The 60,948-nt window shown below is 42.4% G+C and overlaps 2 protein-coding genes and 1 pseudogene across 2 annotated transcripts; all 3 read left to right on the forward strand.

Annotated features, from left to right (window-relative positions):
* Positions 1 to 19,751: 19,751 nt before the first annotated feature.
* Positions 19,752 to 24,749, forward strand: LOC142255704 (nicotinamide N-methyltransferase-like). Its single transcript, XM_075327156.1, has 3 exons — positions 19,752 to 19,917; positions 21,218 to 21,425; positions 24,249 to 24,749. The coding sequence occupies exons 1-3, from the start codon at positions 19,767 to 19,769 to the stop codon at positions 24,670 to 24,672; spliced, it is 783 nt and encodes a 260-aa protein (XP_075183271.1). The 5' UTR covers positions 19,752 to 19,766; the 3' UTR covers positions 24,673 to 24,749.
* A 9,461-nt stretch (positions 24,750 to 34,210) lies between these two features.
* On the forward strand, positions 34,211 to 41,345 carry LOC142256228 (nicotinamide N-methyltransferase-like). Its single transcript, XM_075327802.1, has 3 exons — positions 34,211 to 34,402; positions 36,587 to 36,794; positions 40,841 to 41,345. Exons 1-3 carry the CDS (start codon positions 34,252 to 34,254, stop codon positions 41,256 to 41,258), a joined length of 777 nt encoding a protein of 258 aa, XP_075183917.1. The 5' UTR covers positions 34,211 to 34,251; the 3' UTR covers positions 41,259 to 41,345.
* An 11,439-nt stretch (positions 41,346 to 52,784) lies between these two features.
* LOC142255907 (indolethylamine N-methyltransferase-like) lies at positions 52,785 to 59,076 on the forward strand (annotated as a pseudogene).
* The last annotated feature ends 1,872 nt before the right edge of the window (positions 59,077 to 60,948 follow it).

The following is a 60,948-nucleotide window of genomic DNA, read 5'->3' on the forward strand; positions in this document are numbered from 1 at the left end:
AGCGCTGTGCAGGGGTTTAAATCACAGCATCTGGCTAAATCAGCTCAGGCAATTCCTTGGGGCATTGTTTCATTGGCAGGGATAGAAAGTGAGGCTTCCTCTGCTGACAAGCTAGCTACAGCAGCTGTGCATTCTACACACCTTTCCATTTTTGCTTTGCAATTTTAATTGCAAACAGTGCTGCCACTTGTAGGGGCATACTAAAATTGTCTGGAATACTAACTTAGGGTTCCTCTCCTGTCAAGCAAGGTACACCACCTGTGCATTCTACACACCTGTCCATTTTTGCTACGCAATTTTAATTGCAAAAAGTGCTGACACTTTTAGGGGCATAGTTGCATTGTCTGTGATTTTCAATGTTGGTTGTTCAGATGTCAGTAAAACTAGACCAACTCTGCATTGTACACCACCTCTCCATTTCTGCTATGTAATTTTTAACTGCAGGTAGTCCAGCCAATCTGTGGCGAAGGTGCAGGCGTGGATATAATGTTGTATTCATCCAAAGGTGGTTCTCTCGATGTCTGAGAGAGCGCAACACCAGCAGCTGTTTCCACTTCAAAAACAACTGACGACCTGCCAATCACACTGCCTGTTGCGGGTAAAGGGGTGTAAGGTCAGCATCAAAAAGCATGTGTGACTGCTGTCCCCACAGTCACAGAGGATGAAGAGCATGCAGATGTCATTGATGGGGCAGACGGTGGTTGCACCGCGCTGCTAGGCCGCATTGTAACATAGTGACCTTTCCACATAGACTTATGCTTCATTTAGAGTCGTGTACAGGGTGGGCTCCTCAGTTGGGTTGATAAATGATTGTTTAACTTTCCCAAAACAAACAATAAAGGGGGCTTTACACGCTACAAGATCGCTACAGCGATCTCGTTGGGGTCACAGATTTTGTGACACACATCCGGCCACTGTAGCGATGCCGTTGCATATGACACCTATGAGCGATTTTGCATCGTCGCAAAAATGTGCAAAATCGCTCATCGGCGACATGGGGGTCCATTCTCAAATATCGTTACTGCAGCAGTAACGAAGTTGTTCCTCGTTCCTGCGGCAGCACACATCGCTCCGTGTGACGCCGCAGGAACGAGGAACCTCTCCTTACCTGCCTCCTGGTCACAATGCGGAAAGAAGGAAGGAGGTGGGCGGGATGTTACGTCCCGCTCATCTCCGCCCCTCCGCTTCTATTGGGCGGCGGTTTAGTGACGCAGCTGTGACGTTGCTGTGACGCTGAACGAACCACCCCCTTAGAAAGAAGGCGGTTCGCCGGTCACAGCGATGTCGCAGGGAAGGTAAGTATGTGTGACGGGTCATGCGATGTTGTGCAACACGGGCAGCGATTTGCCCATGTCGCACAACCGATGGGGGCGGGTACACACTATGGCGATATCGGTACCGATATTGCAGCGTGTAAAGCGGCCTTAAGGACCATGCATAACCAAGGTACTGTCTAAACTGTTGCCTACTACCTGGTAATCCCTCTGCGTAGCAGTAGTAATTGTGTGAGTCTGTGTGTGTGTGCGAACACGACTTACCAGTGGCGCATCACAAGAGCTTACAACTTATCTACCTAATCATAGACAAAACCCATTAACCCCGCTGAATACCCTTGTTAGCTGAAGCCTCACAGATAAAGCAGATGGTAACAGTGTGAATGCAAACCACACAGCTCAGCAACACGGTCCTGGAAATCTTGTAAAGCAACAGTCAATACAAACAAACGTGTTGCTGTCCCTCTAGGATTTTAAGTGTAACTGACAAATTGACAGAGCAAAGGCAACAAGTCTATTGTCAATATAGTCGGCCTAAGCAGAACAGATATACCTGTACAGTCTTCCCTCATTCTTTAGATCACGGCTTTTGCACTAAAATGCCCGGGCTTCTCACACTTGGCAGGGACTTCTGACTTTGATGAGGACCCAGGAGGCTTCTGCACAAGCTCATTAATGATAATGGTGTAATGATGTCACGGGGTGGGCTGTAATTAGTGTTAAGCCACCCCCCTAGTGTTCGAGTTCGGTTCGGTTCGTTCAACGGCGGCTTAGTTTGGCGAATGTTCAACGAACACCTTCGAACCCCATTGAAAACAATAACAGGCAAACACAAACACATAAAAACACATTATACATATAAACATACAGTTAATAAACATTGCCATTACACTTACAGGTCCCCGCAACGCATCCTTCACTCGGTCTCCCGCCGCTTTTCCTTCCGATAATCGCTGCGTCCACCCGGTAACCATCACTGATGATAGGACCTTCCGTGACATCATCATAGCATGTGACCAGTCATGTGTCTATTATCTCATTGGCTACACACTGGTCACATGGCTAGAGGTCATGCTAGGTCCTGTCAGTGCATCTCTCCGGTACACGGTGCTCATTTGAACATCTCCGTGTACCAGCGAGATGCTTGGGCACATGGTCGGCTTCTTCAGAGAGAGAGGAGAGAGAGAGAAGAGAGAGAGAAGAGAGAAGAGAGGAGAGAGAAGAGAGAGAGAGAAAAGACAGAGAGGAGAGCGAAGAGAGAGGAGAGAGAAGAGAAAGAAGAGGAGAGAAGAGAGAGAAGAGAGAGAGAGAAGAGAGAGGAGAGAGAGAGAAAAGAGAGAGGGAAGACTGAGAGGAGAGGGGGGAGAGAGAGAGAGAAAGAGAGAGAGACAGAGAGAGGGGAAAAAGAGATACTGAGAAAAAAGAGAGAGAGAAAAGGGAGAAAAAGAGAGAGAAAAAGAGAGAAAAAGAGAAAAGAGAGAGAGGGAAAAAGAGAGAGAAAAATAGAGAGAAAAAGAGAGAAAAAGAGAGAGTAAAAGAGAGAGAAAGTGAGAGAGAGAGAGAGAGAAAGAGAGAGAGTAAAAGAGAGAAAAAGAGAGAGAGAAAGGGAAAAGGAGAGAAAGAGAGAGAAAAGGAGAGAAAAAGAGAGAGTGGAAAAGTGAGAAAGAGAGAGAAAAAGAGAGAGAGAGAAAGAGAGAGAAAAATAGAGAGAGAGGGAAAAAGAGATAAAAAGAAAGAGAGATAAAAAGAGAGAAATAGAAAGAGAGAAAGAGAGAGAAAGACAGAAAGAGAGAGAGAGAAGGAGAGAGAGAAAATAATAGAGAGAGAGAGAAGAGAGAGAGTAGAGAGCAATGCAGCCTCATTCCGTGAACTGTTCTGATTTTAGAGGTGTGTCCCGCGGCTCACAGCTGATATCCGGCACCTCCCCTCAGTGCATAATTAAATTAAATTATGATTATAAATAAATAATAATTATAATTTAAAATAAAAAATAAATTAAACTCTTTACCGGGATGGCTGGGGCTCGAATTCGTGAACTAACTCTCCTTAGGCAGTAGCTCTATCCATTGAGCCACTGCCTCTAATGAAAAGCATAGGAAGATTTGGTAATATTGACCTCTATACTGCAGCAGAGAATCTAGAAGCAGATTGTTCAGCTGCAAGGATGGATGGATGGATGGTGAAAGGAGGAAACACTGGCACCATTCAGCGAGCTAACTGCTCAATATTCCTATTTCAGGTTTATACACGCATTATATGGCTTGTAATTTTCCTTGCATTCTGGCCACGGTGCTCATTCCAATGAAAGGCCATTCCTTTTCCCCTGACCTGATGGTCGAATAAAACAGCTTTTTTTACCGCATATTTGGTGAGTGCCTTCCGTCTCTTTTCACATGGACTGGATGGGCGGATGGATGGATAGATGGATGGATGGATGGATGGATGGGCAGATGGATGGATAGGCGGATTGATGGATGGATGGGCAGATGGATGGATGGATGAATGGATGGATGGATGGATGGATGGGCGGATGGGCGGATGGGCGGATGGGCGGATGGGCGGATGGGCGGATGGGCGGATGGGCGGATGGATGGATGGATGGATGGGCGGATGGATGGATGGGCTGATGGATGGACGGATGGATGGATGGATGAATGGGCGGGTGGATAGATGAATGGGCGGGTGGATGGATGGGCGGAGAAATGGATGGGCAGATGGACGGATGGATGGGCGGATGGGCGGGCAAACACTGGCAGTACCGCACTCATCAGCGCACACACGCAGGCACTATAACCCCCATCATCACTGCACACGCAGGCACTATGGCACTCATTCTCGCACACACGCAGGCACTACAACCCCCATCATCACCGCACATGCAGGCATTACCTCAGTGACGTCCCCGTTGACAGTGCGGCTCTCGTCAGTTGCTGCATGGATCTAACACAGAGCGCTCGTGTTCTACGGCGTTCCTGTCAGCTTCATGTAGCAGAGCTGGATGTGTCGCGGGACCTCGTGGATTACACCGGACCTGGAAGGGTATTTGGCAATTTTAATAAAATGGTGAAAGAGGGTGTTTTTTTGTCTTTTATTCCAAATAAAGGATTTTTCGTAGTGTGTGTTTATTTACTTTCACTTACAGGTTAATCATGGAAGGTATCTCGGGGAGACACCTGCCATGATTAACCCCATTATTACCCTGATTGCCACTGCACCAGGGCAATTCGGGATGAGCTTGGTAGAGTGCCAGGACTGTCGCATCTAATGGATGCGGCAATTCCGGGTGGCTGCTGGCTTATATTGTTAGGGTGGTGGGCTCCCCATAAAGAGGAGCTCCCCATCCTGACAATACCAGCCTTCAGCCGTGTGGCTTTATCTTGGCTATTATCAAAATTGGGGGGAACCGCATTTTTTTTATTATTTATTTATTTATTTTACTGCACGATGTAGACCCGCCCGCCGGTGGCTGTGATTGGTTGCAGTGAGACAGCTGTCACTCATCGTGGGGGCGTGTCTGACTGCAACCAATCATGGGCGCCGGTGGGCGGGGAAAGCAGGGAATACCCTATTAAATAATGAAGCGGAAGTCCTTTTCAAAAGAGGAAAAGCCGCCAGAGCTTTGTGACAGCCGTGCAGCCTCGCGCCCGTGATCGGTGAGTAGGAACTAGAGAGGGATTGTGCTGGAGATGCAGGACGCATGCAGATACGCAACGTGTGCACATAGCCTTACTGTGAAAAGCCACGCTTTTGGTGATCAAACCGTTATCGAACGGTAACTCGAACTGCTGAACTTGAAGCAAATCGTTCAATTTCGTCTAACAACTTGAACACCGCCCAAAATCACTCGAATTTGAAATTGGCGAACCATTCGACTCGAACATCGCTCAACTCTAGCTGTAATCTTAAAATAAAAAATAATTTACATTTAGATGGATCTTAACATTTTGTTGTACCAATGTCTACCATTTTACTGAATGCACGTGGAAGAAAATTACAAAATAAATCAGTATTTTGGTAAGTGCAGATTTTTTTTAAAATTTTGAGTAGAATTCAGTTTGACTCCAATTTATTTACTCTTCTCTATTTCTGTTCCTTCTGCTTTATATGAATCAATCAGGATTAATAGCCTGCACTCCACATTTGGCCGCATCATGGTTGTATTTCCATGCCTCACCTTCGTGCAAAGTATAAGAATATAGTCTTCACTTGGCATTTGGGCTTCAAATTTTTTTAAAATGATATATTAAAAATATAAATAGCAGCAATATACATACAAGTGCATCTATTGGTCTATTGGTCTTGAGTGTCTCTTGACACAAGGAATGCAACACTTATAGCCCATGCCCTGGATTCGTCTGTGTGTGGCGGCTCTTGAAGCACTGACTCCAGCAGCAGTCCCCTCCTTGTGTATTTCCCCCAAAGTTTTGAATAGTGTTTTCTTAATCCTATCAGGGCTGCGGTTATCCCGGTTGCTTGTGCACCTTTTTCTACCACATTTTTTCCTTCCACTCAACTTTCCAATAATATGCTTGGATACAGCACTCTGTGAACAGCCAGCTTCTTTAGCAATGACCTTTTGTGGCTCCTTGTAGAGACTGTCAATAACTACCTTCTGGAAATGATAATGACTTTTGGGTGTTCATTTACCTTAAGCCATAATCATTAAGGTTAACAGAAATAAATACATGAAATAGATCCCTCTGTGTGTAATTACTCTATGCTATATAATATATAATAAAAACTTGAAATAGATCCCTGTGTGTAATGACTCTATACAATATATCATAATCACTTGAAAAAGATCCCTCTGTAAGAAATGACTCTATATAATATATAGGAATAGATCCCTATGAGTGTAATGACTCTATATAATATATAAGAATAGATCCCTCTGTGTGAAATGACTCTATATAATAGATAGGACTAGATCCCTCTGTGTGTAATGACTGTATATAATATATAGGAATAGATCACTCTGTGTGTAATGACTCTATATAATATATAGGAATAGATCCCTCTGTGTGTAATGACTGTATATAATATATAGGAATAGATCACTCTGTGTGTAATGACTCTATATAATATATAGGAATAGATCCCTCTGTGTGTAATGACTCTATATAAAATATAGGAATAGATGCATCTGTGTTTAATGACTCTATATAATATATAATAGGAATAGATACCTCTGTGTGTATATAATATATATGAATAGATACCTCTGTGTGTATATAATATATAGGAATAGATCCCTCTGTGTATAATGACTCTATATAATATATGCTGTAGGAATAGATCCCTCTGTGTGTAATGACTCTATATAATATATAGGAATAGATCACTCCATGTGTAATGATTCTATATAATATATAGGAATAGATCCCTATGTGTGTAATGACTCTATATAATATATAGGAATAGATCTCTCTGTGTGTAATGACTATATAATATATAGGAATAGATCCCTATGTGTGTAATGACTCTATATAATATATAGGAATAGATCTCTCTCTGTGTAATGACTATATAATATATAGGAATAGATCCCTCTGTGTGTAATGACTCTATATAATATATAGGAATAGATCTCTCTCTGTATAATGACTATATAATATATAGGAATAGATCCCTCTGTGTGTAATGACTATATAATATATAGGAATAGATCCCTCTGTGTGTAATGACTATATAATATATAGGAATAGATCCCTCTGTGTGTAATGACTCTATATAATATATAGGAATAGATCTCTCTCTGTGGAATGACTATATATAATATATGCGTTTCCCTTTCTGTATTGAATTACTGAAATAAAATAACTTTTTGATTTTCTAATTTATTGAGATGCACTTGTATGTCATTAAATATGAGCAAATTTCCTACTTAGCGTTAGGTAAGATAACATTTTATGATTCCAACATAAGAATCAATGATTATTAATACATGACGGTGTAAATGGATTGGATTTTGTGGACAAATTTTGTAAAACTACATCATTCTTTATATATGGTGTTGTAAAGGAGTAGAAAAGCCGCACACACTACCCTTTGAATAGTGGTTATATAATATATTGCCAGATATTGATATATTACCTTTGAAAGGGTGTGTACTTGTGAGAACACCTTCTTTGATATATTTCACTGAAGACAAGAACAATTTTCAAAATTTTGACAAGACTCAGTTTCTTGCATCACTTTTTAAACCTATACATTCAAGTATGATTAATAATAAAACTTTCAGTTGAAATCTTGGGTTTAAGGGGGGCTTTACACGTTGCGACATTGCTTCCGAAATATCGTCGGGGTCACATCGTTAGTGACGCATATCCGGCGCCGGTAGCGACATCGCAACATGTAAATCCTAGGTGCGATGATAAACGATCGCAAAAGCGTCAAAAATCATTGATCTGTGTAATGTCGTTCATTTCCATAATGTCGGGTCGAGTGCAGGTACGATGTTGTTTGTCGTTCCTGCAGCTCCACACATCGCTGTGTGTGAACCCGCAGGAGCGACAAAGATCTCCTTACCTTCGTCCGACGGCAGAGAGAAGGTGGGCGGGATGTTATGTCCCGCTCATCTCCGCCCCTCCGCTTCTATTGGCCGACCGATTAGTGACGTTGCGGTAATGTCGCTGTGACGCCGAACGCACCTCTCCCTTGAAGGAGGGATTGTTCGGCAGTCACAGCGACGTCGCCGAGCAGGTATGTGCATGTGATGCTGCCGTAGCGATAATGTTCACTATGGCAGCAATCACCACATATCGCATGTGCGACGGGGGCGGGTACTATCGCACTCGGCATCGCTAGCCGATGCTAGCGATTTCGCAACGTGTAAAGTACCCCAAACTCAAATTAGTTGATGCAAAAATGAGAACAGAATATCATACATCAAAAACTACTATCTCTAGTACAATGTAAAGGAACTCCCAACTACAGTTGTATCACAACACATACGCCCTGGCAGTGTTTTCTGTCGTCACTGAATCTTCATATATAGGTATGTTTTCATGTTTTTAGAGATAATAGTAGACTAATATATGTTCAGCAGGCACACCTACCTTAAAATTATTGATTTTTGTGTATGCCGCTGTCTGTAAATAATTATGGCATTTTGACTTCAGCTAAAATGGCTCCTGCCTTTTCTGCTCGCCAGTGCTCATGCATCGGCCGTCACCATTTCCACTTCCGGCGCGCATCCGTAATTGCCCCATGTGATGCCTAATTTCTTGCACCACATGAGCTGGTAGCATCACATTATGCAGAATCGCGTGTCCTGTAAGTATCTTCATTACAGTGGTGCATGCGCCGCACAGCTGTGGCAGCTCCCGCTTCCCTATTGGTCGGTAATCCCTATTTTACGGAGGTGTTCTCAACTCTGGACACGCCCCTGAGGACACTTTGGTCAAAACACATGTCAGGGTTGGGACATTGACCTGGCACTAGGACTTTGCTTTTCAGCAGGTTCATGATTTTTTACTAAACTATGACTATATGTATTGTCTCACTGGCCACTGGGCATGTATCATGATTATGTGAGATGATCTTATAGCCACAATATACCCTCTCACACTTATTGTATGGTTGTGAGGGTTATAATTTTCAAGGTTTATGTCCTTTGTGGAATTCCTTCTATATTTTGGTTGCATGTGTTTATAGCCATCCTCACTGATGGCACTGATTTTTGGTAAATTAATCATATAAATGTATGACACATGTATTTTTGCAGTATAAACATGGTATGCATATTGCCTAATATAGTAAGAAATAACAGTTTGTTATCCATTGCCGTTTTAGTCATTAATATACAGTGTGTCCACCCATATCCTATCCACCGCCATTAATTTGAGAACGGCAGCAGCTATAGGCATAGAAGTGGTGTCTAGGTATTGTAAAGTAGCCATGCGCTATGCAATGAAACCACCTATAGCGCCACCTGGTGGAAAACAACGGAGTTAGAATTTTTATCTCGAAAACAGAACGAGATAGAGAAAAAAAGTGAATTACAAAGTTGTAGGGCATCATCAATTCAATATGAATCGACACCTTGCATACAGAAATGCTATGATATGAAACCCATGACCCCCCCAAAAACTTTGAATTGTGGTCACGCATATGGCGCTCATTTAACTTTGATGCTCAAAGTGGCCACTGTCAGCTGCAATGCACATCTGTACTCTGCACAGCATACTGTATCTTGCTGCACGTTGTGCAATATGGTAGGTGACACGTTTGCACAAGCATCTGTGATACGTCGTCGTAGGTCCTGCAATGTTGGTGGAGGGGTCGCATATAGAGTTGAGCGCGGTTCGAGGTTCGAGGTACTCCAGTTCTAGGCTCGAGTGATTTTGGGGGCTGTTCTAGATCGAACTAGAACTCGAGCTTTTTGCTAAAGCTCGATAGTTCTAGATACGTTCGAGAACGGTTCTAGCAGCAAAAAAAAACAGCTAATTCCTAGCTGGCTTTCCGCTGTAATAGTGTAAGTCACTCTGTGACTCACACTATTATGACATTTCAGTGTATAGGGTGCGGGAAAAGCGCATTCAGATCACTGCTGTATGGATAATGGCGATCGCCATTTTTTTTTTTTTTCCTTGTCTTCCTTCCCTAAGCGCGCGCGTGTAGTGGGGAGGGCCAGCATGTCAGCCAATCCCAGACACACACACAGCTAAGTGGACTTTTAGCCAGAGAAGCAACGGCATGTGGGATAGGATGTTCATGTCACATGTCCCTGCATTATAAAAACGAGTATCTGCCCGTCCGGACGCCATTATCTCTTCTGCGTCCTTGGTGTCAGACATCACTGGCGCAGCTCCTGAGTCCTATCGGCGATACTGCTGTATGCGCTCCATACATAGCGCTGGACAGCTTAGGGATAGCACTTTCTATCAGTCCTTTTAAGGTAGGGGTCGGGAACCTATGGCTCGCGAGCCAGATATGGCTCTTTTGATGACCGTATCTGGCTCGCAGACAGGGCTCCTACCTGTCTATGGGAAGGATGCATGCACCGCGCTCCATCAGGCCGCGGTGCACGCTGATCAGGCCCGGACTGACAGGCAGGAGGGGCGGGACTTCTCCCGGTGGGCTGGCCGGTGGAGGGGTGGGGGGGCCGCCGCCCACCGCCTCTCCCGCAGGTCTGCAGTGGCGTAGCAAAGGGGGGGCGGAGGGGGCAGTCCGCCCCGGGCGGCACATGTCAGGGGGGCGGCATTTTGGCCACTCGCCTTCAATTCTGCTGTCCCTGGGCTGAGTTCCGGGGACCGCGGTCCTCGGCAGGAAACTGTGCCTGCCGTCCCTTTAAGGCAGGGGTGGGGAATATCCAGCCCGCGATGACCTTTTCTGCGGCCCCCGGGGCACTGGGGCAGATTCCCGGAGGCTGCAGTGCTCGGGCAGCCGCTGATCTTGTCTATTGCCGGCAGACAGCACTGGGGGTGGGACTTCCTCCCTCCGGCTCCTACATGCTCCCCTGTGAAATTGCAGATAGAAGCAGAGTGATGGGGCAGGGGCCTGTATAGTGCCGTGCGTTCTGCCTCTCACCCTCCAGTTCTGTGCTCTGCTGCTCAGGTCTATAAGGTCTTTTCTTGGAGAGAAAAGAGGAGAATGAAGCCAGCCCTTGAACTGCTGCATCCATCACTTGTGCTGCACCTGATCTTACAGGGCAACTAAGCAGCAGGTACTTATATCTGTGTGTGCTGTGCATACGGCGCGTGTGCTGTGTATACGGCGCGTGCGTGTGCTGTGTATACGGCGCGTGCGTGTGCTGTGTATACGGCGCGTGCGTGTGCTGTGTATACGGCGCGTGCGTGTGCTGTGTATACGGCGTGTGTGAGTGTGTGCTGTGTATATGGTGTGTATGTGTGCTGTGTTTGTTGTGTTTGGCACTTAAAAAAGTTTCATATTGTGAGGTTTATTGGTATATCTAATTCCTGGTGTGCATATGTTTACCTGCAGAGCTTTTTTTCTTCTCCTTATGTACTGTGTATACGGCATGTTGAGTGCTGTGTATGGCTTGTGTGTGTATCTCCTGGGTCTGAGCCTCTCTTTTTTGTTCATTTTCTGTAAGACCAACACTTTTAAAAGGGCCACTGACAGATACAATTGCTCCAGCGGTCACTTAGTACACAAAGGAGTGTTCCTCTCTGCTGCACTAAGCCACCGCTGGACCTAAACAATAATTCGCTGTAAAATAATAAAATAGATAATTGACATAACTGACAATGCGTTGTGTGACATGTCCAATATTCCAGCTTCTTTCTTCTGCGAATGCCTCAAAGCTGGCATTCTCTCAACATCAGGTGGGAAGAATGCCAGCTTCCAGTCATGCGCAGGAAAAAGAAGAAGCCAGACTGCTGGACTGATGTCATGCATCGCAAGTTCACAATGTAAGTTATTTATTTGATTTTTTTACTGCTAATTACCATTGTTTCAGTCCAGTTGTGGCTTTATACAGCAGGGAGGAGCATTCCTTGCTGTACTAAGTGAACATTGGAGTGATTGATCTGTCAATGGCCCTTTAAACATATTGTACGGCTCTCGCGGAATTATATTTCAAAATATGTGGCGTTTACGGCTCTCTTAGCCAAAAAGGTTCCTGACCCCTGTTTTAAGGGCTCGTACCGGCAGGGTCAGAGCCATAGGTGACAGGTCCTGAAAACAGAGACAGCGTCTGTGTAGCTAAGGTCAGGGATTTCCTCGCTGCATTTCCCCATTAGGAGGGATAGAAAGGCAGGCTTCCATTCCTCTACCCAGAGCCCCACAATCCTGGCACTGTACCCTCCTGTCCTCTGCACACTCCAACTCATTATAACTAAGCCATTATACTAGCAAACACTGAGTGAACCTAGTGGCATCCTAAACATGGCTTTTGGACTTTTGTATAGTCCCACTAGTGCAAAGATATTTGCAGCACGTCTGCCTGCATTGCACACTCAAACTGATAGTTACTAAGCCATTATACTAGGAAACACTGAATGTACCTAGTGGCATCCTAAACGTGGCTATTGGACTTTTGTATAGTCCCACTAGTGCAAAGATATTTGCAGCACCTCTGCCTGCATTGCACACTCAAACTCATTGTTATCAAGCCATTATACTAGCAAACACTGATTGAACCTAGTGGCATCCTAAACGTGGCTATTGGACTTTTGTATAGTCCCACTAGTGCAAAGATATTTGCAGCACCTCTGCCTGCATTGCACACTCAAACTCATTATAACTAAGCCATTATACTAGCAAACACTGATTGAACCTAGTGGCATCCTAAATGTGGCTATTGGACTTGTGTATAGTCCCACTAGTGCAAAGATATTTGCAGCACGTCTGCCTGCATTGCACACTCAAACTCATTGTTACTAAGCCATTATACTAGCAAACACTGAGTGAACCTAGTGGCATCCTAAACGTGGCTATTGGACTTGTGTATAGTCCCACTAGTGCAAAGATATTTGCAGCACGTCTGCCTGCATTGCACACTCAAACTCATTGTTACTAAGTGTACTAGCAGACAATGCTGCCAGTTTAAGGGCTATAGTTGCATTGTCAGGGATAGTTATTGTTGTTTATTCTGCTGTTAATAAAGCTAGACCACCGCTGCAATCTACACCACCTCTCAATTTTTACTACCACATTTTAAGTGCACAAGCTTGTCGCAATCAAAATGAGTGGCAAAATGACAGATGCTGGTGGAAAGGGTAAGAGGCGTGTTGGAAAAGGAAAAAAAGGGTTTGTCCGTGGGGAAGGTGGCAAAGCTCCATTAACATCTGCTGAAGATAGACCATCTACTAGCAAAAGTAAGATGTCTACTACTTACCGTGGACAATCCGATGTGCTCCCTTTTTTACGGACACGGAAAACTGGAACAAAGGTAGATGATGGCCAAAAAAGGAAAATGCTTGAATGGATCTCAAGTGGTCCAACAAGTGCCCTCTCCGCCACCTCAACTACCGCATACAAAAAAACACCAGTTCTCTGAGTTGTCATCCCAATCAAACTTGCTTTCTCCCAGCTCTGAAGTCTCCATCCGCCCTGCACAGTATGGTGGAACTGAGATGGCTGAGTCTGCAGAGCTGTTCAGTCACACTATAGCCTGGGAATCAGAGGTCTGCTCCCAAGCTACAGTGAGTACAGAACAGGAAATGGTCTGCAGTGATGCCCAGAACCTTTGTGACTCTGATTCAGGCCATGAGGACCAAGTTTCTGAGCATAATGTTGACCCTTTGTCACAAACTGTAACACCTGTTGTTATAGACAATGAGGAACATACTGATGACGATGAGACGCAGATACCAGATTGGGATGACAACTTAAATATTCGGTCAGGGCAAGAAGAGGCTCAGTCTGAGGGTGAGGGGAGTGCAAACACAACAATTGATGAGGAAGTTCTAGATCCCACCTACTGTCAACCCACAGTCAGGCACTCGAGGAGGTCAACAGAGGTGGTGGAGGAGGATGCAACTGATGACGAAGTTACCTTGCGCCTTCCTGGACAGAGTCGGAGTACTGGTAGCACGTCTACAACTGCATCCTCAGCCACCACTCTGCCTATGAGCACTAGTCGGGGTGGATCAACAGGTCGCATGCCCTCTAAGCCTTGCCTAGCCTGGTCCTTTTTTGACATAGCAAAAGATCGCCCAAATTATGTGATCTGTAAAATTTGTCATCGTTCTCTTAGTAGAGGTCAAAACCTCAGCAGTTTGATAACTTCTTCCATGAATCGTCACATGAATAAATATCATATGTCCCGGTGGGAAGCTCACCGTGCTGCAATGCGGCCTAGCAGAGCGAACCATCCACCACCTGCCCCTTCCAGTGCATCCGCGCGCTCTTCATCTTCTAGGACTGTGGGGACAGCTGTCACACCTGGTTTTCCACGCACAACTTCCACCACTGTAACCGCAACAGGCAGTTTGCTTGGTAGGTCGTCAGTTGGTTTGGAAGGGGAAACAAGTGCGTGTGTACAGCTCTCTCAAACATCGATAGCACCAACGTTGGATGAAGGCAACATCATGTCTACGCCTGCACTTTCCTCACAAAGCTGCATTTTTCCAGGGACACCCTACTCAACACCGTCTACACACAGCAGCCAGATCTCTGTCCCTCAGATGTGGACAAATAAAAGGCCATTTCCTGCGACCCATGACAAAGCTAAGAGGTTGACTTTATCCCTCTGTAAGCTCTTGGCTACCGAAATGCTGCCTTTCCGCCTGGTAGACACACAGGATTTTAGAGACCTTATGTCTGTTGCTGTGCCCCAGTACCAGATGCCTAGTCGCCACTACTTCTCTAAGAAAGGTGTGCCCGCGCTACACCAGCATGTCGCACACAACATCACCGCTTCCTTGAGAAACTCTGTGTGTCAACGGGTGCATTTCACCACCGATACTTGGACCAGTAAGCATGGACAGGGACGTTACATGTCGCTGACTGGGCACTGGGTAACTATGGTGATAGATGGTGAAGAGTCTGCTGCACAAGTCTTGCCGTCCCCACGACTTGTGTGTCAATCCTCTGTCTGTCCAAGTTCCGCCACTGCTTCTGCCTCCTCCACCTCATCTGGGTCCTCCACCTCCGCCCCAAGCCTGCCTGGTCAGGCCACCAGCGTTCTCACTGCGCAGAAGGAATCACGCACCCCTCATTACTATGCTGGCAGCAGAGCGCAACGGCATCAGGCGGTCTTTAGCTTGACATGTCTTGGGAATAAGAGTCCCACAGCTGAAGAGTTGTGGTCAGCTCTGCGGTCCGAGTTTAATAAATGGTTGTCTCCACTCAACCTGCAGCCTGGTAAGGCCGTGTGCGACAATGCTGCAAACCTGGGTGCGGCCCTTCGCCTGGGCAAGGTGACACACGTGCCTTGTATGACTCACGTGTTGAACCTTGTTGTTCAGCAATTCTTAACACACTATCCCGGCTTAGATGGCCTTCTGACCAGGGCACGAAAACTGTCTGCTCACTTCCGCCATTCAACCGCCGCAGCTGAGCGACTTGCATCGCTCCAGAAGTCTTTCGGCCTGCCAGTTCATCGCCTGAAATGCAATGTGCCGACACGCTGGAATTCGACTTTCCACATGTTACAGTGACTGTGGCAGCACCGTCGAGCCCTGGTGGAATACGTCATGACGTATAGCCTGGGCCAACGAGATGCAGAGGTGGGGCAGATCACCCTGATGGAGTGGTCTCAGATCAAGGACCTATGCACCCTTCTGCAGAGTTTCGACATGGTGACGAATATGTTTAGCGCTGACAATGCCATTATCAGCATGACAATTCCAGTCATTTACATGCTGGAGCACACGCTAAACACTATTCGGAGTCAGGGGGTGGGACAACAGGAAAGGGATGAACTACAGGAGGATTCATATGCGCAAGACACAACAACATCATCAAGGTCCAGAAGTTCATCATCACCAAGGCGGCAGGCATGGGACCATGGGGGACAGGGATCAACAAGGGCGCATGGTAGCAGGCGAGATGTTGAGGAAGGTGCAGGAGAACATGAAGAAATGGAGGACGAACTGTCCATGGACATGGAAGACTCAGCGGATGAGGGAGACCTTGGTCAAATTTCAGTTGAAAGAGGTTGGGGGGAGATGTCAGAGGAAGAAAGAACGGTTAGCACTTCTATGCCACAAACACAGCGTGGACTTGGTCCGCATGGCCGCGCAAGACACATGAGCGCCTTCTTGCTGCACTACCTCCAACATGACCCTCGTATTGTCAAAATTAGAAGTGATGATGACTACTGGCTTGCCACACTATTAGATCCCCGGTACATGTCCAAATTTTGTGACATAATTCCAGCCATAGAAAGGGACGCACGTATGCAGGAGTATCAGCAGAAGCTGTTACTCGATCTTAGATCGGCTTTTCCACCAAACAACCGTGCAGGTGCAGGGAGTGAATCTCCCAGTTGAAACTTGACAAACATGGGACGGTCTCGTCATCTTCAACAGTCTACCCGTACCAGTAGCACCGTATCTGGTGCTGGTAACAGCAATTTTATTGAATCTTTTCATAATTTTTTTAGACCGTCCTTTGCAAGGACACCAGAGACAACAAGTCTGACACATAGTCAACGGCTGGAGAGGATGATACAGGAGTATCTCCAAATGAACATCGATGCCATGACTTTGCAAATGGAGCCTTGCTCATTTTGGGCTTCAAGTCTTGAAAAATGGCCAGAGCTCTCCAGTTACGCCTTGGAGATTTTGTCGTGTCCAGCTGCCAGCGTTGTCTCTGAACGTGTATTCAGTGCTGCTGGGTGTGTGCTGACAGATAAGCGCACGCGTCTGTCCAGTGACAATGTGGACAGACTGACGTTCATCAAAATGAACAAGTCATGGATCCACAAGGAATTTACTACCCCTGTGTCATCCTGGGGAGAGTAAATGCTTGTGGATTTGGAATGTGCTTGATGCAAATCAAAACATCCTGTTTGCAACTAGGGCACAAGTGCTGCCACTGATAGGGTGTCTGTGTGGCCCAATTTTTTGAAAAAAGGGAGACTCCGCTTGGAGTAACCCTTGCTTGCATTGTTTTTAAAAGGAGCCAAGATGAACAAGTCATGGTTCAGCAAAGACTTTATCTACCTACCCCGGTGTCATGCTGGGGACAGTTAATTATGGCGTAATTTTGAATGTGCTTGATGCAAATCTAGCTTTGAAGTGTACAACTGGGGCACAACTGCTCCCACTGAATGGGTGGGTGTGTGTGGGGCCCAATTTTTTGGAAAAAAGGGAGACTCCGCTTGGAGTAACCCTTGCTTGCTGTGTTTTTAAAAAGGAGCCAAGATGAACAGAGCTGGGATCAGGAAAGACTTTATCTACCTACCCCGGTGTCATGCTAGGGACGGTTAATTATGGCGTATTTTTGAATGTGCTTGATGCAAATCTAGCTGTGAAGTGTACAACTGGGGCACAACTGCTGCCACTGAATGGGTGGGTGTGTTTGGGGCCCAACTTTTGGAAAAAAAGGGAGACTCCGCTTGGAGTAACCCTTGCTTGCTGTGTTTTTTAAAAGGAGCCAAGAGGAACAAGTCATGGTTCAGCAAAGACTTTATCTACCTACCCCGGTGTCATGCTGGTGTCAACGCGTTTCGGAGTTGATACTCCTTGATCGGGATAATCACATTTACATACAGCACATTAGGGGGGTATATATAGTAAAAAGGGTTTAAAAAAAAGAGTGTGCAGACCATATTCGTTAGACCAGTTGATCGCTTCAACATTATACTGCGTGAGATAAATGGGAAAAAAAAAAAACTTACTTCTGAAAAGTGTGATTTATACATTAAAACTAACTGTTTCAACATAAATAGAAAATTATTAAAATGGAAAGTTTCTATGTATTAGAAAAATAAAAATTAAAGCAGTGACGGAGTTGGACCTGTGCAAATGAGGTGTGAAATCAATGATGTGCTCTTACTAAGCCTGAACTCTATCGAGGAATTATATGAATAAAGTAATTAAATGTATGAACGACCTAGAATGAAAAAACAGAGAGAGAGGAGGGTCAAATCCGTAAGAAATCAACTTACACCATGATTCTGGAGTAACATGCCCACTGTCATATCAGAAGAATCGATCGAGATGGGAAGGAATTGTGTGAAAACAAAATGAATTGAATGATTGTTGTATCATATTGATAGTATTAATGAAAGTATATAATATTTATTACATTTCAGAATAAAAATTAATAAAAATTAAATTAGAAATCATGATGGATTGCAGAAGAAAGGGGGAAAGGAGAAGGTGATGTCACGGGGTGTGTAACGGTGGAACAGGGGGTCCTAGGCTGTATAAACTGTATACAAATACTACAAAATACCAATAGAGCAAGGATAAAAGAAAAATAAATAATAAAACAATAAGTGAGGGCAATTAATTTATGCATAAAATTGTAAAAGTCCAAATGTATTAAGGCAATTTATTATATATATACATATATATATATATATATATATATGCGGGAAATGTATAAAAATATATATGTACATTAAAAAAATATATCAAAGATTTCATATAACCCCCATGGCCCCCAAGGAAGCCTTACATGAAACGTGCGTCGGGGCCTATGGTCGAGTCCTCTCTCTTCCCACCAACCAGGACTTTAAAGGGTGAGTGACATGGTGCACTATCATGAGCGCTATCTAAACTTACATTACTTTACCAGTGTGCACTAATAATAGCAGTTAGCACTTGTACTTTCTCCACACTGGCTGTGGCTGGTCTGCATGAGTATTTACCTGATCTCATGATATGGTCAATTCATGTTTTAGGGTCCCCGCCAACATTTGAATTAACTCCATGTGTTCCATTCTTTATCTATTTGTATGGTTTGCTTTGTCACACTGGCCCTGGTCTTACTATCGTGTTGGGGTAGGAGATTGTGACCTTTTAACCTTGTCATCTCCAATTTCTGCATTCATTCGCTGTAAGTGCTGCTGAAGCTGCTATCATTTGCTTCAATAGTAGTTATGTCTCACACAATTTGCCCAGGTGAGCAGGAAATTTCCCTGGTCCTTTCCACTATCTTCACAGATAAGACCCTATTTTACACTTGTCTCCTCCTTATCTACATCTAGTATTTTGTGTGACCTCAATGATTGTAAGGACAGCATCAAGCTTTGTAGGCCTGGAATGAACAAGTTGGTGACATATTACAACATCTAACTTTTCCAGTCCTCAAAAAAGAGCTTGTTTGGAGCCAATGCACTGGATGCAGAATGATTATGACTTGTCTCTCCAAAATTCTCAATAGGTGCTTGGTAGGGTTCAGGTAAGGAGACACTCGGCCACTGAATCACTTTTTCAAAAATGCAACAGATGCGTAATCTGGATCAATGTCATGTTGGAAAAGTGCACGTCTACCAAGGGCACAGAGCAATGGCAACATTTTCTCTTTTGAAGTAAAGCAGTATATCTGTGATTTTAAGATATAATTAATGACATGTAACCCTTGCCACCAGCAGCACTCAGCTCTACATAAAGACACTGATACCACCATATTCCCTCTAGGCACTATACGTAAAAGTGAGGCTGCTGTATCAAATACTAAACAGTATACACAAGTCAACTGGCACTGAAGGTGGTCAGTAACACAATCAAGAGCAATTAGGAATACTAAATTTTACTCAGAATCTCCATACAGACCCTATAGTGGTGAGGCAACCTGTCCTATGTTTCGCCAGGCTTAGTCACGGGGAATATGCAATCATGGACAAAATAATATTAATTTTTCATTGGCAAAATGCAAACTCAAAAATGGTGTGTACTTCTGAAAGTCTGGTCTTAATGGGTTAAACATTTTTTTCTTACTTTTGTTAATGTTACTCACCATGCAAATACAGGAGCTCATGATTCCATAAATGAAGATAAGAACTTGTGATATGATAAGTAAATATATTCCTTACTAACAAGTTCTGTAAATTAATTCCTGGTGATTATATAAAGACCTCGAGCACTGGTGTAGAAGCAGTCACTGCCTGTGATATAAGACTAGACAATGGATCCCAGCACCTATAAGCTCTACCATGTGGATGACTTTGATTCCAGGCTACATTTGGAAAATTACATGTCAGATAACCCTGATAGGATCTCTGAAGAGGATTCCTTGATATTTCCCATTGAAAATCTTACAAAAATGTTTACAGAGGGTATGTATGCTAATTGTTGTTTTTTTTTAGATGGTTTTAACTAGATACAAATTTGGCTAATTTGATTCTCATTGCTTTGGGAGATCAGACGGGAGATGCACAGTGTCCGACTCACATCAAGCAAGGGAAATAGAGTAAAGCAGGGATCATTTCATATGATGAATAGTATAGGATCTCTGGGGTTAATAATGTAATTGTTTTCCTCTCTAATTTTTAGAACTCTGGAAAATATGTTGAAGATGATAAACGTTTTTAAAAATATCAGTTATTGGTAGAATTAGTTTTAAATCTGCTGTAAGTATATATTTGTCATTTTGATACTGATTTGTTATGCAGACAGATGTTGCTCTGTTTGCTCAGTTCCTTCTTGAAAATCAATAATGAAAAAAGTGGGATAACTGCGCTGCTAATGAAAAGCAATGGGAAAATCAAAGAAGATCCGAAACTATTAGTTTGTCAATAAAAAACACTTGCATCAATTATTCCTCTCTTTGTCATTTTGGCTGTCTGTACAGAGTGATGAAGCAGAGCTGACAATGCTTTCTCTGCTTCTCACTCTGTATAGATGCTTGTCTGTGCAGATTGATGAAGCAGAGCTGACATTGCTCTCTCTGTTTCTCACTCTGTATAGACGCTGTCTGTATTCTCAAATGGTACTAAGCTCAAAATTCATGGTGTCATGCAAAATTAGACATAGCCACCAAGAATTTCTAGAAAACAGAAAAAAAACACAACACAGACATTTTTTTTATTAGAAATAAAACAAAAAAAATTTAGAGACTCCATCTTTATTATAAAAAAATCCTAGCCCGACATAGTCCACAGGTAGAGCAATGTCAGCTCTGCTTCCTCACTCTGTAAAGACAATCATCTTTACAGAGCTAGAAGCAGAGAGAGCATTGTAAGCTTTGCTTCATCATTCTGTACAGACAAGCATCTATACAGAGTGATAAGCAGAGAGAGCATTGTTAGCTCTGTTTCATCACTCTGTACAAACAAATTTCTATACAGAGTGAGAAGCAGAGAGAGAATTGTCAGCTCTGCTTCATTGCTCTGTACAGAGCGAGAAGCAGGTGACAGTGAGGGTATGATTCCACTTGCGTCTCACATTGCATTACCTCACACGGACAAAAGCCAACAAATATCACAAGCATAAAAAGAAAACATAAAAATAAATAAAACAGGAATAAATGAATCCATCTATAGTTTACATGGAAAGTAGTGTATTTAATTATTAGTGACTCATATTGTGACTTTTTCACCTCTATGTATATTTCAATATGTGAATTTTTTCTTACAGGTCATATTAAAGGAGATGTCTTGATTGACCTGAGTCCTGGTTCCATAGTTCATCACTTATTTGCGGCCTGTGACTTTTTCAAGCACATCATAGTGCTGAAGATGAGAGATAGATGCATCATGGAGCTGAAGAGATGGGTGGACGAACGTACAGGAGCGTTTGATTGGAGCCATGCCACTAAATTTCATGTAGACATAGGAAAATACAGGTAAAGAATTTGACTAAAAATTAGGAGAAATCCACTGTCATTGTTTCTACAGTGGAAAAGATATGACTGCAATCTTAGCGCAACATCGTGTATTTTCTTTCTACCTTGTGTTACAATCATAGCTTGGTCCAAATGATGTTTTAGGTGTCAGTGAAGTCTAAATTTATCCATTCAGATCAAAATTCTCATTCTTGGAAGCTGTAGAATAATAGGCACTGTTGGAAGGGTCAGTGCATATCACATTCAGGTTGGATGTATAAAATGGGTTTATCCTAACCACAGCTCTGATGTACACACCCAACATGTTCCTCTGATTAGCCATAGAGTAAAATGATTGTCATTGATTATAAGGCTATGTGCGCACAGTGCGTTTTTCGCGGCGTTTTTGCGCGTTTTTTGGGTGCGTTTTTGGCCTCAAAACTGCAGGACTTTGCTTCCCCAGCAAAGTCTATGAGTTTTCATTTTTGCTGTCCGCACACATCTGTTTTTTTTCAGCTGCATTTTTGTGGTGCCACAAAAACGCAGCATGTCAATTATTCCCGCGTTTTTCACTGCGCTTTTCATCCATTGAGTTCAATGGGATGTTGAAAGACGCAATGAGAAACGCAAATAGCTGCGTTTTGGTGCGTTTCTAAGACCAAAAACGCAGCTATAAACGCAGGAGGTGGGTAGTAAAGTGACGTGTACAGGAAGAGGATTCCTTCTGTCAGTATATACAGAAGCGTGAATCCTCCCGGTACCGTCACCGTCGCTTCCACCTCCCGTGCTATGCATGTATGCTGCTGTGCGGCGCCATGTCTGGGCGGGAGGTGAAAGCGGCTGCGAAAACAAAAGTAAACAGTAGAAAAAAAAAAAAAAGTTATACTCACCTGTCTGCAGACTCCCGGTGCCATGCCCGCTCCCATCTCCTCTCACGGTATCGCCACCCCCGCTCCGGCTGTGTGCAGACGGCCGGGAAACCTCCGATGGATGCAGGACCTGGCGATGGATCACATGATGCAGTCACCTGACGCATCAGGTGATCGTAAGTATCGCGGTGACTCGGGCTCCCGGCCAGTATCAGCGGATGCGTCAGGAGACTTCATCCCTGATTACCGGCAGCTGCTGCAGCGATCGGACGGGATCAGAGTCCCGCCCCATCGCTGCAGGACTGCCGGTAATCAGCACATAAGTATTTTTTTTTTTGCACCGATGCATCTGCTGATTGTATAATCGGCTTTTATACAATCAGCTGATGTGTGATGGGATTCAGGCACTTGATCCTGACACATCATCTGATCGCTCTGCCTTCCAGCAAACCGATCAGATGATATTGGATCCGGATTGGACGGCGCGGGACCCTGACCCAGGATTACTGCGGAGGGGGGGTTCTTTATTTCAATAAAGATGGAGTCACTAATTGTGTTGTGTTTTATTTCTGATAAAAATATTTTTCTGTGTGTTGTGTTTTTTTTTTATCTTTACTAGAAATTCATGGTGGCCATGTCTAATATTGGTGTGACACCATGAATTTCGGGCTTAGGGCCAGCTATACAGCTAGCCCTAACCCCATTATTACTCGGCGAGCCACCCGGCATCAGGGCAGCTGGAAGAGTTGGATACAGCGCCAGAAGATGGCGCTTTTATGAAAGCGCCATTTTCTGGGGTGGCTGCGGGACTGCAATTCACAGCGGGGGTGCCCAGAAAGCATGGGCACCCTGCACTGTGGATTCCAATCCCCAGCTGCCTAGTTGTACCCGGCTGGACTCAAAAATTGGGCGAAGCTCACGTCATTTTTTTTTTAAATTATTTCATGAAATTCATGAAATAATTTAAAAAAAAAGGGCTTCCCTATATTTTTGGTTCCCAGCCGAGTACAAATAGGCAGCTGGGGGTTGGGGGCAGCCCGTACCTGCCTGCTGTACCCGGCTAGCATACAAAAATATGGCGAAGCCCACGTCATTTTTTTTGTTTGGGGGGGCAAAGAAATCCTGCATACAGTCCTGGAAGGAGGATGCTGAGCCTTGTAGTTCGACAGCTGTTGTCTGCTCTCCTGCATACACTATTGGATGGAGGATGCTGAGCCTTGTAGGTCTGCTCCCCCTGACTCTCCCTCAAGCATACAGTCCTGGATGGAGCATGCTGAGCCTTGTAGTTCTGCAGCTGCTGTCTGCTCTCCTGCATACACTATTGGATGGAGTATGCTGAGCCTTGTAGTTCTGCAGCTGTCTGCTCTCCTGCATACACTAGTGGAGAATGAAGAACACATTGAAGAAGGAAATGACATCAGACCTTTTTTTTTTGTACACTGATAAAAAAACGCATAAGGACACAGTGAGCAAAAACGCAGCAAAACGCAGCAAAAAAACGCACCAAATCGCAGCAAAACGCGTGCGTTTTTTGCCGCGTTTTTTCGACGCAGGTGCGTTTTTGTGCGTTTTTAGTGGCCAAAAACGCACAAAAACGCAGCGTCAAAAAAACGCAGTGTGCGCACATAGCCTACCACTGATTTTTTGTATTGCAGCCGTTCTGTAGAGGACATCGCTATTTGCTGCACTTATCTATTTAGTGAATAAGTTTTGCCAGCATGTAATATCTTATCAGAGAACAATAACACACAATATATGGCCTCAGTTATGTCAATGGAATCCTATAGCTTACTGCATTTAAAGATAATTAAACATTTTGGACTAGAAATATTGTGTGAAAACACAATAGGTGGAGTCAATAGTTTCCCCCGATACTGGAAGCCAATGATCCAGCGCTAACCACTGAGCTCTAAGGTCATGCAATTCAATAATGACTGTGGGACAATAACTTCATCATTTTTCCCATTTCTTTCAGAGATTTGTTACAGGAAAAAGAAGGAAAAGTGAGATCAGCCCTTCAACATGTTCTGAAATGTGACCTTGAAAAAGAAAATATTATGGATCCGATCGTCTTACCACCAGCAGATTGTATCATCACTTTCTCGCTCCTTGATGCTATCAGCAAAGACCAAGATGATTACATGAGATATCTCAGAAAGTTCTCAAGGTTGCTGAAACCTGGAGGACACATTATATTACTTGGGGCTTTAGGTATGACGTATTACACAATTGGGAACCACAAGTTTCGTGCTTTCAGTTATGATGAGGAGTTTGCCAGGAAAGCTCTGGTTGGAGAAGGTTTTATCATTGACCGCTGTGAGGTTAAGATGAGAATGAATGTGAATGACCACATTGACTATAAGGCCATGATGTTCATTGCAGCTCACAGAGAGATATAGGTCTGAGATGACACAAGAGGAGTCTCCATGTCAAGTGTTTTACTTGAAGCTGATATCCTCTTATTGAGGCCCTACACGAAGGTTTTAAATTTCTTTATTTTTTTTAACTAAATCTGTATACATGTGTATGTAGTGTAGTTTGTGAGTGTTAATATTCCACCAATGCCTTCACCAGTATCTATTGTCTTTCTGCTGCTCTTTCCAGGGATGTCCCTACTCTTCGGAGTGTCCGAGGAAGCCAGAAGTCTCTTTTTCAATGTAAGTCTATGGAGCCTCGTTCTGATGCCCTATAGACGTAAAATGAAAAAGCAAAATCCAAGTAATGCAGAGCTTAGCTTGACCGGCAAAAACTGAAACGTGGTGAATAAGAAGAGGAGAGGAATGGCACTGGATAACATAGAAGTTACTTTTTTTTAAAAAAAAATAAATAAGAATAATTTAACTTATTTAGTGCCAATATATTTAGCTGCACTTTACCTTTAAGTGGGGGACATATACAGACAATAAAGATATTACAGAGTTAACACATCAGTTGCAGGAGAAGTTAGTGTCCTGCTCGCAAGATTGCAATCTATGAGGAAATAGGGGGGGGCACAAGAGATAAAAACTGTATGATCCAGCCATCATTATAATAATAATGTTTAAAAATCTAATTTTCTTATTTGCACGGATTTTCTCAGAAAATTCTATTTGCAGAGAAGTTATTGTCTGAGAATTGAATGTCCCTTGTATTGGTCTTGAAGCTTCCAAGCCCCAGAGCATGATACTTTGTTCAAGATCTGTACTGAACACATAGTGTTCGTGCACACGATCCAGAACACGAGATTTCCTGGGAAGATCGTGTTACAGTTTGGGTCCAGGGGCTGTGAAAAAAAGCACATTATAAAAAACATTCTTATTATACTTACCGGTCCCGCGATGCGTCCTGCAGACTCTGTCTCCCGGCCGCTTTTGCTTCCGCCTCTGATCATTGCTGTGCCCCTGGATAACCACCACTGACTAAAGGACTTTCCATGGCATCATAGCCATGTGACCAGTCTGGTGTAAATGTTGTACAGACATTGGTTTACAAACTGGTCACACGGCTATGAAGTCATTGAAAGTCCTTTTAACTTCCGGGGGTATTTATTGCACTGCTCATTACTTGGTAGTCTTCAGCTGTGTTCGGCCATGTTTGCTGTGACATCAGGGTTAACCTGAGTTCATGGCTCATGGACTCAATTGACCTTTTACTGTCACTGTGTGAGTGTTACATCAAATCATCCGGCATAGCGCACACTCTCCCGACAGGAGCAGGTCAGCTGCATTTGTTTCCATGCAGGTGAGCTGCCCCTGTCCGGAAAGTGTCAGGCCGAGCGGGGTGATGCAATGCAACAATGTATGAGTCATAAGCAAGTGGAATCATACCCTCAGTGTCAGCCTGCTTCTTGCTCTGTACAGAGCGATGAAGCAGAGCTGACATGGCTCTCCCTGCTTCGCTCTCTGTAAAGATGCTTGTGTTTACAGAGTGATGAAGCAGAGCTGGCAAGGCTTTCCCTGCTTCTCGCTGTGTAGAGACACTTGTCTGTACAGAGTGATGAAACAGAGCTGACATTACTCTACCTGTGGCTGTGTCGGACTAAGGATTTATTTATAATAAATATGTAGTCTTTACATTTTTTTTTGTTTAATTTCTAATAAAAAAATGTCTTCTGTGTTGTGTTTTTTTTACTGTTTACTAGAAATTAATGGTGGCCATCTCTAATTTGGAGTGACTCTATAAATTTTGGGCTTCGTATCAGCTGAGAATACAAAGCTAGTTTTAACCCCTTTATTACCTAACGTGCCACCACCATCACAGCCGCTGGATGAGTTGGGTAAAGTGGTTTGAATTGCGTTAAGAAACAATGCGCCATTTCTAGGGGCAGCTGCGGACTGCAGTTTTTAGTGTGGAGGGCCCAGAATGCTTGGGCCTTACTACACTGCAAATCCCAGCCTCCAGCTGCCTAACTTTACCTGACTGGCAATCAAAATAGGGTAAGAGCTCACGCATTTTTTTAAATGATTAAAACAAAATTAATGGGCTGCCAAGGTAAAGCCAGGCAGATGGGGTGGAAGCCCGTAGCTGTCCTCTTTATCTGCCCTGAGAATCAAAAATACTGCAGAGCACTATGTAATTTTTTTAAATTATTTATTTATTTTTACACTGCTATATGTGTGAGGGACCCAACAGCCAATCACAGACGCTGTCACACAAAATGGGTGTCTGTGATTGGCTTTTAGAGTAACCTGGAATCTGCCTATACATTGTAGATGCTAGAATGTATGGACTGGTTTCAGATTATTCCAGCATCCAATCACAGACGTGCACTCTGTGACAGCGCCTGTGATTGTCTGTTATTTTAACAGTAAGATAAAACAACAACATAAAAGAAAAAAATATTTTATTAGAAATCAAACAGAAGACATTTAGGACTCCATATTTGTTACTCAAGAAAACCCCTCCGACATAGTCCAAAGGCAGGCGAGCATCTTCAGCTCTCCTACATCAGACTTACAGGACCTTCCATGACATTATAGCCATGTGATCAGTCTGGTGTGAATGTTGATACCTCGTGGGTTAAAGCACTTTCCGTGATGCCATAGTCATGTGACCAGTCTGTAACCCAATGTCTGTACAACATTCACACCAGACTGGTCACATGACTATGGCGTCATTGAAGGTCCTGTAACCCGGGGGCACAGCAATGATCGGACACAGAAGCAGAAGCAGCCATGAGACAGAGTCTGCCGGACGTGTCGTGGGAGCAGGAAGTATAATGACAATATTTATTATTAACTATATTCTTTATTTTACAGCCTCATACCATAATTGTGAAGTCCAAGTTCGGTGTTTGGAAGCAAGTTCGTGTTATCTCAGATCCCGAACTAGAACGTTACAAAACGTTCGGGCAAGGCTCCCGAACGCGAACATCGGGGGGATCGCCCATCACAACTTGTAGTATTAAAAAAAAATCTCATCTCATCACTTACCCTCCGCTCCTTACAGTCACCTGTACAGTCTTCCCTCAATCTTTAGATCACCACCTTTTGCACTAAAATGTCTGGGCTTCTCCCACTGGGCAGTGACTTCTGACTCCGATAAGGGCCCAGGACTTTTCTGCACAAGCACGTGAATGATCATGGTGTCGTGATGTCACGGTGTAGGCTGTGATCTTGTGTGTGCATGCACAGAATCCTCCCGCAGCCTCGGCATAGCTGTAATCCCTGGACCAGAGATTTTAGCTCTAGTAATGACAATCAGAACATGCAGCGAGGATAAGATTAGAGAGGGTGAGAAGTGGAGAGGCCAGAAAGGTGAGCGTTGAGACAACTACATATTTTTAAAAAAATTTACACTTAGATGGACTTTAATATTTTTGATAGACCAGCAACTACCATTCTGCTGAATTCACGTGGAAGAAAATTACAAAAAAAAAATCAGTATTTTGGTAAATGCAGATTTTTTTAAAAACTGTAGTAGAAATCAATGTATCTTTAATTTCTTTACTTTTCTCTAATATTGTTCCTTCTCACATCATGGTTGTGTTTCAATGTTTCCCCTTCATGCAAGCTATAAGAACATGGTCTTCACCGGGCATTTAGGTTTCAAGTTTTAAAATTATATATTAAAAAGATAAATAGCAGCAATATTCATATGTCATTAGATGTAAGCAGAATAGCTTACATAGCTAACATGGCGTTAGCTAAGATGAAATTCTATAATTCCAATATAAGATTTAATAATTATGAAGGTTCACTTGGATTGTATTTTGTGTTTAAATATTGTATAATTACATCATTATTTTTACATGGTATTGTGAAGGAGTGGACAAGCCGCCCACACTACCCGTTGAATAAATAGTGGTTATATAATGCATTGCCAGATATTGATATATTACTTTTGATAGGGTGTGTACTCCTGAGAACACCTTCTGTAAAATATTTCACTGAAGACAAGAACAATTTTCAAGATTTTGACAAGACTGAGTTTCATGCAATATTTTTTTAAACTGTACATGAAAGTAAGGCTAAAAATAAAACATTTTGTATAAAATCTACAGTTTTACTCAAATTAGTTGATGCAAAAATGATAACACTACACATCAAAAATGACCATATTTAGTACCGGATTTTCCGGTTCATAAGATGCACTATTTTCCCCAAAAATTGGGGGGGAAATGGGGTTGCGTCTTGTGTGGCGCCCCTGACCTGGTCAGGCACCACTGAATACTGCACCCATGCTGGGACACTACTTTCAGGTAATCCTAAAGGCCAGAATGAGGTGTGTACGCACAGACACATAGCAACCAGTTCTCCCACACCTTTAGAGGGGACCCTTGGGTAGTCTCCAGAGAGGGCTAGCCTTCAATTCTTTTCAAGAGGTGTAGTGGAGGGTCTGGGAGTTAAAGTGCAGAGGCTGAAAGGAAAGGAGTGGAGCGAGCCAGTCTGGTAGTGGTGAGTGGCAGTTGCTAGGAGACGCAGACACGCGCTCACGCTAGTCAGACCCTGCACGGTGTAGTGAAAGTTGGTGGGGGAGAACGGTCACCGAGTAGTTAGAGAAAGAGGTGCTCCTGGTGACTAGGCACATACGGGAGACAGGTCCCTAGAGCAGACTCCAGTTTAACTATCTGCTAAACCTGCCAGTGAGGGGAACTAGAAGTACCTCACCAACCACACAGAGTCTGAGCCTCAGCAGCAATGCAGGGACCCATAAGGAGACAGAGCCTGAAGCCATCTCACCTGGTCCACACTGCCGGCAAACGGTCCAAAAAGGGGAGAAAAAGGCAGTAGTGATGCCCTGGATAGACCCCCATGGTACTTCAGGTCAGGGGGTTATCCGAACACAGAAGTGCTAGGAAGGCAAGCTAACTGGTTACGCTCAGACTGGCCCGAAGGAGCCCCTGGTCCTACCTGGTTCATCACAGCAACGCCCAGGTCAGCTCACCATAACATCTGTGTGAGTAAAAATCAGTTAAATTACTCTTGGACTCTGCCTGGGTTTTTCTGTGACCCGTTATTCTGCACACCTAAGCCACTGGGGCCTGCCGCACTCACGGGAGGCTATAACAACTGACTGCAGACTCTATCAGCCCCAGACACTCATAAAACCTGCAGTGGCGGTCATCCATATCCCTGACCACAAGCCGTGAGTGGCGTCACGACACATACAAAATTTGACATACCTGTTTGCCATAGTAAAAGAAGACCCTGTGGTGTCCTTGAAGCTGGATCGGTATCCCTTGGGCTACACACTTGCAAACTGCATATGGCTTACCGGTGAAGCAGTGGTGAAGCAGGGTTGGTGATTCTGCGGGTTCATGGGGTGTCACAGCAGCGGGCGCCATTGATATGCCAGCGGGCTCGGAGGAGGGGGTGTCGTGGCGGCATTGAACTGCGGGCTGCATTGAATTCCTGCATTGCAGATGTCAACTTCCAACCCTCCCCCGAGGAATTCAATTTAGATAACAGGGATGCAAAAATTGATTTGCTTACTTTTCTTATACATGAACATGTTAATGAATCTCGACTAGAGCCCATCCCAAACATTTCTCATATGGCTGATGTAGTTGTAATAGATAACTCAAATAACAGTAAACCATTGGTCCCTATTTTACTATCTGCCACCCAAAAAGGTTTCTCATCACCAATTTTTTGACAACTAAAGCTCAAAAAAGAAAAACAAGCCCATAATAATCTTATTGGCCATCTTAAAGATTCATCTAAACTCATTTCATTAATTAAAAATGAATCATGGAATGAATCATATTTATTTATATCAATGAATGTGTCATCCTTGTATGCAAATATTGTACATTGTTTAGGTCTGTTATGTTTTAAGTATCTTTTACAGGGCGATGAAAGCATTCCCATGAAGAAAAAAACATTATTTTATCAGGTTTACATTTTATTCTTCACAACAATTTTATTTTACTTTTACTAAAACAACCTATCGTCAGCAACTCTGGACCATGATTGGTTCAAGATTTGCACCGACCTATGCGAACTTAAGGCAATTTTTGAAACTCTATTTAATTATTCATAAAATTTAGTTTTTATTATTACCAAAATAAATTTACCAAATAGGGTTCCTCTAGTTACCTTTTGTATAATTTATCTCTACACTGATCGGGGAACTAGATTGAAGTCTTAGTGTGTACTCTATTTAATTATGGCACCATTTTTAACAAACACATAATCATATATAAAAAGATATATTGATGATTTATTCTTTATTTAGGGCCTATCCCATAATATTATCAATTCCTTCCTCACACATATCACTTCAAACAATTCGGATATTTTTTCCCGCATCATTAACAGTATTCTGTCTATTGATTTTTTTAGATATCACTATTTTGACTAAGGAAGGAAAAATTTTTGCAAAAAAACTTTTTCAAGAAAGTCAATTCCTAGGGATATGTACACTATAAAAGTGGCCATTATCACAAATGGCTTATAAACATACCACATAACCAATTCAAAAGGATAAGAAGAAACTGAATTTCCGGCATCGATTTCTACACACAAGCTCAAATTTTAAAAGCACACTTTGTAGAGAGAAACTACTCCACTGACTGGATCAACCAGATTTATTTCAGTAATTCAATTCAAAAAGGGAAACAAATATATTATATAGAGTCATTACACACAGAGGGATCTATTTTACTTGCTTATTTCGTAGACACCAATTATGTATAGGTTTACTGTTATCTAAGGGGTTAAAAAAATTCAGACATTTGTCCAAAAAAGTGGCGCACGTTTTGCGCCATTTTCTGCAACACATAGCGTTCTCATATTTCAAAATCCATGGCTCAGTGATGGCTTATTTTTGCGTCTTGAGCTGACGGTTTTAACGGTACCATTTTTGCGCAGATGCGACGTTTTGATTGCCTGTTATTGCATTTTGCAAAACATTAGTGGAGACCAGAAAACATCATTTTGGCATTTGGAATTTGTTTACCGCGATTTTTTTTTTAGATCGTGCATTTCTGAATGTGGCAATACTAAATGTGTGTATTTTCTTATTTACCCTTTAACTTTCAACGGGACAAATGGGGGGTGATTTGAACCTTTAGTTTTTTTTTTTGTTTTTTTTTTAAAACTGTTTTTTTTACTTTTTTTTATTTTACTAGTCCCCCTAGGGGACTATAAGGATCTGCAGTCTGATCGCTTATTCTTTTCTGTTAATTACAGCTACACAGCTGTGAACACTAGAAATGATAATGTCCTATCTCACACAACACTCAGCCATGTGAAACAGGAAGTGAGCCATGATAGCTACAGGAGTCATCACATTACCCAGTGCTACCATGTCAATCATCGGCTCCACATGATCACATCATATGACTTCCGATGGCGGTCAGTGAGTAAAGTTTTACCGCGTTTGCCATTAAAATAACGCTGTCACATTTTGACAGCGCCATTTAAGAGGTTGACAGGTACAAGTGCAATGCGAGTACACTCGTGCATGTGAGGCACACATGTCAGCTGTACAAATCAGCTGACATGTGCGCGGATCCCCCGCTAGGACGTAATTTTACTGCCCGCCATCATTGAGGGGTTAATTGTTATTTTTCTAATACATAGAAGCTTCCATTTTAATAACTTTCTATTTATATTCAAGCAGTTAATTTTAATGTGTAAAACACACTTTCCAGAAACAAGTTTATTTTTTTACATTTATCTCATGCAGTATAATGTTGAAGCGATCAGTTGGTCTAACAAACATGGTCTGCGCACTCTTTTGTTAAACTCTTTTTACTATATATACCCCCCTGATGTGCTTTATGTAAATTTGATTATTCCAATAAAGATGTATCAACTACGAAACATGCTGAATAAAATCACTTTTTCAAGAATCGGCTTCATGTTTTATCCCTTTCATCTCCATTTTCTGCATTCCTTTCCTATAGGTGCTGCTGCACCTTCTATAATTTGCTTCAATGGTAGTTGTGTCTCACACAACCTGCCCAGGTGAGCAGGAAATTGCCCTGGTTCTTTCCACTGTCTTCAAATATAAGACCTTACTTTGCACTTGTCTGTTCCTTATGTATATCTAGTATTTTGTATGACCTCCATGATTGTAAGAACAACATCAAGTTTTCTAGGCCGAAAATGAAAGTGTTGGTGACATATTACAACATCTAATTTTTACAATCCTTAAGAAAGAGCTCTTTTGGGGCCTGGATTCTGGATGATTATAACTTGTCTCTTCAGAATTCCCAGGAGGTGCTCAGTAGGGTTCAGATCAGGAGACAATCGACCACTTGATCACTTTCACCTTGTTCTTCTTCAGAATTGCAACAGATGTGTATTCTGGATCAATGTCATGTTGGAAAAGTGCACATCTACCAAGGGCATGGAACGTTGATGCTATTTTCTCTTTTTTTAAATAAAGCAGTATATCCGTGACTTCAAGATATCATCAATCAAATTTAACCCTTGACACAAGCAGCACTCATGCAACCCCACAAAAGTACACTGTCAGCACCATATTTCACTGTAGACACTATAAGTAGTGAGCCCTCTCTATAAGATAATGAACAGTATACCTAAGTCAACTAGCACTGAAGGTGGTCAGAAAAACAATCAAGTTCAATGGGGAATAGTAAATTTTATTCAAATTCTTCATTGGGTGAGGCATGGTGGTGAGGCATCCTGTCCCATGTTTCGCAAGGCTTAATCCTGCTTTACATTTTACAATTTCACATACGATATCGTATGCGATCGTAACCGCCCCCATCGTATGTGCGGCACGTTCAATTTGTTGACTGTGCCGCACAAACGATTAGCCCCCGTCACACGTACCTACCCTTCCATACGACCTCGATGTGGGCGGCGAATGTCCACTTCCTGGAGTGGGAGGGACGTTCAGCGTCACATCGACGTCACGCAGCAGCCGGCCAATAGAAGCGAAGGGGCGGAGATGAGACGAAAACATCCCGCCCACCTCCTTCCTTCTGCATTGCTGGCTGGGAGCCACAGGATGCAGGTAAGATCTGTACATCGTTCCCGGGGTGTCACACACAGCGATGTGTGCTACCCTGGGTACGATGACAATCTGACGTTCAATCTTTAGGAATTGAATGACGTGCATGCGATGAACATTTTAACGTTCAATCGCAATCGCACATACCTGTCACACACTACAATGTACCTTACGGTGCCGGATGTGCGTCACTTACGACGTGACCCAGCCGACACATCGTAAGATACATTGCAGCGTGTAAAGCGGGCTTAAGTCACAGGGAATGTGCAATCATGGACAAAGTAAAAGTAATATTAGCTTTTCATTAGCAAAAACCAAACTCAAAAATCGTGTGTACTCCTTAAAGTCTGGTCCTAATGTGTTAAACATCTTTTTCTCACTGTTGTTAACTTTACTTATCATGCAAATATGGAACCTCATGACTCTATAAATGATGATATGAACTTGTGATATTATAAGTAAATGTAATCATTACTAACATGTTTTGTAAATTGATTCCTGGTTATTATATAAAGACCTCGAGCACCAGTTTAGAAGGAGTCACCCTGTCTGTGATACAAGACTAGACAATGGATTCCAGCACCTATAAGTTCTACCATGAGGATGACTTTGATTCGAGGCAACATTTGGAAGGTTACATGTCAGAGAGCCCTGATATGATCTCTGAAGAGGATTCCTTGATATTTCCCATTGAAAATCTTACAAAAACATTTACAAAGGGTATGTATCCTTATTGTTTTCTTTCGATAGATTTAACTAGATACATATTTGGCAAATTTGATATTTAGCTCTTTGGGAAATCAGGGAAATCAGAATAGGAAAGCACAGTGCCCGACTAATATTTAGCAAGGGAAATATAGTAAAGAAGTGTTTATATCATAGCTAGTAAACCATGTTTGAAAGCCCTAAAGGGTACTTTACACGCTGCGACATTGGTACCGACATCGCTAGCAAGCGCACCCGCCCCCGTCGGTTGTGCGCCACGGACAAATTGCTGCCCGTGGCGCACAACATCGCTAACACCCGTCACACATACTTACCTTCCCTGCAACGTCGCTCTGACTGGCGATCTGCCTCCTTTCTAACGGGGAGGTTTGTGCGGCGTCACAGCGACGTCACACGGCAGCCGTCCAATAGAAGCAGAGGGGCGGAGATAAGCGGGTGGAAGTTCCCGCCCACCTCCTTCCTTCCTTCTTTTCTGGTGGACGCAGGTAGGAGATGTTCGTCGTTCCTGCGGTGTCATACATAGCGATGTGTGATGCCACAGAAACGACGAACAACATCGTACCTGCAGCAGCAACGATATTAAGGAAAGGAGCTACGTATCAACGATCAACGATTTTTGACATTTTTGTGATCATTGATCGTTGCTCCTTGGTATCACACACTGCGATGTCGCTAACGGCGCCGGATGTGCGTCACTAACGACGTGACCCCGGCAATATATCGTTAGCGATGTAGCAGCATGAAACCACAGTTAAGTCTCATGGATTCTTCCATTGTTTATCAGCAGCAGCACAGTTACCCCACTCTTCTTCATTACTGGTTTCCACTGGATTTCAATTGTGGGTTTGCAGCAGCTGACATTTTGAGCTACTATAGTCATTGAGTTTCATACAAGTTCATCAGGTGAGAACCTTTTCCCAACCTATTATTCTCTATCATTAGAGAAGATGCTTTTGTGCTTTAGATTGTTTCTCCAGCCTTTCTCACAGTTTCTTCTTGAGTAAGAGGCTGTATCTGCATCCTATACAACATTACATATAAATTACATTTTTGATATTCTTGAAGTTTGAATTTTGAACTCACATCCTCTAGCACGGAAGGCAGCACTCTTAGCTGTCAGCCACAAGCTGTATTGTTAATGATGGGAGAGTTTTCTCTGCAAACATTTCTACATGCTGTTCTTCCTTATAGGCACAATGTACTGGTTTATACTGATACAGCACTATATACTAGTATGTCTGTATGTGAGTGAATGTGTATTTGAGTGGATACTTTAGTCTCCCCCTATAGTATGTTTAACCAGTGTGCAATACAATTCCCTTTAAAAAATCAATTTTATTATTTCATATAAAAAAAAATCGCCCAGGTGAAAAAATCCCAAAAACTCAACCAATAAAAAGGGAGCTACTATGGATCAGGTACAGCCATATACCCTCAGGTTTCATAGGCAATAAAATGTCAGACCAGAATTTATTTATGCTATTGTGACCCTAATATGTCACTATATCTGGCCCTGCCTAACAACGGAGGGTGTGACGCCCTAACTTAGCTGGACGCCCCCGTTCCTCGACGGCTGACCCTCACTCTCCCTACTAAAACCCTACCAATATGATGATAGTTTCTGTACCCAAAACTTTCAATAACATATGGTGCAATACTCCATATTAAACTCAGTAAGAGGATAAATATCTCCAATAACAATTTTGCAGGCACAGAGCAGGGAACCAGGGGAGCTACTGTAAAAACGGGTACAGCAATAATAACATTACAGAGGCAGATATAATGAACAAGGCAGTCCATCCTATTTTGAAAAAAAAATGCACCATTTAGCAAAATACATGAATTTTTGCAGCATGATGGAAACAAAAAAGGTCAAAGACATTAAAGAGTAAAGATGAGCATATCAGGCAAATTCTAATTTGTCGGTTAGTGCGGATGGTCAGTTGAAATTACTCCCTTATAATAATCTGGGGTGGCTAAATTGAGAAGAATTTGATGCAAAAAAGTCAACAAATTTCAGAAGACATACATAAAAAATAAACATAAAAATAAATAAAACAACAATAGATGAATCCCTCTATAGTTTATATTGAAAGTAGTGTAGTTAAATATTGGTGACTAATATTGTGACTTTTTCCCCTGCATGTATATTTCAGTATGTGATTTTTTTTCTTACAGGTCATATCAAAAGAGACGTCTTGATTGACCTCAGTCCTGGTTCAACAGTTCATCACTTATTTGCGGCCTGCGACTTTTTCAAGCACATCATAGTCTTGAAGATGAGAGACAGCTGCATCATGGAGCTGAAGAGATGGGTGGACGAACGTACAGGAGCGTTTGATTGGGGTCATGTCACTAAACTTCATGTTAACGTACAAGAAAACAGGTGAAGAATTTAACTAAAAGTTAGGAGAAATTCAGTGTCATTGTTTCTACAGTAGAAAAGATACAGTGCCTACAAGTAGTATTCAACCCCCTGCAGATTTAGCAGGTTTGATAAGATGAAATAAGTTAGAGCCTGCAAACTTCAAACAAGAGCAGGATTTATTAACAGATGCATAAATCTTACAGACCAACAAGTTATGTTGCTCAGTTAAATTTTAATACATTTTCAACATAAAAGTGTGGGTCAATTATTATTCAACCCCTAGGTTTAATATTTTGTGGAATAACCATTGTTTGCAATTACAGCTAATAATCGTCTTTAATAAGACCTGATCAGACTGGCACAGGTCTCTGGAGTTATCTTGGCCCACTCCTCCATGCAGATCTTCTCCAAGTTATCTAGGTTCTTTGGGTGTCTCATGTGGACTTTAATCTTGAGCTCCTTCCACAAGTTTTCAATTGGGTTAAGATCAGGAGACTGACTAGGCCACTCCAACACCTTGATTTTTTCCCTCTTGAACCAGGCCTTGGTTTTTTTTGGCTGTGTGCTTTGGGTCGTTGTCTTGTTGGAAGATGAAATGACGACCCATCTTAAGATCCTTGATGGAGGAGCGGAGGTTCTTGGCCAAAATCTCCAGGTAGGCCGTGCTATCCATCTTCCCATGGATGCAGACCAGATGGCCAGGCCCCTTGGCTGAGAAACAGCCGCACAGCATGATGCTGCCACCACCATGCTTGACTGTAGGGATGGTATTCTTGGGGTCGTATGCAGTGCCATCCAGTCTCCAAACGTCACGTGTGTGGTTGGCACCAAAGATCTCGATCTTGGTCTCATCAGACCAGAGAACCTTGAACCAGTCTGTCTCAGAGTCCTCCAAGTGATCATGAGCAAACTGTAGACGAGACTTGACATGACGCTTTGAAAGTAAAGGTACCTTACGGGCTCGTCTGGAACGGAGACCATTGCGGTGGAGTACGTTACTTATGGTCTTGACTGAAACCAATGTCCCCACTGCCATGAGATCTTCCCGGAGCTCCTTCCTTGTTGTCCTTGGGTTAGCCTTGACTCTTCGGACAAGCCTGGCCTCGGCACGGGTGGAAACTTTCAAAGGCTGTCCAGGCCGTGGAAGGCTAACAGTAGTTCCATAAGCCTTCCACTTCCGGATTATGCTCCCAACAGTGGAGACAGGTAGGCCCAACTCCTTGGAAAGGGTTTTGTACCCCTTGTCAGCCTTGTAACCCTCCACGATCTTGTCTCTGATGGCCTTGGAATGCTCCTTTGTCTTTCCTATGTTGACCAAGTATGAGTGCTGTTCATAAGTTTGGGGAGGGTCTTAATTAATCAGAAAAGGCTGGAAAAAGAGATAATTAATCCAAACATGTGAAGCTCATTGTTCTTTGTGCCTGAAATACTTCTTAATACTTTAGGGGAACCAAACAGAATTCTTGTGGTTTGAGGGGTTGAATAATAAATGACCCTCTGAATAAACTTTTCACAATTTAAAAAAAAAAAAAAAAAAAAAGAAATAACATTCTTTTTTGCTGCAGTGCATTTCACACTTCCAGGCTGATCTACAGTCCAAATGTCACAATGCCAAGTTAATTCCAAATGTGTAAACCTGCTAAATCTGCAGGGGGTTGAATATTACTTATAGGCACTGTATAACTGTAATCTTAGTGCAATATCGTATATTTTGTGTCTGCCCTATGTTACAATCATAGCTTGTTCCAAATTATTTTTTTGGTGTCAGTGAAGTCTACATTTATCCATTCCGATCAAAATTCTCATTCTTGGAAGCTGTAGAATAATGGGTCTTGTTGGAAGGGTCAGTGCATATCACATTCGGGTTGGATGTATAAAATGGGATTATTCAAACAGCAACTCTGATGTACATACCCAATATGTTCTTACAATTAGCCATAGAGTAAAATGATAACCATTGATTATGTACTGCCCCGCTCGCAGCAGCTGAGCTGCTCGGATCCGGACCTTCTGTCAGTGGCTCAAAGGTCTCCAGACCCGGGGGTCTCGCGTCACTTCGATCAAAAAGGGGATTATAGTGGTGGATGTAGGACGTATAAATACGGGCTGAGCCGTACTAAGTTCGTGACGCCACCCACGGTGTGTGGTGAGGTTGGACACCACCGCAGCAGTTACGGGGAACCCGGGGGAGATGTTATGTAGCAAGTTGTTAACCCCTCCGTGGGCAGGGATGGTGGCCCCGGGACCCGTTGGGGTTTGTGATGCAGGGAGATTGGCGATCGCAGGGTGCTGTTGTACTTACTATTGAAGGAAACACACGAGTCTCTGGTAAACCAAGGTGATGGTGGTCAGTGCCCGCAGCTGGCTGCGTTCTGGTTCCCCCACTCGGCTGGTAGTCTCTGTCTTTCTCCTGCACCTTTGTGAAATGGTGGACTGCCTGTGCTTGCAACTTCAGAAGTCCGCTCCCGGCTGGATGTGGCCTAAGGAGCATCTGCCCGCAGACGCTGGCCCATTGGATCTCTGAGCCCTGGCGGTGGCCTTCTATCCCCCTTGGTGGGCTGTTGTCTTCTAATAGGGACTTTAGGTGGGACAGGACCTCTAGTCCTTGCCTCAATCAGTAAATTAACCAGTTCCAGTCGCTTCTGGTCCCGGCTTCAGGGTCCGAGTACCCCCCTGTGTGCTCCGGCCTCCGAGTCGGTTCCCCGGGTGGGCACCGGCAGGCCACTACCCTGTCCTGGTCCACCTCTGTTCCACGGAGCCATCTTCCCGGCTCCTGCATACGGAGACCGCCGTCTGCCTCCTAGCCAATGGCACCAGGTCTCCTACCGTGGTGCCGTTCAATTCGCCTATGGTATTTGCCTCTGCTGGAGCTGGACACAGCTCCAGCCCACACTCCTCTCCAACTTGAACTCCAACAGGAATGTTTTTGGTTACTTTCCCACCCCGGGCTGTCTAGACTCCTCGGTGGGCGTCTTCCAACCGCCTGGTTCTGCCCCCTGGTGTGTCTACCCAGCCCTGAGGGGGGGGGTGACTAGGGTTTTGAAGGTTGGCTGATGTTCCCTTGTTCCTATAAATAGATCTCCATATTTTTATATATATTCTAAAAATAAGCAAAAAAAACCAAATATATCGGTTTTTTAATAAATATGCTTTTATTTCATGCAATCATTTATTTCATCATATAATATCAAAAGGGATGCAAAAAGGTAAGCAAGGCAAGATACACAGATGTGCACATGTTAAAACTGCAAACTGCAGGGGGGTGTGTCTGAAAAACTAGCGTCTGAAAAAACATATGACATCAATTGGTCACAACTTTTCACAATAGATAGCATATACATACTCATGACAATAAATGAGCATACTGGTCACATGTAAAAACAGTAACAGCCATGACAATTTGAACATTCAAGGAGAACAGGATATATATGCTATCTATTGTGAAAAGTTGTGACCAATTGATGTCATATGTTTTTTCAGACGCTAGTTTTTCAGACACACCCCCCTGCAGTTTGCAGTTTTAACATGTGCACATCTGTGTATCTTGCCTTGCTTACCTTTTTGCATCCCTTTTGATATTATATGATGAAATAAATGATTGCATGAAATAAAAGCATATTTATTAGAAAACCGATATATTTGGTTTTTTTTTGCTTATTTTTAGAATATATATAAAAATATGGAGATCTATTTATAGGAACAAGTCTGTTTTGGGATGACTCCTTGTAGTATAAACAATTCAATATGGACCTAATTATTCATATAATTTTCTGGCTGATGTTCCCTGTAAGGGAAAGGTGTAGTGCAGGGGCTTATTTGTGACTACCTGGCCCGGCCAGGGTGTCACAATTATACCACTGTTGTTTCTTTATTGCAGCAGTTCTGTATAGGACATCGCTATTTGCTGCACCTATCTTTTTGGTAAATAAAACACAATAGGTGGAGTCAATTGTTTCCCCGATACTGGGAGCTGATGATCCATCGCTAACCACTAAGCTCTAATGTCATGCGATTAAATATTGACTGTGGGACATCACGTTCATCATTTTTCCCATTTATTTCAGAGATCTGTTACAGGAAAAAGAAGTTAAAGTGAGATCAGCCCTTCAACATGTTCTGAAATGTGACCTCGAGAAAGAAGATATTATGGATCCGATCGTCTTACCACCAGCAGATTGTGTCATCTCTTTCTTGCTCCTTGATGTTATCAGCAAAGACCAAGATGATTACATGAGATATCTCAAGAAGTTGTCAAGATTGCTAAAACCTGGAGGACACATTATATTAATTGGGTGTTTAGATATGACATATTACACAATCGGGAAAGACAAGTTTTGCGCTTTTAGTTATGATGAGGAGTTTGCCAGGAAAGCTCTGTCTGGAGAAGGTTTTATCATTGACCGCTGTGAGGTTAAGATGAGAACATCTGTTAATGACCACGTTGACTATAAGGCCATAATATTCATTGCAGCTCACAGATAGAAATAGGTCAGAGATGACACAAGAGGAGTCTCCATGTCAAGTGTTATACAAAAAACTTATATTCTCCCATTAAAGCCCTACTATGAATCTTTCTCTATTTTTTTCTTCCTAAATCTGTGTACATGTGTATGTAGTGTAGTATGTGAGTGTTAATATATCAACACTGCCTATATACTGTATGTATATATATATATATATATATATATATATATATATATCTATATATATATATATATATATATATATATATATATATAAAATACCTTTTCTGCTTACAAAAATTCCACACATGGTTTTAAACCTCCTACCACAGATCCCTATCTGGAGATCATCACTCCTCTAACACACAAAACTATACCTGATGAAGAAAGTGGGAAATTCACTTCCTTGCAATACAGAAGCACACCTAGAGAAAATCAGAAAACAGAAAATTCAAAAACACAGAATTTATTTCCCCTGAGAATCTGTCCAACTCTTAGATGTCAACTTCCAACCCTCCCCCGAAAACTTGAATCAAGATAACAGGGATGCAAAAATTGATTTGCTTAATTTTTCCATCCATGAACATGTTAATGAATCTCCACTAGAACCCATCACAAACCTTTCTCAGATAGCTGATGTAGTTGTAATAGACAGCTCCATTAACAGTGAACCATTGGTCCCTATTTTACCAACTGCCACCCAAAAAAGGGTCAGATCACCAATTTCTTGACATCCAAAGCTCAAAATAGAAAAAATGCCATAATAATCTTAATGGCCATCTTAAAGATTCATCTCAACTCATTTCAATTATTATTAATAAACCATAGAATCATATTTATTTATATCAATAGATATTTCATCTTTGTATTCAAATATTCCACATGGTTTAGGTCTGTAATATTTTAAGTATTTTTTTAGAGGGCGATAACAGAATTCTCATCAAGTAAAAACAATTTATCTTATCAGGTTTATTTTGTATTCTTCACAACAACTTTTTAACTTTTAATAAAACAACCGATCATCAGCAACTCTGGACCGTGATGAGTTTAACAGTCGCACCGAGGTATACAAACTTACGGCGATTTTTGAAACTCTATTTAATTATCCATAAAATTGAACTTGAATTACTACCAAAATAAATTGACCAAATAGGGGTCCTCTATTTGCCTTTTAGGCAAATTGTGTGTGTATCATTTATCTCTACACTGATCGAGGTAATAGGTTGAAGTCTTAGTAGTACTAAATTTAATTATGACACCATTTTTAACAAACACATAATCAGTACTAAAAGATATATTGATGATTTATTCTTTATTTGGGACCTATCCCATAATAATATCAATTCCTTCCTCACACATATCGCTTCAAACAATTGGGATATTTTTTCCCGCATCATTAACAGTATTCTGTCTATTGATTTTTTTAGATATCACTATTTTGACCAGGAAGGACACATTTTTGCAAAAAGCTTTGCAAGAAAGTCGATTTCTATGGATACGTACACTATAAAAGTGGCCATTATCACAAATGGCTTGTAAACATACCACACAACCAATTCTAAAGGATAAGAAGAAACTGAATTTCCGGCATTGGTTTCTACACACAAGCTCAAATTTTAAAAGCCCACTTTGTAGAGAGAAAATACCCCACTGACAGGATCAACCAAGCCTTCATCAATACAAGTAAGCTGTGAGCGAGACATGCTCCTTCTATGCCTTTGATATTTCAAATTAATAGGATGTGATTTATGAGTATTTGGGGAAATAAATACAGCACATTGCTTTGTTGTGTACTCAAAGAATTTTGCTTTATTAGTGCATGTGACCAGTATATAAAGTGTCACAATCAAAGGAAAAATTGGCTCCAACTTATGAGCCAATAGGAACAAAAGGGGCATGAACAGAAATGTGATACTTTCCCTCCTCTATACTAGCTGAACCCTATGACATCATTAGCTATAGGACAAGTTGGACATTATAGGAACAAAATGGATTCTGTTCTCCCACAAAGCTGTCATAAAATGATTTGTTACATAAATCTAATACCACCCCAAAAAAAAATATTTTATGAACTTCATCACTTCTTTCAGTTATAACAATGATATTATTAGCAAAGTATTACAAAGTCACTGGCCTGTTCTGCTCAATGACCCTATACTGAATAAACTCTTGCCGAAGGTTCCAGGAATTACTTTCAGAAGGGCACCAACTGTATAAAATATCATTGCCCCTAGCAGATTGAGACTGGATAATCCCACTATCAGTAATTCCAAACCCTGTAGAGTATCCCCAAATGCCTTTACTGCAGGTCTATTATCCTATGAAAGGATAACTTTTAGTTCACCAACTGAGGATGGCAAAGTCAATTTAGTTAAAAGTCATCTCACATGCCAATTAGACTTTTTAAAATATCTTCTAGCGTGCAACGGTAAAAAAAAACAATACATCGGGAGGACTACTCAGCAACACATTATAATATACTTCCATAGACACAATATGCAAAAATGTTTCCAATTATATGAATAATCCAAACATTGCCACATTCATCGTATTATGATATTACAAATTTCAAAGTTCGCAAAGTCACCCCATAGAACAAATCCCATTCTATATAAAAATATATAAAAATTGCCAAAGAAATTCTTAACTAAAAGCAAGTATATTGGATTTTCAAACTAAATCCATGAAAGGAGTTAAATAAAATCTCTGATATTATTTGTAATCTACAAGTGCATAAAAAAAATTAGAATATCATCAAAAAGTTAATTTATTTCAGTAATTTAATTTAAAAAGGGAAACAAATATATTATATAGAGTCATTACACACAGAGGGATCTATTTTACTTGTTTATTTTGTAGACACCAAACATTTATAGGTTTACTGTTATGTAAGGGGTTAAAAAAAAATTCAGACATTTGTCTAAAAAAAGAGGCTCATGTTTTGCTCCATTTTCTGCAATACATAGCGTTCTCATATTTCAAAATCCATGGCTCAGTGATGGCTTATTTTTTGCGTCTTGAGCTGACGGTTTTAACGGTACCATTTTTGCGCAGAAGGTACGTTTTGATTGCCTCTCATTGCATTTTGTGAAACATTTGTGGAGACCAGAAAACATAATTTTAGCGTTTGAAATTTGTTTACCGCGATTTTTTTTAGATCGTGCATTTCTGAATGCGGCAATACCAAATGTGTGTATTTTTTATTTACCCTTTAACTTTCAACGGGACAAATGGGGGGTGAATTGAACCCCTTAGGTTTTGTTTTTTTTTATTTTTTAAAACTGTTTTTTTACTTTTTTTTTTACTAGTCCCCCTAGTGGACTATAAGGATCTGCAGTCTGATCGCTTATTCTTTTCTGTTGATTACAGCTACACAGCTGTCTCACACAACACTCAGTCATGTGAAACAGGAAGTGAGCCATGATAGCTACAGGAGTCATCACATTACCCAGTGCTACCATGGCAATCATCGGCTCCACGTGATCACATCATATGACTTCCGATGGCGGTCAGTGAGTAAAGCTTTAACGCGTTTGCCGTTAAAATAACGCTGTCACATTTTGACAGCGCCATTTAAGGGGTTAACAGGTACAAGTGCAATGCGAGTACACTCGTGCCTGTGAGGCACACATGTCAGCTGTACAAATCAGCTGAAATGTGCGCGGATCTCCCGCTAGGACGTAATTTTGCTGCCCACCATCATTGAGGGGTTAATATTTATTTTTCTAATACATAGAAGCTTTCCATTTTAATAACTTTCTATTTATGTTCAAGCAGTTAATTTTAATGTGTAAAATACACTTTTCAGAAACAAGTTTATTTTTTTATATTTATCTCATGCAGTATAATGTTGAAGCGATCAGCTGGTCTAATGAACATGGTCTGCGCACTATTTTTTTAAACTCTTTTTACTATATATACCCCCCTGATGTGCTGTATGTAAATTTGATTATTCCAATAAAGACGTATCAACTACGAAACACATTGAATAAAATAACTCTTTCAAGAATCGGCTTCATGTTTTAACCCATTCATCTCCCCTTTCTGCATTCCTTTTCTGTAGGTTCTGCTGCACCTGCTATAATTTGCTTCAATGGTAGCTGTGTCTCACGCAACCTGCCCAGGTGAGCAGGAAATTGCCCTGGTTCTTTCCACTGTCTTCAAATATAAGACCCTACTTTGCACTTGTCTCTTCCTAATGTATATCTAGTATTTTGTATGACCTCCATGATTGTAAGAACATCATTAAGTTTTCTAGGCCTAAAATGAAAGTGTTGGTGACATATTACAACTAGAGATGAGCGAACCAGCCGCGGTTCGGGTCACCGCGGCTGGTTCGCTCATCCGAACCGAGGTCCCGTTCAACTTCGGTTCGGCGAACGTTCGACGAACCGAACTCGAACCAATAGGAAAGAATGGGAGGCAATCACAAACACATAAAAACGCATTATAAATGTACACATACAGTTAATTAACATTGCCATAACACTTACCGGTGCCCGCGATGCGTCCTGCACTCTGTCTCCTGTCACTATTCCTTCCGATGATCGCTGCGTCCTCCCGATAACCAGCACTGACAGGACCTTCTGTGACGTCGTCAAAATAGCCATGTGACCAGTCACGTGGCTATTATCTCATTGGCTACAGATTGGTCACATGGCTTTGACGTCATGTCCTGTCCTAGGTCCTGTCATTGCACTCTCCGGTACACGGTGCACATTTGTGTATCGCCGTGTACCGGCGACATGCTCTAGCACACGGTCGACTCCCCGTTCCATTAGGGACAGGCTGACACAGCCAGTCATTAACGGAGATCACCGTTGCCATAGCAACGCAGTTAGCGGTGACGTCACCGCTAACCGCGGCTCCGGGAATCACATGATCGGACAACCGTTGCTATGGTAACGCGCCTGTCAGCGTTACCGCTAACAGCCAGCAGCACTGATCTCTCACGGAGTGAAGGCTGCACGGGACGCAGCGTCTTCCCCCATGCAGCAGTGATGGAGCAGAGCTGCATTTGTTGAACGAGAAAGACAGAAGACCATGGATTGTGGAGGGCTGACAGTGAGTAATAAACATGGAGTCTCTAATGTGTCTGTGTATTTATTTCTATTAAAGTATTTTTTCTCAGTGTGGTGTCTTTTTTTTAACCCTTTATTGGAGATACTTAATGGCCGGGTCAAACGTGCCTGACATTAAGAATCTCTGGCTTAATACTAGCTAGTAAAACAAAGCTAGTATTAACTTATTATTACCCAGCAAAGCCACCGTCACCAGGGCTGTTGGAAGAGTTGGATACAGCGCCAGATGATGGCGCTTCTATGAAAGCGCCATTTTCTGGGGCGGCTGCGGACTGCAATTTGCAGCACAGGCGCACAGAAAGCTCAGGCCAATCTGTGCTGTGGATTCCAATCCCCAGCTGCCTAGTTGTACCTGGCTGGACACAAAAATGGGGCGAAACCCACGTCATTTGTTTTTTAATTATTTCATGAAATAAGTGAAATAATTAAAAAAAAAAGGGCTTCCCTATATTTTTGGTTCCCAGCCGGGTACAAATAGGCAACTGGGGGTTGGAGGCAGCCAGTGGCTGCATGCTGTACCTGGCTAGCATACAAAAATATGGCGAAGCCCACGTCATTTTTTTGGTGGGCAAAAAACTTCTGCATACAGTCCTGGATGGAGTATGCTGAGCATTGTAGTTCTGCAGCTGCTGTCTGCTCTTCTCCATACAGACACACAGCAGCTGCAGAACTAGAAGGCTCAGCATACTCAGCATACTCCATCCAGGACTGTATGCAGAAGTTTTTTGCTGAAAAAATTATGTGGGCTTCGCCATATTTTTGTATGCTAGCCAGGTACAGCAGGCAGGTACGGCTGCCCCCAACCCCCAGTTGCCTATTTGTACCCGGCTGGGAACCAAAAATAAAGGGAAGCCCTTTTTTTATTATTTCATGAATTTCATGAAATAATTAGAAAACAAATGACGTAGGCTTCGCTCCATTTTTGTGTCCAGACAGGTACATCTAGGCAGCTGGGGATTGGAATATGCAGCACAGGTTGGCCTGAGCTTTCTGGGCCCCACTGCTGCGAATTGCAGTCTGCAGCCGCCTCAGAAAATGGCACTTTCATAGAAGCGCCATCTTCTGGCGCTGTATCCAACTCTTCCAGCACCTGCCTGCTATACCTGGCTAGCATACAAAAATATGGCGAAGCTCACGTCCTTTTTTTGTAGTTTTTTGGCCAAAAAATTAAAAAATGCTTCCCTGGATTTTCCATTGCCAGTGAAGGTAACACCAAGCAGTGGGGGTTAGCAGCCAGTAGCTGCTTGGATTACCCTTAGCTAGCAATACAAAAAATGCAGCGGGAGCCCATATATTTTTTTTTAATTATTTATTTAAATAACTAAAAACAAAATGGGCTTCCCTGTATTTTGATTGCTTGACATCACAGTGCTGTAAAAATAAATCTTTAAAAAAAATGACGTAGCGCTCCGCGGTATTTTTGATTCTCAGCGCAGATAAAGCAGACAGCTATGGGTTGCCACCCCCATCTGCCTGTCGTTACCTTGGTTGGCAATCAAAATACAGGGAAACCCATTAATTTTTTCTATTTAAAAAATAGTTAAAAAAAAATGACGTTGGGTCCCCCATTTTTGATAGCCAGCTAGGGTAAAGCAGACGTCTGTAGCCTGAAAACCACAGCTGGCAGCTTTACCGTGGTTGGGGATCCAATGTGGAGGTCCCCCCAGGCTCTTTTTTATAATTATTTTATAAATATTAATAATTACACAAAAAAAGTAGGGTCCCCTCCAAATTGGATCACCAGCCAAGGTAAAGCGGACAGCTGTGGTCTGGTATTCTCAGGGTGGGAAGGTCCATAGTTATTGGGCCTTCACAGCCTAAAAATAGCAGGCCGCAGGCACCCCAGACGTGGCGCATCCTTTAGATGCGCCAATCCTGGCGCTTCACCCCAGCTCATCCCGTGCCCTGGTGCAGTGGCAAACGGGGTAATAAATCGGGTTGATACTAGCTGTAAAGTCACCTGAGATCAAGCCCAGCAGTTTGTGATGTCATGGCGTCTATTAGATACTCAACATCATGAACTGTCAGTACTAACAAAAACAAAAAATCGACAAAAGAAATTTATTTGAAAAAACAGTCCCAAAACATTTCCTCTTTCACCAATTTATTGTAAGAAAAAAAATAAAGGGGTCCCACGACGACTCTGGACCGTCTAGAATATGGGGGGGAGACACTCAGGGAACGTATCCCCCATTTTCTAGGAGTGCGGACCCTTCATGTGAGGAGTGTGGGTGCAATGAATCTGCACTCACAATCCCCGGGTCAACAGCAGCAGTGTCCATGTCGTAATGGTTGCTACCAAAGCTGCAATGCCCTGCCCATGAGGTAAGGGCATGCCTAATCAGGAGAACTACTGTAGAGGAAGCTCTGCTCACTGGTATATAGGTGCTCACAGGTAATAATAGATAAAATTAGTGAGTAACCTCGGCACTCTAAATCTCCCAGACTAAGTCAGTAAGTCACAACGGATAGTAATGCAAAATCACTCTTTATTGGTCCGTATTAAGAAAAATTTTGTTTTCATAAGCATATATGTTTTTGTCCAAAACAAGTTACAAATGACGTTTCGGCCTGAGCCTTCGTCAGATTGGACTTATCTGCATGTAATCATGAAAAATGACAATAATCAGTATCACATAAGAGTGAGAGAACAATAACATAAACTCGAACAATGTAGAGGTACAATTGGGATGCAGCAAAAAATTGCAACACAGCAAGAAATGAAACACATGATACAAATGTCATAATACAGTACAAGGACAATATAGTAATGACAAATATGGGGTCAGAGCAGACTTAGACAGCTCTGGTACGAAAGAGATGTCAATCATAAAGTAACATGTTCAGTAGGTGTAGAGCTACACTATGCATGGCAGAGCTAATGGGTAGACCGACCATAGAAAAAGAACGGAGAAAAAGTGGAGAAAAAGTGGAGAAAAAGTGGAGAAAAAGTGGAGAAAAAATGTAGAAAAAGTGGAGAAAAAGTGGAGAAAAAGTGGAGAAAAAGTGGAGAAAAAGTGGAGAAAAAGTGGAGAAAAAATGGACAAAAAGTGGAGAAAAAGTGGAGAAAAAGTGGAGAAAAAATGGAGAAAAAGTGGAGAAAAAGTGGAGAAAAAGTGCAGAAACAGTGGAGAAAAAATGGAGAAAAAGTGGAGAAAAAGTGGAGAAAAAATGGAGAAAAAGTGGAGAAAAAGTGGAGAAACAGTGGAGAAAAAGTGGAGAAAAAATGGAGAAAAAGTGGAGAAAAAGTGGAGAAAAAGTGGAGAAAAAGTGTGGAAAAGATGGAGAAAAAATGGAGAAAAAGTGAAGAAAAAGTGGAGAAAAAGTGGAGAAAAAGTGGAGAAAAAATGGAGAAAAAGTGGAGAAAAAATGGAGAAAAAATGGAGAAAAAGTGGAGAAAAAGTGGAGAAAAAGTGGAGAAAAAATGGAGAGAAAGTGGAGAAAAAGTGGAGAAAAAATGGAGAAAAAGTGGAGAAGAAGTGGAGAAAAAGTGGAGAAAAAATGGAGAAGAAGTGGAGAAGTGGAGAAGTGGAGAAAAAGTGGAGAAGTGTTTGTTCATGCCAGATGGGAGATAAATAATTTTTTACCGGCGCTGTCATTTACTGTAACGTGATCATCGTTGTACAGTGTATACCTGTGATCACGTGAGCGGGGACCGGAAAAACCGTCCTGAATCATGATCTCCAGGGTCTCAGCTAGCTCTGAAACCCCGGAGATTTTCTGACGCTGGGGGGCGCTATTCACTTATTTCTGCCTGCTTTTTATAAACGGCAGATCAGAATAAGGCTACATTAACACGACCGATCCATTTTTGTGGTCTGCAAAAACAGTCCGTTTTTTTCCCGGGTGCATCCGTGTGGCATCCGTTTCCGTTCCGTAGACGGTCCGTATGTCATCTGTTTGTTATCTGTGTGCCTTCCGTTTTTTTTGTGTACTGCAAAAAAATTGAATGAGGGTAAATGCATAAATTTACCCAGGATCCATAGCTTCATCCTACATGAGGCGGTCACATGTTCACTCCAGTGCCATTTTCTACTGCTTTTCACAGCATAGAGCGCTCTGGTGATTTTCTTGTGCTTGTGCACTTCATATCAGTCTTTTCTGTCATTATAATGGCAGAAAGACACATAATGTCCCACTCTCCTGCATTTTGTAATTTTGCACCCTTTGGTGCCTTTCATGTGGCACTAAGGGGTGCTTAGCTTTGTATTTAGCCAAAAAAATGAAAAAAAAAATGACGTAGGGTTCCCCCTATTTTTGTAGCCAGCTAGGGTAAAGCAGACGGCTGCAGCCTGCAGACCACAGCTGGCAACCTCACCTTGGCTGGTAATCCAAAACTGATGGCACCCCACGCTGTTATTTTAAATTAAATAAATTATTTAAAAAAAAAAACACGTAGGGGTCCCCCCAAAATTGGATCACCAGCCAAGGTAAAGCAGACAGCTGGGGTCTGATATTCTCAGACTAAGGAGGTCCATGGTTATTGGACTCTCCCCAGCCTAAAAATAGCAGGCCGCAGCCGCCCCAGAAGTGGCGCATCCATTAGATGCGCCAATCCTGGTGCTTCGCCCCAGCTCATCCCGCGCCCTGGTGTGGTGGCAAACGGGGTAATATATGGGGTTAATACCAGATGTGTAATGTCACCTGGCATCAAGCCCTGGGGTTGGTGAGGTCAGGCGTCTATCAGATACCCGACATCACCAACCCAGTCAGTAATAAAAAAAAATAGACGACAAACACATTTTTATTTGAAAAAACACTCCCCAAAACATTCCCTCTTTAACCAATTTATTAGAAAGAAAAACAAATCCAGGTCTGGTGTAATCCAAGGGGTTGCCATGACGATCCACACTGTCCCAGTCAATGAAGAGCAGGATGTTCCCCATTGGCTGGGAGAGCAGTGCAGTGACCTGAGCTAACATCAATGGGTCAGCCCAGGTCACTGCAGGGGATGACAAGTGCTGCTGTCAGCGAGGTACATTACCTGCGCTGATCTCCAGCACACTGACAGCCCCTGTCACTGAGTTCAATGACCGGCACCTTCACACCAAGTATCGCGAGAGGCCCGTGACGTCACTGCTAGACAGTCTCGGGTCGGAAGCGAGAGGTAATGTGACAAGCGGCGGCCATGGAGGACAGTGACAGCGCTGAGGTCGGGATGGCGGGACTTCATCACCGCAGGTAAGCCGAGCGGGACCATGTGTGTGTGTGTGTGTGTGTGTGTGTATGTATGTATGTGTACATGCCGCAGGCAGGAGGGGGCGGAGCGAGCTGAGCGGGGAAGTGTGGGCTTCCTGCACGTAACTAGGATAAACATCGGGTTACTAACCAAATCGCTTTGGTTGGATACCCGATGTTTATCTTTTTTACTAGCTTCTGGCAGGCTGCCAGTGATGGCTCCTGCACACTGTAGCTGTAAAAAGCCCTGCTTTTTGCTGCTAGAACCGTTCTCGAACGTATCTAGAACTATCGAGCTTTTGCAAAAAGCTCGAGTTCTAGTTCGATCTCGAACAGCCCCCAAAATCACTCGAGCCTAGAACTGGAGAACCTCGAACCGCGAACCGCGCTCAACTCTATTCTCGAACATAACTAGAACTATCGAACTTTAGCAAAAAGCTCGAGTTCTAGTTCGATCTAAAACACCCTCCAAAATCATTCGAACCGCGAACTGGAGAACCGCGAACCGCGCTCAACTCTAATTACATCATCTAATTTTTACAATCCTTAAGAAAGAGCTCTTTTGGGGCCTGGATTCTGGATGATTATAACTTGTCTCTTCAGAATTCCCAAGAGGTGCTCAGTAGGGTTCAGATCAGGAGACAATCGACCACTTAATCACTTTCACCTTGTTCTTCTTCAGAATTGCAACAGATGTCTATTCTGGGTTATTGTCATGTTGAAAAAAGTGCACGTCTACCAAGGGCACAGAGCGTTGATGTTATTTTCTGTTTTTAAATAAAGCAGTATATCCATAACTTCAAGATATCATCAATCAAATGTAACCCTTGACACAAGCAGCACTCATGCAACCCTACAAAAGGACACTGTCACCACCATATTTCTCTGTTGACACTATAAATAGTGAGCCATCTCTATAAGATAATGAACAATATACCTAAGTCAACTAGCACTGATGGTGGTCAGGAAAACAATCAAGAACAATCAGGAATACTAAATTTTATTCAGATTCTCCATACAGACCTTATGGTGGTGAGGCATCCTGTCCCATGTTTCGCCACGCTTAGTCACAGGGAATGTGCAATCATGGACAAAGTAATATTTGCTTTTCATTAGCAAAAAGCAAACTCAAAAATTGTGTGTACTCCTTAAAGTCTGGTCCTAATGTGTTAAACATCTTTTTCTCACTGTTGTTAACTTTTTCATCATGCAAATACGGAACCTCATGATTCCATAAATGACGATATGAGCTTGTGATATGATAATTAAATGTAATCATTACTAACATGTTTTGTAAAGTGATTCCTGGTTATTATATAAAGACATCGAGCATCAGTTTAGAAGCAGTCACTGTCTGTGATACAAGACTAGACAATGGATCCAGACCCTATAAGCTCTACCATGTGGATGACTATGATTCCAGTCAACATTTGGAAGGTTACATGTCAGATAACCCTGATAAGGTCTCTGAAGAGGATTCCTTGATATTTCCCATTGAAAATCTTACAAAAACATTTACAGAAGGTATGTATCCTTATTGTTTTCTTTCGATAGATTTAACTAGATACAAATTTGGCAAATTTGATATTTAGCTCTTTGGGAAATCAGGAAAATCAGAGTAGGAATGCACAGTGCCCAACTAATATTTAGCAAGGGAAATATAGTAAAGATTAAAGAAGTGTTTATATCATATGATGGATATTATAGGCTCTCTGGGGTTAGTAATGCAATTGTTTTCCTCTCTGTAATTTTTGTAATTCTGGAAAATATATTTATGAGAACAAAAGTTTTTAAAAAATATCAATTATTGGTATAATTAGTTTCAAATCTGCTGTAAGGATATATTTGAATTTAGACGTTGCAGTAATGGAAAAAAAAAAGTGGGATAACTGCTCTGCTGATGATAACAAATGGAAGAATTAAAGAGAATAAGAAAGACCGAAAAAATTCCAATGCGGTTTATTAACTACCCATTTGAAAGTAATCCGACTTCTTCATTAGGACAAACCACTTATGTTATCCTGATGAAGAAGTCAAATGACTTTAAAAGGTTTAGCTAGTAAACCATGTTGGAAAGCCCTAAAGGGCACTTTACACGCTGCAATATTGGTACCGATATAGCTAGCGAGCGTACCCGCCCCCGTCGGTTGTGTGTCACGGGCAAATTGCTGCCTGTGGCACACAACATCGCTTACACCCATCACATGGACTTACCTTCCCTGTGACGTCGCTCTGGCTGGCAAACAGCCTCCTTTCTAAGGGGGCAATTCATGCGGAGTCACAGCGACGTCACACCGTAGCCGTCCAATAAAAGCGGAAGGGCAGAGATGAGCGGGTGGAAGATCCCGCCCACCTCCTTCCTTCCTTTTTTTCCGGTGGACACAGGTAGGAGATGTTCGATCTTTCCTGCTGTGTCACACATAGCGATGTGTGACGCTGCAGGAATGACGAACAACATCGTACCTGCAGCAGCAACGAAATTAAGGAAAGGAGCGACGTGTCAATGATCAACGATTTTTGACGTTTTTACGATCGTTGATCGTCGCTCCTTGGTGTTACACGCTGCGATGTCGCTAACAGCGCCGGATGTGCATCACTAACGATGTGACCCTGATGATATATCGTTAGCGATGTTGCAGCGTGTAAAGCATCCTTAAGTCTCTTGGATTCTTCCATTGTTTATCAGCAGCAGCGCAGTTACCCCACTCTTCTTCATTACTGGTTTCCACTGGATTGCAATTGTGGGTTTGCAGCAGCTGACATTTTGAGCTACTATAGTCATTGAGTTTCACACAACTTCATCAGGTGAGCACCTTTTCCCAACCTATTATTCTTTATCATCAGAAAAGATGCTTTTGTGCTTTAGATTGTTTCTTCAGTCTTTCTCACAGTTCCTTCTTGAGTAACAGGCCTGTATCTGTGTTCTATACAACATTACATCTAAATTACATTTCTGTTTTTCTTGAAGTTTGAATTTTGAACTCACATCCTCTAGCATGGAAGGCAGCACTCTTAGCTGTCAGCCACAAGCTGTACTGCCAATGATAGGAGACTTTTTTCTGCCAACATTTCTACATGCTGTTCTTCCTTACAGGCACCTTGTACTGGTTCATAGAAATACAGCACTTTATTCCAGTATGTCTGTATGTACTAAATGAGTAAATTTTAAAACATAGATACATATCATTTTGAGTGGGTACTTTAGTCTCCCCCTATAGTCACATAATATTTTGGGGAAAAAATTGCACCATTTAGCAAAATGTGTGAAGTTTTGCAACAAGAAAGAAGAAAACAGGTCAAAGACAGAAAAAGTAAAGATGAGCAAATCAGGAAAATTTCTAATTTGTCAGTTAGTGCAGACGTACATATGAAATTACTAACTTATAATAATCTGGGGAGGTTAAATTTAGAAGAATTTGATGCAAAAAGTCAACAAATATCACAAGTCATACATAAAAAGAAAACAAAAATAAATAAAACAGCAATAGATGAATCCATCTATAGTTTACATTGAAAGTAGTGTATTTAATTATTAGTGACTCATATTGTGACTTTTTCACCTGTATGTATATTTCAGTATGTGAATGTTTTTACAGGTCATATTTAAGGAGACGTCTTGATTGACCTGAGTCCTGGTTCCATAATTCATCACTTATTTGCGGCCTGTGACTTTTTCAATCACATCATAGTCCTGAAGATGAGAGACAGCTGCATCATGGAGCTGAAGAGATGGGTGGACGAACGTACAGGAGCGTTTGATTGGAGCCATGCCATTAAATTTCATGTAGACATAGGAAAAGAAAGGTGAAGAATTGAATTTGACTAAACATTAGGAGAAATCCACTGTCATTGTTTCTACAGTGGAAAAGATATGACTGTGATCTTAAGGTCCAGTCACGCTAAGCAACTTACCAGCGATCCCAACAACGATAGGGATCGCTGGTAAGTTGCTAGGAGGTTGCTGGTGAGATGTCACACTGCGACGCTCCAGCGATCCCACCAGCAACCTGACCTGGCAGGGATCGCTGGAGCGTCGCTACACGAGTTGCTGGTGAGCTCACCAGCAACCAGTGACCCGCCCCCAGCGCCGCGTGGAAGATGCTGCGCTTGGTAACTAAGGTAAATATCGGGTAACCAACCCGATATTTACCTTGGTTACCAGCGCACGGAGCTACACGTGCAGAGAGCAGGGAGCAGCGCACACCGCTTAGCGCTGGCTCCTTGCTCTCCTAGTTACAGCACACATGGGGTTAATTACCCGATGTGTGCTGCAGCTACATGTGCACAGAGCAGGGAGCAGCGCACAATCCTCACACACAGCGATCTGCGCTTCACAGCGGGAGAGCAACAACTAAAAAATGGCCCAGGACATTCAGCAACAACCAACGACCTCACAGCAGGGGCCAGGTTGTTGCTGGATGTCACACACAGCAACATCGCTAGCAACGTCACAAAAGTTGTTCGTTAGCAGCGATGTTGCTAGCGATGTTGCTTAGTGTGACGGGGCCTTTAGTGTAATATCGTGTATCTTGTGTCTGCCTTGTGTTACAATCATAGCTTTTTCCAAATGATATTTTAGGTGTCAGTGAAGTTTCCATTTATCCATTCAGATCAAAATTCTCATTCTTGGAAGCTGTAGAATAATGGGTCTTGTTGGAAGGGTCAGTGCATATCACATTCGAGTTGAATGCAGAAACTGGGATTATCCAAACCACAGCTCTGATGTACATACCCAACATGTTCCTCTGATTAGCCATAGAGTAAAATGATCGGCATTAATTATACCACTGTTGTTTTGTATTGCAGCGGTTCTTTATAGGACAATGGTATTTGCTGCACTTATCTATTTAGTAAATAAGTTTGGCCAGTACAGTCCTTGACAGACGTTCTGTTGCTTATCCATGTTATGTAAATAAAAGCTTATATCCTGACTTTAAATTTATCCCTTGGTTTTATAAATTACTCTTTTGAAAGCTGAAACCCTCCCAAATTTGGTTTAACTTATGAAAATAAAGTTGCTGCAAAGCTGAAATATTGATCATTTAATGAATACAATAAGGTCAGATTTTGGCAAGACAAAAGTTTTGGCGCCCACAGAAAGTAATGTGAAATTCAAACAAATAATTAAATTCTAATACAAAGATATGTTGCATAACATTGGTGAATGAAGTTGTGGTGCTATTAGAGCCATATTTAATATTTTGTGTGACTTCCATGAGCTTGAAGGACTGCATCCATGCGGTTCAACAATGATTCATACAATTTATTGATGCAGTCATCAGGAATAGCAAAGAATCAGTCTTACATGCCTCCCAGAGTTCATCTAGATTCTTTGGTTTTGTCTTCCAAGCTTCCGCTTTCATCTCACCCCAAACATGCTCAATGATGTTCATGTCTGGTAACTGGGCTGGCCAGTCCTTGAGCACCTTGATCTTCTTTGCCAGGAGGAACTTTGTTGTAGAGATGGATGTATGAGATGGAGCACCAACCTGCAGCAGAATTTGACCCCTTTTATGATTGGGAATGAAGAGGTAGCTAATACTTCTTGATATTTTAGACTACTGATATTGCCTTCCACCTTGCAAATGTTTTGCATACCCCATACTGAATGTATCCTCAGACCATGATCTTTCCATCACCAATCTTAACTGTTTTCTGGATCCATACAGGTTCCAGTAGGTCTCCTGTCTTTTTGTGGTGGCTGTGGGGTAATTCAACTGAAGATTCATAAAAAAAAAACACCTTCTGCCACTTTTCCAGCGTCCATCTGTTTAGCAGGCTCTGGGACTTGGCAAATGCAACACGTTTTTTTAATTGCCTTTTGTTTAGTGGTGGCTTCTGGGCACTAATTCGACCATGGAGGCCATTTCGAGAGAGACTCCTACAAACTGTTCTAGTTGATACAGGGACTTGAGGTGACCAGGCCTTTTGGAGCTCTGCTGCAGTGGAAGAGGATCTTGCTTTGGATTTTCTAACCAACAAACGTTCCTCCTGAGCAGTTGTCATGTAGGGTCTGCCGGACCTGGGCTTGTCAAAAACATCTCCAGTCTCTTCAAATCTTTTTCTAATTCTTTGTACTTGACGTTGAGACACATTAAAGGTGCCAGCCACCTCTGCAGTGATCTGGTCTTCAGCCTCTTGATAATCAAGACTTTGGTCGCAGGGTGGATTTTTGGCATGTTCTCAGAAGGCGAGTTGCAGTTCAACTGAAGGTCTGGGGTGCTGGGTTTCTTTTTATACACACCCTCTAATTAAATGATCATTTAGTGAGCACAGGTGAGGATGTAAACTAGGATTGGGTGCATTATGTGACAAGACGACAAAACTTTAACTTGCCAAAATCTGACTTTTCTGTGTTCATTAAATGATCAATATTTCTGCTTTGCAGCAACTTTATTTTCATAACCTAAACCAAATTTGGGAGGGTTTCAGCTTTCAAAAGAGTAATTTATTAAACCAATGGATGAATTTGAAGTCAGGTTATAAGCTTTTATTTACATAACATGGATAAGCGACAGAACTTCTGTCAGGGACTGTATGCAAGAACTTATCAGAGAACAATAACACGTGATATATGACCTCAGTTATGTCAATGGAATCCTATAGCTTACTGTATTTGAAGATAATGAAACATTTTGGAATAGAAACATTCTGTGAAAACACAATAGGTGGAGTCAATAGTCTCCTCCTGATACTGGAAGACGATGATCCAGCCCTAACAACTAATCTCTAATGTCATGCGATTCAATATTGACTGGAGGACAAGCACTTCATTATTTTTGCCATTTTTTTCAGAGATCTGTTACAGGACAAACAAGGAAAAGTGAGATCAGCCCTTCAACATGTTCTCAAATGTGACCTCGATAAAGAAGATATTATGGATCCGATCGTCAGCAGATTGTGTCCTCTCTTTCTCGCTCCTTGATGCTATCAGCAAAGACCAAGATGATTACATGAGATATCTCAGGAAGTTCTCATCTTTGCTGAAGCCTGGAGGCCACATGATATTAATTGGGTGTTTAGGTATGACATATTACACAATTGGGAAAGACAAGTTTTGTGCTTTCAGTTATGATGAGGATTTTGCCAGGAAAGCTCTGGTTGGAGAAGGTTTTATCATTGACCGATGTGAGGTTAAGATGAGAACGGATGTGAATGACCACATTGATCATAAGGGCATGATATTCATTGCAGCTCACAGAGAGATATAAATCGGAGATGATACAAGATGAGTCTCCATGTCAAGTGTTATACAAAAAAATTAAATGCTCTCATTGAAACCCTACCATGAAGGTTTTTTATTTCTAAATCTGTGTACATGTGTATGTAGTGTAGTATGTGAGTGTTAATCTACCACCACTGCCTTCACCGGTATCCATTGTCATTCTGCTCCTCTCCTCCGTGATGTCACCGCTCTTCAGAGTATCCGACTCACACTATGTGTCAGAAACGCTACTCTATTAGGGTGTAAGTTGTATAATTAAAAATTCCATCTGTCCTATTAGCACGAGTCAGAATAAACACATTGTTGCACTGCTTTTCGACTAAAGGAAAAGAGAATAACAGAAATGTCTGCTGAAAACCAAAATAAATATTTCTTAACATAAAAACGTATTTTTCAATGACAATAATGTCCTGCTATCATGGGGAAAGAATCCTACTTTGCATTCAGAGTATATAATAAAAAAAAACAAAAAAAAAATTTCACCTTATTTCAAAACGCAGAATATTTTTCATGGCTAAGAGAAGACATTGCTTCTTCACGTTGTCTAGAGTCTAAAGCGGGCTTTACACGCTGCGATCTCTCTAGCAAGATCACAAGCGATGGTATCCGTCCCCGTTGGTTGTGCAACACGGGCAAATCGCTGCCCGTCGCGCACAACCTCGCTTACCCCCGTCACACGGACATACCTGTCCTGCGACGTCGCTCTGGCCGGCAAACCGCCTGCTTTCCAAGGGGGCGGGTCGTGCGGCATCACAGCGACCTCACACGGCAGCCGTCCAATAGAAGCGGAGGGGCGGAGATGAGAGGGACGTTATATCCCGCCCACCTCCTTCCTTCCTCATTGGCGGTGGAGGCAGGTAAGGAGATGTTTCTCGCTCCTGCGGTGTCACACACAGCAATGTGTGCTGCCGCAGGAATGAGGAACAACATCGCTAATTAGAAGAGAACGATTTTTTGTTTTAGGACGACTTCTCCGCGGCAAACAATTTTGGCCGCTTTTGCGTTCATTTTAGGTCGCAAATAAGTGTTACACGCTGCGATATCTTTAATGATGCCGGATGTGCGTCACAAACAACGTTACCCCGACAATAAATCATTAACGATATCGTGGCATGTAAAGCCCGCTTTACTTCTGCTACCACTAGCACTGCCTGATTCACAGCTGACTTCTCCTGCCTGTCCATCATGTTCTTTACTGGACTGCTGCTGCTGCAAATACTTCCCTTCACAGCTTAATTATAATAAACCTGAAACTGCTCCCCTCCCAAAAAAAAAGTTTTTTTCATTTGGCAGGTAAAATATGCCACTTATTTTTCACTTTCTGAACAGCAAATTTGTTGCTGCTTCCCAAAAAGAGACTTTTTGAGAATTGTTGCTTTGAGTAAAACCTCTGAAATCAGTGTCTGTGGGGGCACTCTTACAATTTTTAGTTTTATTATTTGTTTCAAATGTATTCATGATTGCTCAGAAATGATTTAAGCTATTCATCTATCCACATTTGCTTGAGGAGCAATTGTCCTGCTCTTACCCCCATTTTTCTTCCTTTTGCATGCCCCTAGCGTTTGCTACAACCATTTTACAGCCATTTTACAGCGCACAAGTTCTGATAACCATTAACTTATACCTGTTACGAACTGGCGCTGCCATGGCCGCAAGCAGCCTGCTGCAGTTCCTGTTGCGCCCAGGCGCTGGCTGCCGTTCTTGGCCGTGCCTTGGGTCGTCCAGTTGGCTGCTCCTTCCACCACGTCTAAGTGTGGAGAGGTGGCTAGTGCGCATGCGTGCGCCGATTTACCCCAGCAAGAGTCTAAGCCCGGCGTTTCCCCTAGTGAGCATGCTCAGCCTGATTGTGTTACTTCTGAGACTAAGTCCTCAGTTCAGGCTACTGAGCATGCTCCCACAATTAACCCTAACAGCCTCTTTGCACAGGTACTTGGACTTCGTGCTGTGTCTAAGTTCTGGGATGTGCCAACTGAGCATGCTCAAACTGATTGTCTGCTTTCTGAGCCTGTTGCTCAGGCTACTGAGCATGCTCAGGCACTTAGTGCATAAAAGGCTAGGTCCGATAAGGACCTCACTGAACATGTCCATGAGGTGGCAGGCCCTGATAGGGCAGAGGGTGTCAGGTGTCCTGATGACGTGGCAACTCCGGACTGGCTCGCAGAGGCCCGCCCCTATGATATGGCACCTCTCCATTGGTCATCAGATGATAACTGGTGAAGTGTTTG

The sequence above is a fragment of the Anomaloglossus baeobatrachus genome, chromosome 11 (assembly GCF_048569485.1).
Source record: "Anomaloglossus baeobatrachus isolate aAnoBae1 chromosome 11, aAnoBae1.hap1, whole genome shotgun sequence".
Taxonomy (NCBI): Eukaryota; Metazoa; Chordata; class Amphibia; order Anura; family Aromobatidae; genus Anomaloglossus; species Anomaloglossus baeobatrachus.

Excerpts from the sequence above, each read along its gene's own strand:
- LOC142255704 (XM_075327156.1), top strand. The coding sequence starts at position 19,767 with ATGGATCCCAGCACCTATAAGCTCTACCATGTGGATGACTTTGATTCC. Across the intron at positions 19,918-21,217 it reads TACAAAAATGTTTACAGAGG|GTCATATTAAAGGAGATGTC; the intron begins GTATGTATGCTA and ends TTTTTCTTACAG. Across the intron at positions 21,426-24,248 it reads GTAGACATAGGAAAATACAG|AGATTTGTTACAGGAAAAAG; the intron begins GTAAAGAATTTG and ends CATTTCTTTCAG.
- LOC142256228 (XM_075327802.1), top strand. The coding sequence starts at position 34,252 with ATGGATTCCAGCACCTATAAGTTCTACCATGAGGATGACTTTGATTCG. Across the intron at positions 34,403-36,586 it reads TACAAAAACATTTACAAAGG|GTCATATCAAAAGAGACGTC; the intron begins GTATGTATCCTT and ends TTTTTCTTACAG. Across the intron at positions 36,795-40,840 it reads GTTAACGTACAAGAAAACAG|AGATCTGTTACAGGAAAAAG; the intron begins GTGAAGAATTTA and ends CATTTATTTCAG.